This window comes from Coffea arabica, chromosome 5c (assembly GCF_036785885.1).
Source record: "Coffea arabica cultivar ET-39 chromosome 5c, Coffea Arabica ET-39 HiFi, whole genome shotgun sequence".
Taxonomy (NCBI): domain Eukaryota; kingdom Viridiplantae; phylum Streptophyta; class Magnoliopsida; order Gentianales; family Rubiaceae; genus Coffea; species Coffea arabica.
The window spans coordinates 31,705,770-31,777,858 of NC_092319.1; the positions used below are offsets into that span (position 1 = coordinate 31,705,770).

A 72,089-nucleotide genomic window follows, 5' to 3' on the forward strand; every position below is an offset into this window, starting at 1 on the left:
AACCCTGGACCTAGGGGTATTGGGGAAAATTTCTCTTCAAAAGTTGAATTTAAAAGAAATAAACATATTTTGTGAGCAATTTTCTTCTCTTTTTTTTTTCTTCTATGCTAAAACTTGAAAAGCTTAAATAACAACTAATATGACAAATAAAAATAAATAGCAAATGAATTAGACAAACTAAAGAAGCTAAAACAAAATAACAACTAAAAGTGCAAAACAAACAATAATGAACTAAAATGCAAACAATCTAAAACAAAATCATGAATTAGATGCAACATACAAATTATCCAAAATTTGGTGTCTACAGTTTGCCCCTCTTTGTCTGAGTTTTGAAAAAACTTGAGACAAAGAAGTAGACACCAAATACTTACCTGTGTTATTTGGCTGCAAAATGATCCGAACGGACAGGAATTCTAAAACGGGACTGACCCGAACATGAATTTAAAAGGGGACTGGGCCGAACAGGAATTTAAAACGGGACTGACCCGAACAAGAAATTTAAACGGGACTGACCCGAACAGAAATTTAAACGGGACTGACCCGAACAGGAATTTAAAACGGGACTGACCCGAACAGAAAATTTAAACGGAACTGACCCGAACAGGAATTTAAAACGGGACTGACCCGAACAGAATTTAAACGGGACTGACCCGAACAGAAATTAAACGGGATTGACCCGAACAAGAATTTAAAATGGGATAGACCCAGACAGAAATTTTAAAATCATGGGACTGACCCGAATAAACATAAAATCATTGGACTGACCCGAATAAACATAAAATCTTGGGACTGACCCGAATAAGTTTTAAATCATGGGACTGGCCCGAATAAAACATAAAATCATGGGACTGACCCGAATAAGCTTTTAATCATGGGACTGACCCGAATAAGCTTTTAATCATGGGACTGGCCCGAATAAAATGAAAATCATGGGACTGACCCGAATAAAGCTTAAAATCATGACTCCACTGGGGAAGTTTAAACAATGAATTGAATTTTTACCTCGGGGTAGTTCAAATTTTGTACCAAGAGGGAGATTTGATCTCTGTGGCTGAACAAAATGAAATGCGCACTAGTGGGACTGACCCACGGCTAGTGGCTGAACAAAAGGAAGTGCGCACTAGTGGGACTGACCCACGGCTAGTGGCGATGAAAATGAAAGGCTCACTAGTGGGACAAACCCAACGGCTAGCGGCGATGAAAATGAAAGGCTCACCAGTGGGACAAATCCAACGGCTGGTGGCAAATGCAATTAAAAGGCACACTAGTGGGACAAACCCAACGGCTAGCGGCGATGAAAATGAAAGGCTCACTAGTGGGACAAACCCAACGGCTAGCGGCGATGAAAATGAAAGGCTCACCAGTGGGACAAACCCAACGGCTGGTGGCAAATGCAATTAAAAGGCACACTAGTGGGACAAATCCAACGGCTAGCGGCGATGAAAATGAAAGGCTCACCAGTGGGACAAACCCAACGGCTAGCGGCGATGAAAATGAAAGGCTCACCAGTGGGACAAACCCAACGGCTGGTGGCAAATGCAATTAAAAGGCACACTAGTGGGACAAATCCAACGGCTAGCGGCGATGAAAATGAAAGGCTCACCAGTGGGACAAACCCAACGGCTGGTGGCAATGAAAATGAAAGGCTCACTAGTGGGACAAACCCAACGGCTAGTGGCAAATGCAATTAAAAGGCACACTAGTGGGACAAACCCAACGGCTAGTGGCAAATGCAATTAAAAGGCACACTAGTGGGACAAACCCAACGGCTAGCGGCGATAAAAATGAAAGGCTCACTAGTGGGACAAACCCAACGGCTAGTGGCAAATGCAATTAAAAGGCACACTAGTGGGACAAACCCAACGGCTAGCGGCAATGAAAATGAAAGGTACACTAGTGGGACAAATCCAACGGCTAGTGGCGATGAAAATGAAAGGCTCACTAGTGGGACAAACCCAACGGCTAGTGGCGATGAAAATGAAAGGCTCACTGGCGGGACAAATCCAGCTCCAGTAGCAATGAAAATGAAATGCTTGACAATCGGACAGTGGGATCAAACCCGAGCCTGTCGTGATGAACTTGATTTGATTTTAACTTTGGTTTTTTGATTTTTTTATTTTTTTTGATTTTTTTGATTTTTTGTTTTTTTTTTGACTTTTTGATTTTTTGATTTTTTTTTTGATTTTTTTGATTTTTTTGACTTTTTTTTTTATTTTTGATTTTTTGATTTTTTTTTGACTTTTTGACTTTTTCTGACTGAGAGCGACTTGTCGAAATAATTTGTCTCAGTGTGATGAATTGGTCAGTGGGATTAAACCCAAGCCTGCCCAATGGAAAGTTGGCGGCACGAAGTCCAGGCCCAATGTGATCTTGTGAAGTTGGCGGCACGAAGTTCCAGGCCCAACGGGATCTTGTGAAGTTAGCGGCATGAAATCCAAGGCCCAACGTGATCTTGTGAAGTTGGCGGCACCAAGTCCAGGCCCAACTTGATATTGTGAAGTTGGCGGCACCAAATCCAGGCCCAACTTGATATTTGTGATGTTGGCGGCACGAAATTCAGGCCCAACGGGATATTTGGAATGTTGGCGGTACGAAATCCAGGCCCAACGTGATCCTTGGAATGTTGGCGGTACCAAATCCAGGCCCAACTTGATATTGTGAACAAGAAATTGAATTTGATTTGTCAAGAAACAAGCAATTAAATTTGATTTTTCAAGAAACAAGAATTTGAACTTGATTTTTGACTTTTGAATTTTTTTTTCTGATTTTTCGAGAGAATCCTTTTCAAAATAATTTGCCCCAGTGTCGAGTCCATTTTTCCCTCCTTCTTCTTGCTTCTCTTTCCAGTATCGGCCTTCCACCTCACTGGATGCTTTTCGTCATTTTGAACCATGAATACCTGTACAAGGGAGCTTAACAAAGCATGACATGCACTTAAATTCCATGAAAAGAGCAGCGGGATTGATTCGAAAAATGTTATTATTTGATTTTTGGACAAAAATCTCACATGTATTACAAAAAATTTGCCCCAGTATAGGCTTATTTCATGAAATCTCACAAATAAAATTTTGCCCCAGTGTGGGCTCCCTTGATTGCAAAAATTCGTTCAGATGATTTCCCATTTATTTAAACAAAGAAAAACCGCACTTTCTAAAATTTAGAAAAGAATGCACATATACAACAATGTGAAGAAACTTTAAACGTCAAGTTTGAACTCATGCAGAAATTTCATGATGAATTCCTCGAAATAACACCAAATTCAAGAAGATTTCTTCCTCACTTTTAGCATTGGTGCTTAGGGTAACGGGTCACCACTTCTGGTTTCCTCATCTTTTCAGGACCAATCAAGTGACTTTATTTTTGAAATGGCTAAGGAAATGGGAGGTCAGAATTTGTTTCATTTTTGTGCCCCAGTTGTATGTAATCCATTCAATGTCACATCTTAGTGAAAGCAAAGAGTTTGTCACCCTTATTTCTTAAGAAAATTGAGTCAACATATAAGCTTTAAGTTTGCAACAAATGGGTAAGAACGATAGCTAAACATACGAAAACTGGTTATACCCTTATGATCACAAATGATTGATGGATTTCTTATGAGCATAATACTCACTTTGGATTGTCATGAAGGAATCAGTCAACGATGGACTTTGTTAGCTTGTAATGTGACTTGAAAACGATAGCTAAAGAATAAAACTTTCAAGGACATAACACCGAAGATCGCATTTTCCCAAAATTGCCCCTATTTTGAACTCGAAGATTCTGAACTTTGTTTGATCACTCAATATGGACTTCACCATCGAATCCTTTGTATTTCATTTTTCCTTTTTGCTTTTCCGTTTTCTTTTCTTTGATCTGGTGGGTTTTCCATGGTGAGTAGCGTCAACCTCATACTCAAGCAATTCAGAAATACAGCTAAAATTTTCCGGCATCAGAAATTTTCTTGACAGGGCCATTGCAAAGAACAGAAGTCAGGACTTTCGGCTTTTGTAATGGGGTCAGGTGGGGTGCTTAAAAAAGTTAAGGCTTGAGGGCAGATTTCAAGAGTGATTTGAAGAATCTGAGATCGCATTGTTGTGCCAACCCTATTTTTAGGGTTAAATCAGAATTTGCCCCGGTTTATGCTCAATTGAGGCTTTTTCTCTTTCATTTTCTTTCTTTTCTTGATTTTTCGGCTTTCTGCCATTTTTGAAATTTTCACAAAATTTGCCCCAGTTTATTTTTGAACTGAGGTTCTCTTTTTCCTCTTGCTTTTGATTTTGTGGCTTTTCACTTTTTCACTTCTTGAAGTTTTCCTTTTCAACTCCAACTTGCCCCAGTGTGGGGTTTGCGATTCTCAGGGGTTGCCAAACGAAGTATTTTATTCTGAAAGCTCAAAAGGGATAACTAGGGATAGAACGTTTGATTGGAAAAAGAAGAGGGCTTGACCTTTGTTCCGTCCCTTATAATAACTCTGAAAGGAAACTTTCATTAATGAGAAATTTCTGGCATGTATCTGAATTAACTGACTGAGGAAGACCCTTGTTCATCCATATTTGTGAAACATAGGCGGTCCGAGCGGACAAATCTCTTTCTTTTCTTCTTCTTTTTTTTCCTTTTTTCAAAATTGGAACCCAAGTGGAATCAAATTTTCCCAATTTGCGGTTCCCTTTCCCCTTTTTCTTTTCCTTTTCTTTTTCAAAATTCCTCAATCTCCTTCCCCAATGTGGGGTGCGATCATATGTGCACTCGAAAAGAACCACCAAATTTTTGGCTCAAACGGGGACACAAGGGATAAATGGTGTTTAGATTGAAGAAATGATGGCCAAAGCATCATTCTTACACCTCATGACAACCAAAGTAACGAAATGGTCATTGAAAATCCATTCCCTTTTTGATATTTGAAAATTTTCCAATATAGGGTAGTGATCATTAGGGCTCTTATTTGAAACGAAATTATTCTTTCAAAAGCTCAAATGGGAGAGCAAATGATAAAATGTGTATAGGTAGAGAAAAGAATGCTCAAAGTATCATTCCAAATTTTCAAAACGAACAAGAGTAATGCACATTTTTGCTTTCACTTAAATGTGAATTGAATATAATTAGACACAATGGACATTTCTCAAGCAAAGATTGCCCAAATTTACAATTTATCAATCAATGTGACTGATTTTATTTTGGGGTTAAGTGAAGGAGAAAAGGTGTCTCATTGGGCCTTTTGAGTGACCATTCACCTCTTTTTCTGAGCATTCTCATTGTATGGCTCGGATCACCAATCTAGTGTACATGAGGATTTAAGAGAGTATACACTTGTGAAATTCAGGCTATAGGTTGAAAAAAATCTCAATTTGGTCTTATTTCTCAAAATACATCATGAAATCTCCAATAAATAAAGAATGAAATGTACATAAATATACACAAAATAATGATTGTCCAAAAATTTTATTGCTGAAAAAGTTTGAAACAAAATTTCTCATTCAATTATGAGAAAAGAGAAACTTGTAAAGGCCTCCACATATACACTTTTCATCTCATTTTCTTTTGAAACAAAATGTATTAACAAATCAAATAAACAGAATTTCTCTTTGGAAGACAATTACAACATCTCTCAGAGGCTTTAGCGTAGAGCTTCCAGATAAATCATTTATGTTTTCGTGGCAATGTCTGCCCAAGAATCAAGTAATACTTGTAATCTTCAAACTTTATTGGATCAAAATTATCAGATATAGAAGAATATTTTTGCCTTATTAAACATTTTTATGAACGCAAGGGAGGGGGGAAACAAAAGAAAAATACCCTGAGTTAGTAAGAAAGAATATAAAATCGGTATGCATGTCCTATGGGGGGACCCTTTTTGTGCCAAAGGTAGGCCTAGCATGAAAATGCAATCCTCTAGGATAGGCACTATACCATACCTGATGGATCTGATCAACTCATTGAGTGAAAAATAATTCTTTGAAAAATTTGGTCAATTGGAGTGACGAGAGACATTTGTCAAAATGAGGTCAACATCCGAATGGATTGATCACTTTTGATCGACGCAAGAATTTGCAAAAACGCCCGAGTTTGACCTTGACGAACTCCCTATCGAAGAGATTGAAATTTGTTGACAAAATTTTCTCAGTGAAGCACGGGTCAAAACCCCAACTGATCAAATGGCTGGATGCAATGGATGGTTTTCTCAAAAATCGACTAGGTTTCCCAATTTAAAATTGACATTGAACCCTAATTGGTCAAATGGGTAAAATGAAATTGACCATTTATTTAAAATCGACCGGATTACCCTAAAAAGAGAAACGGGTCAAATGAATTGAGTGACATTTGATAACTTACGCAAAATTGACCGGATCATCCTAAAAAGGAACTTGGTCAAATGAAATTGAGAATTTTATTCAAAATGGACCGGATCATCCTAAAAAATTGAAATTAATCAAATGAATTGAATGAAATCGAGAATTTATTCAAAATTGACCAGATCGCCCTAAAAAGGGTAAATTGGTCAAATGAATCGGACGAAATTGATGATTTATCGAAAATCGACAAAATTGCCCTAACTAATCAAATGAATTGAATGAAATCGGTGATTTATTCAAAAAATCGACTGGATGACCCTAAAAAGGGTAAATTGGTCAAATTACCCATTCTAAATTGACTCAAGTCGGGCCGGCAAGGGTCTGGTCGATTAGATAACGAACCACAGTAGTCTGTTCTGGGAATCTTTGGGTATTGAGACTCTTGATTCCGGTATACTCGAGTATTACCATTTCTGTACTGTATGGAGTTCGGGCCCGGTAGGGGTATGTTTGGTGGACGGAAATTGGTGTAAAGTGGGGTCTACGGACATGTCGGTTCTAATTACGTTAACGGAGAGTCAACGGGTTCGGATCAAATACTGCAAATGGAAATCTGGCTCTTGAGAGCCACCCGTATCCTTTTCCTTTGAACCATGGTGTTTAAATGCTTTCCTTATATCCGATATATGTATCTGATTGATTCAACATGAAAGGCCATGATTTTATCCCTATATGTTTTGTACCTCATTGAGCGTAAGCTCACCCCTTTCTGTTACCTTTATTTTTCTTACAGGGAACCACTCTTTGGAACTGTGACTTTGAAGCCTGAGTTGAGCTAATTAGATATTTTGTATTGCTCCTCAATGGTTGGAAACCCTAATTGTACTTTCTCTTTTGAAAACGAAGTCCTAATTGTATTTTGTGTAGTATGAATACCTCGGATTATACTGTATGTTAATTTGTTCAAGACTCCAATGAAAATATATGTAGTTTCCGATTGTTCGTTTTCTTTGGATCCTTTCGCACGTACTATGTTGGGTTTGTGGGAATGGACTCCGTAGTCCTGGCGAGAGATGGGCAGGCAGTCCGCCGAACCCTTTGGTTCGCCTTAGGGTGAGGTGGGGCTGTCACAGGTGGTATCAGAGTTGCTTCGCGTGGTCTCTGCGTTGAGTAAGCTTGGGCCAGTGGTGTTATGGTCCTGATTTCGTGAATGTGTCTAAGTGCTCGTTTGAGCATAAGCTATGAATCGTGGATGTCATAAGTGTAAAGATCTTTATCATGGGACTTGAGGAAGTTAGGTATGTTTGTCGAGTGGGAATCTTTAATATGGATGATTTACTCTTGGGACCGGCCAGCTCGAGTTGTGAATCATCTTAGATGGGATTCTTGCGCCCGGATACGAAAGAGATGAAAGCCTAGGTTAGAAAGGATTGGGCGAACTAGAAAGGCGATTCTATGGAACTTCCTGTGGTTTGTTCGGGTGTGGTTAAGTATGATCAACCTTGATTAAGATATAAATGGTGTTGTTCTCGTATATTATGGATGGAGCCCTAGAGGGGGAAAAGTTTTTCGTGAGTTCTTTTGTACTCGTGACCTAGTCTGTCTATAGTACTTTTGGAGGACCCCTTTTTGTTTCATGGGATGACTTTGTATGTTCTTGACTGACTGTTCTGTATAATTGCTTGACCCGGTTATGTGTTCTATGTATATGTGTTATGTGTTTAAATGCTCTACGAGGTAGTTGTTTTAGTTAATTGTTCTTGTTTAATTGTTCCTATTTAGTGCTACGAAATGGAGGGTTAGGTGCCCTTTAACAGTATATTTATTTTGTGACCTAGATTGACTTAGATTGATGGAAGGCACTTGTAGTGGACGGGGTCGTGGGCGTGGAATTAGGCAACCCACATCTGAAAGGGGCACTGGGGAAACCTCATATGGACCAAATCCTGAACCTATGGTTGACCCCAACGTCCAAATAGATGCTGCCATGCAGCAAATGACTGATTTGCTAGCCCAAGTGGTGCACCAACAGGGTCAAAACCCTAACCCCAACCCTGGGAACCCTGGTAATCACATAGAGAGCGAGGATAGAGCCCTTGAGAGATTTCAGAAGTTCTTCCCACCCAAATTTCTTGGAGGCCCTGATCCTGACGTGGCTGAGAAGTGGCTGAAGAAGATGATCGATATTTTTACTGCTTTACACTATACCGAGAAGAGACAGGTGACATTTGCTGTCTTTCAACTAGAGGGAGCCGCCCGTTCCTGGTGGAATGTCATTCGAATGAAATGAAAAAGAGAACAAACCCCGAGGACGTGGGCGAACTTTATGAGAGAATTTAATGCCAAGTTTTTCCCTCCTCTAATCCAAGAAAAGAAGGAAGATGAATTCATTCGGCTTCGTCAGGGAACTCAAACCGTAGCCGAGTATGAGAGTCAATTCACTTGGTTGTCTAAGTTTGCGCCCGAACTGATCGTAACCAAACAAAGACGAATAAGACGTTTTATTCAAGGACTAAATGTTGAGATTCAAAAGGATTTGGCGATAGCTCAACTTAATACCTTTAGTGATGCTGTGGAGAAAGCCAACGGGTTGAAAATGCGAGGCTACAAGATAGAAATTTCCAAACCAAGAAAAGGAGCTTTCCTGGGAGCAGCTCAGAACAAGCGGATAATAGTACAACCCCTAAAGTTCGAAAGGGAAATGGGAAAGTACGGCTACCGGGGGTGAAAGGTGGTATTCCACAGGGGGGATCAGTCTCTGCTACTCGTGGCCCCTGTGGATATTACGGAGGGCCAAATTATATGGAAGCAAATTGCTGCAAGAAAAAAGAAAAATGCTTGCGCTGTGGAAGCGCCGAACATCGGATTGCTAACTGTCCAGCTCGCCTGCGTGAGCGGAGAGAGACGATGCCACCAACCAAGACCAATTCTCAGCAACCAACCAAGATCAACCCTGGACAGACGAAAGGAGAAGGGACTGGATCGAAGGCACCAGCTCGGGTATATTCTCTAGAGCAGCATCAAGTCTCTGACCCATTAGAGGACGTGGAAGGTCAGATTCTGGTATTCCACTGTTTGCCCATTAGAATGGTGTATCAGAATTACAATTTGGGAAGGAAGAAGAAACTCAATGAACCTGGCCAGTGAAGGGGTACAGATCTGTTAGCTAAGTATGATGCTCAACTTAATCGTGAGAAGGAAGTAGTAAAATTTTTGTATTCCGGAGAAGGCGATGATAAGGAATTTCGAGGACAAAATTCTTTTAAGGGGGAGAGAGTGTGAGAACCCGTAATTTTCTCATTTTCTAGGGTTTTATTCTATTTAATGGCTTGTTTTCTGCATTTTCTTTATTAGGAAAATTTTCTAGATAATTTTTATGAGTAAATATAATTTTTAGGTGATTTTTCTAGTATCGGTTAGTTTTTGAGAAATTAAGAGCGTATACCGGACGTGGGACCCGCTAGTGCGAAAAGTTCGGAAAAAATTCGGCCAACTAGGTCAAGTTTTGGATACTGGACTTAAATTATCGGGTGCTAGAAGATAATTAGAGGATACCTTATGGATTAGAGTGAGAGGGAACAAAAGGATATTCATGCATTTAATGGGGTGACAAGTGTCACCATGTGATTAAATCTTGCCATTTTGACCACTATTCATGCCTTTACCAAATTAATATCAAAATTCACCAAAAATTCATCATTTTTCTCCCTCTCTTGGCCGGCCTCTTCAAGCAACAAAAGAAAAGAAAACTCTCCACAATCTTGTCTTCAATCTTGCCCAATCTTTCAATTAAACCGATTAATCTTCCAATTACTCCATAAAACCTCTTAGTTTGGTGGAGTTAAGCTTGGTTGTGAAGTGGTTTGGAAGCTTAAGGTGTTAAGTTGCTTCTTTCTTGACTTGGTAAGGTGAGTGGTGGAGGAACTCCTTTTCTCTCTTCAATAATGCTTAATTAGTGATTAATGTGAGCTTAAGTGATGATTTTAGTGGTTATTTTGTGATTTTTGGATGAAATTGGTGAAGTTTTATATTTATTTGTGATTTTTCTGTTTTCCTATGATTATTATTGTGTGGCCATCTATGATGGTTGGAAATGATCTAAAATGAAGCTATAGGATGTGAGTGGTGGTTAATTGCGGAAAATTTCCGCATTGAACGGAAATTTCGGAAGTTAGGGTTTCGATTACCTCCTTTCTGCCTGGCACTGTTCATCAAAGCTAGAGGCCGAATTAGCCTTGGGTTAAAACATGAAAGTTGTAGGGAATGATATTTTAGAGATGCCTACAAAATTTCAGGCCAATCAGAGTAGCGTATCTTGTGAAAAGACTGAAATATCCCTGCTGCCCTGTTTTTACCCGAACTTGATAATTGCTTCTGTAATTGGTTAATTTGGTTGGAAATACTTCTGATTTGGTTGTTGACGTCTTCTTAAGAAATGTATCCTGGTGTCTTACCTTTTGGATGGCTTTGGAATCACTTGATTTGGATTTAGGTAGCCTGAATTACAGTTCGTTAACCAGAATGCGGTTTGTTCACCTATTTTTGCGGTTCTGGTTTAGTATACTGCATTGTTTACCTAGTTGCACTATGAACTGGACTGAGTGACCTTCTGTAACATTGTAGCCCTTTCTGTTAGCTTTGAAACAGTATAAATTACACCCCAATCTGATAAGCATAGCTTAGGTTACGATCGAAACATCGAGAGACATCAAACCTACCTGTTTGGACTATTGTCTTTTGAATTGGTTTTTGGTTACATTATTAACCTTGTGTTGTAATTGACTATATATGAAGGGTATTGTGACCCTAATTAGATGTTTTAATAGCTTGTGAATTATATTTGAGGTTGTGGTTGATTTGGGTTGAATTTGGGGTTGAATTGTAGGGTGAAAAGTAAGAAAAACAAGGGGAAACGCTGTTAAAATTTTCGCAGGAACCCCGGAGCAGTTCTGGGAAATCTGCAATATCTGGATGTCGAAATATCGGAATTGAGTTCCGCTTGTTGTGTTTTAAACTAGATTCACAGGGCTATGAACCGTGTAAATTTTAGTTTCTGGTTTGGTCTGTGGGATTTATGGTGATTTTTCAAAATTAACCGAAATTGTATACCTGTTCTGCCTTTTCTGGTTGCGACGGCAATTTGAGGCTCGAATTTGATTGGCTTGTGATCTGAATCTTCTAAATGTGTCTTCTGAGAAATTTTACCCCTTTGAGTATATTTTCCAATGGTGTGAATTTTACCAATTTCGGACTTAAGAATCCTGAGATATGATTTTCAATTAGGGGTGTGCAAAACTGGAAAAAATTCTATTTTCTTGGAATTATTCTCGCTTTCAATTTCACCTTGAGATATGAGCTAGTACACCATTGTAAGTATGTTTTTGAGAGGAGTGAGGGGTTTTGGGGTCATATTTGTCCTTAGGACCAACCGTTTTCTTTTATTCTTAAGCCGTCTTTTATTTTTCGTACTAGTATATAACTTGGAGAGGTGCCTGACTAGTAATCGAACCTCATTTGTGCATCCTATTTACTCGATTTTGGATGAAGAAATGTCAACCGTTTTACCTTTGTTATTCTTAGGGTTTTACGGTGATTAGGCCACTTTGGGTCGAAATTTTTGGAAGTACCTGTACCTGAACTGGTGAGTGTATCACTCCCCTTATTTGTTACTTAACTTGATTTCTGTACTTGCAATCTGTGATCTGAATGACTGTACTATCTGTTTATTCTGTTGGAGACGAGAGTGTACTTTATCACACTCGCTCTCTTGTCTGTCCATATGCCTATTTACTGTGTATAGTCTGTTAACTGTATCTGAATCTGTTCGGACGTCGTTTGGAGGCTGGTATCCAACGACCTTTCTGTGACCTCTGAGCTCAACACCTGTGGCTAGTGACTCAAGTCGGGCCGGCAAGGGCCTGGTCGATTAGATAACGAACCACAGTAGTCTGTTCTGAGAATCTTTGGGTATTGAGACTCTTGATTCCGGTATACTCGAGTATTACCATTTCTGTACTGTATGGAGTTCGGGCCCGGTAGGGGTATGTTTGGTGGACGGAAATTGGTGTAAAGTGGGGTCTACGGACATGTCGGTTCTAATTACGTTGACGGAGAGTCAACGGGTTCGGATCAAGTACTGCAAATGGAAATCTGGCTCCTGAGAGCCACCTGTATCCTTTTCCTTTGAACCATGGTGTTTAAATGCTTTCCTTATATCCGATATATGTATCTGATTGATTCAACATGAAAGGCCATGATTTTATCCCTATATGTTTTATACCTCATTGAGCGTAAGCTCACCCCTTTCTGTTACCTTTATTTTTCTTACAGGGAACCACTCTTTGGAACTGTGACTTTGAAGCCTGAGTTGAGCTAGTTAGATATTTTGTATTGCTCCTCAATGGTTGGAAACCCTAATTATACTTGTTCTTTTGAAAACGAAGCCCTAATTGTATTTTGTGTAGTATGAATACCTCGGATTGTACTGTATGTTAATTTGTTCAAGATTCCAATGAAAATATATGTAGTTTCCGATTGTTCGTTTTCTTCGGATCCTTTCGCACGTACTATGTTGGGTTTGTGGGAATGGACTCCGTAGTCCTGGCGAGAGATGGGCAGGCAGTCCGCCGAACCCTTTGGTTCGCCTTAGGGTGAGGTGGGGCTGTCACAGAGTAAATAACATTTTGGTAATGTTAACTATTAGAAATAATCATCACCTATAAGAATCTAGACACTTTTAACATAGAAGCTTCAAAGTTACTAGACTTAACACTTGTTTCAATAGCTCTTTTCTTGACAAAATGAATGAATTTTCTTGTTTAAAATAATTAATTTAAATAGTATGCTTAAACGGTTCAAAAGTTTTTAAATCTAAAATGAGTATACTTATTTAAAAGGTTCAAAAGTTTATTCTGTTGACAAGGTTTTTATATTATCAATATTTATTATCTATTATGAAATCATTCTTTTAATTTTTTTCCCAATCATTGCAATAGAACAAATTAAAATTACTATATTTAATAGCACAATTAAAAATATTAAAATTTATTTAATTGAAAAAGATGAGGTAATTGTAAATTTGTCATATAAAATGACAATTCATTTGAATTTATTTGACTAATGAGGAAAGGATAAATAACTTTTGACTCGACATAAAGGAATTAGTTTTTGAATTATGAACTAAAAACACTCAATAATATCACAATCTGCCTAAATTAAAAATAAGAAATGCACAAAATTAAAGATACATCATTGAAAGAAAATATATAAAAAACATAACCGCCAAATTCCTAATAATCAATTCCTCTCTTACATTAAAAAGAAAATAAATAAATACCTAATAGCTACATTGAATCCTAGAGTTTTAGCATGAGTAGAATTATTCTTGGGTAAAAGTTAATAGAAATTTGCAAGATGAAAATTGAAAGCAAAGATGGGCTGTTGGGATTTGAGAGTTTTGAAATACTTGTTTTTCATTTACAAATATATAGTAACACACTCCAAAAACACTCCTTATATCTCAAATACAACTTATAAAAAATAAAAAATAAAATTGAATAGAAATAAATCCTATTACCTTTTCTTCTTTGTCCAATCACCACCACCTACTACCATTACCTACCACTCCCTCTTGTCTCCTCCACCGTCACTGCCACCTCCACAGCTGCTCCTCTCTTTTTCTCTCCTCTCTCTCCTTCTTTCTGTGACGACCCCACCTCCCCTTAGGGCATATCCCAGGGTTTAGCGGATCGCCTGCCCAGCTCTCGCCAGGATTCGCTCACTTATTTCAATAAAATAAGTTACAACCTGAAAAGTAAATGAAACAACAGTTCCCAAGCTTGGAATGTACAATTACATTCATTTCTATCTCAAACATTTATACAATCCCCAAATATAACAAAAGATTTGAGTTCCAAATACATTCAACCCTAATCGAGCACTAGTGCGCATACAATTGCCAAAAATTTTAAAAAACTAGACTATACTAGCCTGTACCAGTCTCACGCTCTCACTCATAACCCCTGTAAGGAAAACAAATTTAACGGAATAGAGTGAGTCAAACCTCGGTGAGGTTCCAAAATTTCATGCAGACCCAAGCAGCACGTTGGTCATTATGTAAAATTTGAAATATCAAAGTAGCGAGCATAAGAGTTCATAAAAGAGGGCAATAACAATTCAAATTAGCAAATCATTAGTTATCCAACAAATTCTAGGTAAAAGGATACGGGTGGCTCTCAAGAGCCAAATTCCCGTTGCATTACTTGATTTGAACCCGTTGACACCCCCGTCAACGTTTGAAGAAGCAAACCATGACCATAGATCTCCACTTTATACCAATTTCTATCCATTAATCAACCTCCTACCGGGCCCGAAATCCAAAATAAGAGTGATGGTAATACTCGAATATATCGAATCCAGTAGATCTAATCCAAAGGATTATACAATAAACAATAAACAATAGTACCTATGGTTCGCCAGTCTTCTCGACCAAGCCCTTACTAGCTTGATTCGACTAACCAACCAATAGAGTGTGGATCCAAGTAGTGAGACGAGATGAGAGGTACCTTCCACTCGGATGGAGAGTGGTACATGCTACTGCTCAGCACTTACAAGTCAAGTACAAGATTTCAGATAGTATTCAAGTTGTACACATGTATATCAAGTCAATAATAGCCCGTAAACAGTAATAAATCACAGTAGGGTAAGTGCGATAAAGTACACCCTTACCCGTTCAAACAAGTCAAGTATTTCTTTTAAATATCAAGTTCAATCATGCATTTGGAAACACTCACCAGTATGAGCAAGAGATATGTCAAAAGTTTCCTTTTGAGTTGTACTCCGGATCACAAAAGTAAGGTATTATGGTTCAACTAATCAAAATCTAGATGAACCATAAAAAATCCAGAAAGTACTAGTGCAAATATGAAAATACAGTTTTAGAATGAATAATAACATTTGAACTTTCAAGTCATGAAAAATCTTGAGTCATTTCTCAAATTCAAACATAATCAAAGAAAATTCCAGAAATCAGTAGTTGAAAGAACAACCAATTCCAAATTGAAGTTAGCAAATGTAATTCAAAGTTTTCAAGATAAAACTAATACTTTTCATCTTAGTTGATACCAAATCTTGGTAAAAAACAACTCATATACTACTATTGAAGTGCATTCAAGGATACATATGTAACTTAAGATCCAACTAACCCAAAATCAAACCTTATATCTCACTAATATACATAAGAGCAAGTAATAGAAATTTTGGCAGCATTTCCCCTATTTTCTTACTTTTCCCATCCAAGTACAACTTGGATTCACAAGCTAACAAAGCTCCAATCCAACCACAAGTGATAACCAACAACATACATCTATTCAAGGCCTCAAAACCAACCAAACCAACCAAACTAATTGTCGCGGCCCATTTTTTGATGGTGTGAAAGTAGTGTGTAGGAGATGTATGTGAATGTGTGTGAACGTGAAAATAAAAGGCCGTGGGATTGTGAAATGCGAGGCCAAACAATATAGTTTAAAAAGGGTTTTTGAAATAAAAATCGGAGTCGCCACTTGGTATAGAGTTAAGGTGTACCAAGTCACCTAAAAATAAATTTTTAAAGGAAAAAGATAGAAAGAAACCCCTTTTAAACGACTCCTAGTCTACGTAAACCAACGAAAAAAGTTCGGGAGTCACATTTGACGAAGGGGAAGGCAAGGATGAAATCCAAGGCACCCCTTCGACCTAGCCGAGGCTAGTTGCGTGATTTAGTCAAAGATTTTCTTGTTTTAACCAAGAAATTTATCACATTTGGATGTGCTATATGAATGCAAAACCCTAGACCTAGGGGGGCATCGGGGGTAAAATTTCTCTTCAAAGCTTGAGTGGTACCAATCACATTAATTGTGATGCCCAATAATGACTCTTTGGAGAGGTCACGAATAATGCTAATGACGTAAAAATGAGTGGAATGAATGTATGCAATGTGAAAATATGAGTTTGCGTGAAGTGAAAAAGTAATAATAATAATAATAATAATAATAATAAAAAACAATAGTGTGTAAGTGGAAGTGTGCAAATGGATGTGCAAAGTAAGGTGAGTAAAGTGATAGTATGAAGTGCGTGTGTGCACATGATAGTATATAAAGTGTAAGTGGCAGAGTGAAAACGTGCAAAATAAAAGTTGTGTGAAGTGAAAATGTGGAAAAAGGGATAGAATATGAAGTAAAAGTGCATGTGATAGTGGATAAATGAAATGCATGAACCCTAGAGGAATGCAAGCAAGACGGGTACGGGGGACTAATGTTCGTGACTTAATTTTCCTTTTGGTTAGAAAAAGAATGAGCATGCTAAGGCTATGTATAGCCAAACTCGTCCATCCCCCTTACCAAAAGAGTGACTCCCTAACCTATACAAGCAAATGAGCTAATCTAAATGAAAATGTAATCCTAAATATGTAAGGGAAAGGGAGTGAAGGGTCATGCAAAATGTAAAACGAAAAGGAAAGAATGAATGAAGATGTAATGAAGGCATGCAAGTATGTGCTAGCGCGGGGACGACCCTAATGGGTCTAGCATTGGACTAGCCCTTCACTAACGCTTTTTCACAAGCATTGGACTTGCGAGAGTTCGAGGGGACAACCATGACTAGCATTGGACTAGCCACGGTTACGTGCATTTGCATCCATTATACACATATATAAGCAATGTGCATAATTAAAGCAAGTAGACATGTGAACACGTAATTCACATAACACATAAGCATGCATATCTAGATGCCAAACCCTAAGAAACCGATTAAACATATAGCACATAGACATGCCAGACACATAAGGCAATTAAGGCCATAACTATTACATTTTTAGGGGGAAAGGCCTACTACAATCTAAAAGGGGAAACCGAATAAATAAAAATAATAACCTAGCTATTACAACTTTGGCATTCAAGTGCCTTTCAAAAAATTAAAATTGACCTAAAATTAAAGCAAAATTAAGCAACTAAAGAAATAAATAAAGTGAAAATGAAATAAACACTTAAAGTCATGCAATTGCACACATAAGACACATATACACACGTAGGGTCAAATAAAGTCAAAAATAAAGGATAAGGTGTACCTCCCTTGAGTCGGGGCTCCAATGAAATGAATTTAGTTATTTACCTTCCAAAAATAAAAGAAAAGGTCAAGGCATCACTTTAATCAACAAATAATCACATGAAATGAAAATAACATGAAATTGAATCGCTCAAGGTAGTCAAACAAACTAAACAATTCATATTCATCCAACAAGGATCCCATTGAAAGGAAAAGAAAGTTCAAGGAGGGGTCAATTTGATTGGTTTTTCCAATTACTAGGGTCATAGCAGTATAAACCAAAAACCAAGGGGTGGAAATACAATTATTGAAACATTTTTCATGCAAATCACGAAGGAAAACATGCTTCTGCAACAACTTTCGGCCAAACAAACTAGCTGCAATTTTTATTTTCACTTACGGATTTCAACCTCAAAACACAATTTTAAGCAAAAACCTTTGCAACCCAACATCAAACTTCAATCTAAACAAAAACCTATTTAACATCTAAAAGGAAACTCAAGGTATGATCATGAAACTGTGGTAGCTTTCTCCTTGCTGATTTTTTTCAACTACACCATGCGGCATTCACAAACCAGAATAGATCACCAACGGGTACCAGCAAACACAAGACACCACTCCCAATCATCAACCAAACCAAATACCACACTTTTATTACAAGACTAAGGCAGAAAAAACTGGATTGGTGACTACCATAGATACAAGAAATATCAGCTAAAGAAAGAAACGAAGCGCTGCAATTTTCCAGCTACCATTAGCTACGCTTGCAGGGGGGTTCATCAGATGTAAACACGGCCAGCTTTCCAACCAAACAGCAAAGCTTAGAAGGAAATTATGCGAGTTCTTAAGAAACTTTCTTTTCTACACCATTCCAGCTGCAACTTTCTTAGGCAATCAAAAATTTGTTTTCAGCAAGCATTCAATCCTGACTCAAGTGTTTTTTGGACCCCAAACAAGTGAAACTTACAGTGCACGAACTTAAGCATGCAACTTAAGTGCAAAAACTCAATGAGCAGCCACGGAGAAGGAAACAACACAGAAAAATGCAACAGCTTTTGCCGTATACATTTGGGCATGACTACCGTCCATCCGTAACTTCCTTTCCATTTTATCAAGCAAACAAGTTCACCAACTACCAGGACTATCGACTCAATCAAACACGAACTTTTTGTTGCAAGATTAAGGTGGAAAATCTGGTTTGACCGATAACAAAAGAAAGAAAGGAAAATGCAGCAGGAGATTCTGCAACAAAACAAGCAAGCTGCTGTGTTTTTGCTTCACTTGGCTGAGGCATATATATGCAAAGCAACCCAAGAAAATTCCAACGAATTTGGTGATTCACAAGTTCAACTGGATATGAAAATGAAATGCAGCAAGGATGCTAGGGAAAGGACTTGCGGTGAACATGCACACAGTATGTCAATGAAATACAAGAACAAAGAGTAGACTTCGGTCTGTAAAATGCAAGTGAAACGCAAGGAGATAACAATTCTTAATCTATACACTTGGAGAACCGGAAATTGGTCATGGCGAAACAATCATAACCCAACAGGAATATAGCCATAAGCAAAATCACGGAAGACATGCTTCAAAGGCTTGAAAGGAACTGAATCTTAAAGAGAAAAACTTACAGTGCTCTCAGTTTCTGAAGTTACTTGAATCTAGATGGCGGCGGTACTGGTGGTAGTTGACGGATGGAGCGAGCAGCAGCGAACGCGGACTGGTGGTGGCTTGTCTTCCTCCTTGATGTGGCGGTCCTTGGAGGACCTCTTGGGAGGTGGTTGACCGCTCGTTGGTCACGCTAGAGAAGAAAGGTGGCTGCTGTCCGGTGACCGCGATGGAAGTTGCGCACGGTGGTGGCGAGGGCGGACAGCAACATCTTGGGATACTCATTTACCCCGATCTTGATCATCAGAAATGGAATTTGAGTCCGCTGTTTTTGCCCCAAGCTCTTCCCCTTCATTGCCTTCTTTTGTTCTGTTTTCGTCTCGTCCGCCGCCTCTGTTTTCTGGTTCCTCACCTTTCAAGTTCCCTCCTTTTCTTTTGCTCCTCGTCCAAGCTTTTTACTACCCGAAGCTTCTTCTCCAGCCTTTCTTGGTTGCCTGGTTCCTTTAGCCGCCATTCCCTCTGATTTTCCCCTCTCGGTTTCCTCCTAGTTTTCCTCTCTTTTCCCTCAGACTTCCAGCCGTCAACTTGGATTCTACCTCTGACCTCTCCCCGATCCTTTTTCTTGCCATCTCTCATTCTTTTTCATTCAACCTCCAGTTTCTCTCTTTCCGCCGCCACCGGATCCTCTCTTTTCAGATTTTCAGCCGTCCCCCCAAACCTTAGCTTTCCACAGCTTTTTATATCCGAGACTTCCTCCTGGAACCTAGCATCTACGGCCCGAAAAAAAAACTCCCTCTCCTCTTGCATTTTTACAGCCTTAGATTTTCATGTTTTCTGATCAACTTTGAATCAAGTCAAGTGTCTTCTATTAAGATCATCGGACGGAAGAGAAAATTGAGCCCAAAATGGAGCTAAAAAAAAAACCATTTTGTATCTGCGTTTTTGCAGATGAAAATATAGAGGAGTTTTGATTGTATGCTTCTCGGGTGCATGAGCTCTCTCCTCTTTTTTTTTTCAATCACTTAATTACACACAATAACAATTTAAATTTAAATAAAATGTACAAAACTAATAATAAAAGATAAAACAAAAAACTAAGATCTTTCCTGTCTTTTCCTTTTTCATTTTCATTTTTTCCAAAATCAATTTAAATAAATAAACCAAATTATAAACAAACTAAAACTTTCAAAATATCAATTACATTTTTTCTTTTCTTCAAATTGAAACTCAAAAAATGATTAAACAATTTTTGTGGGCATTTTCTTTTTTCTAAAAAATAATAAAAATAAAGCTAAATAAATAAAAATAATAAAATAAAAATAAAAATAGCCGATATTATCAATAAAAGTAAAAATGAAATAAATTAAAATTTTGGTGTCTACAGTTTGCCCCTCTTTGTCTGAGTTTTGGAAAAACTTGAGACAAAGAAATAGACACCAAATACTCACCTGTTATTCGGCTGCGAACAACTCGAATGATTGACGCTTTCTGAAATGGGGACTGACCCCTTTAACAAAATTTTAAAAAGAATGGGACTGACCCAGATGAGAAGTTTAAAACGAGACTGACCTGAACAAGAAATTTTAAAAAGGACTGACCCCAACACGGAAATTTAAATCATGGGACTGACCCGAATAAAATTTAAAATCATGAGACTGACCCGAATAAAATTAAAAATAGAATGCATACTAGTGGGACTGACCCATGTTTAGTGGCAATAAGGATGAAATACACGCTAGTGGGACTGACCCATGTTTAGCGGCAATGAAAATAAAATGCTCACTGGTGGGACTGACCCATGTTCAGTGGCGATGAAAAACAAAATGCACACTAGTGGGACTGACCCAACGGCTAGTGGCAGTGTAAAATAAAATGCTCACTAGTGGGACTGACCCAACGGCTAGTGGCAGAATAAAAGAAATGCGCACTAGTGGGACTGACCCAACAGCTAGTGGCGATGCAAAAGAAATGCTCACTAGTGGGACTGACCCAACGGCTAGCGGCAGAATAAAAGAAATGCGCACTAGTGGGACTGACCCAACGGCTAGTGGTGAAATAAAAGAAATGCGCACTAGTGGGACTGACCCAACAGCTAGTGGCGATGCAAAAGAAATGCTCACTAGTGGGACTGACCCAACGGCTAGCGGCAGAATAAAAGAAATGCGCACTAGTGGGACTGACCCAACGGCTAGCGGTAGAACAAAAGAAATGCGCACTAGTGGGACTGACCCAAAGGCTAGTGGCGAAATAAAAGAAATGCGAACTAGTGGGACTGACCCAACGGCTAGTGGCGATGCAAAAGAAATGCTCACTAGTGGGACTGACCCAACGGCTAGCGACAGAATAAAAGAAATGCGTACTAGTGGGATTGACTCAACGGCTAGTGGCAATGTAAAATGAAATACGGGTATGTATGAAGAAATTGTATAAGATTTGTTTGGAAAATTATCCAAAGATTTGTCCCAGTGTAATGAATTGGCCAGTGGGATTAAACCCGAGCCTGCCATGAGATTTGGTCAGTGGGATTAAACCGGAGTCTGCCTTGGTTGCACAAAATTCAATCCCAATGGAATGTTGGCGGCACAAAATCCAGACCCAACAGGATGTTGGCGGCACAAAATCCAGGCCCAACTTGATTTTTGGAATGTTGGCGGCACAAAGTCCAGGCCCAACGTGGTGATGTGATGTTGGCGGCACGAAATCCAGGCCCAACGTGGTGATGTGATGTTGGCGGCACGAAGTCCAGGCCCAACGTGGTGATGTGATGTTGTCGGCATAAAGTCCAGGCCCAACGTGATGTTGTGGTGTTTGAGATGTTGGCGGCACAAAGTCCAGGCCCAACGTGATCTTTGTGATGTTGGCGGCACAAAGTCCAGGCCCAACGTGGTGATGTGATGTTGGCGGCACAAAATCCAGGCCCAACGTGATTTTTGGAATGTTGGCGGCACAAAATTTAGGCCCAACGTATAAGCGGTCAGCGGGATAGAACCCAGTTCTGCCGAGGTTGGCGGGATAAAACCCAGTTCCAACGTGATATAAACGGTCAACGGGATAGAACCCAGTTCTGCCGAGGTTGGCGGGAAAAACCCAGTTCCAACGTGATATAAACGGTCAGCGGGATAGAACCCAGTTCTGCCGAGGTTGGCGGGATAAAACTCAGTTCCAACGTGATTTTTGTGAAGTTTGTGAATGGTCAGTAGGATAAGATCCAGTCCTGCCATCCAATTGGTCAAGAAATTGAATTTGATTTTCCAAGAAACAAGAATTTGAACTTGATTTTTGATTTTTGACCTTTTTTTTTTAATTTTTCTTGATTCTTTTTTAGAGAATCTTTTCAAAAATAATTTGCCCCCAGTGTAGGGCCGCTTTTCCCTTCTTTCTTCTCTTTCTTCGGCATCGGCCTTCCACATCATCAGATGCTCTTTCGTCGATTTCAACTATGAATACCTGCACAAGGGACTTACCAAAATATGACATGCACTCAAATTTTCATGAAAAGAGCAGCGTGATTGATTTGAAAAATGCATTATTTGATTCTTGGACGAAATCCTCAATTGGACTACACAAATATTTGCCCCTGTGTGGGCTTGTTCTCACGAAATCTCATGAACAAAAAATTTGCCCCAGTATGGGCCATTTAATTGCAAAACTTGTTTGGATGATTTTCCATTTATTTGAACACTGTAAGAAACTATGTTTCCTAAAAAGAAATTTTCATGATGAATTTCTTGAAATAAAACCAAATCACAGAAGATTTCTTCCTTACCTTGGCATTGGTGCTTAGGGTAACGGGTCACCACTTGCAGAACCAATCAAGTGGGCGTTATTTCTGATTTTGAGGTGGTTAAGGAAAATGAGAGGTCAGGATTTGTCTTATTTTTTTGTGCCCAAATTGTATGTAATCCCTTCAATACCACATCTTAGTGAAAGCAAAGAGTTTGTCACCCTTATTTCTTAAGAAAACTTAGTCAACGTATAAGCTTTATAGGCTTGCAACAAAATGGGTAGAAGCGATAGCTAAACCTGTGAAAACTGGTTATACCCCCATGATCACAAATGATTGATGGATTTCTTACGAGCATAATCCTCACTTTGGATTGTCATGAAGGATTAAGTCAACGATGGACTTTATTAGATTGTAATGTGGCTTGAAACGATAGTTGAAGGATAAGTCTTTCAAGGACATTGCACCGAAGATCGCATTTTTCCAAAATTGCTCCTATTCTGAACTCAAAAATCTCAGAATTTGTTTGTATTCTTCTCATCATTCACCAGGGACTTCAGCGTCGAATTTTTCTGCATTTTCTTGCATTTACTTTTCTTGCTTTGCTTTTTGCCTCTTTTTTCTTTCCCTCAACTTGGTGGGTTTTCACATGGTGAGTAGCGTCAACCCCATACACAAGCAATTCAGAAATACAGCTAAAATTTTCCGGCATCAGAAATTTTCTTAACAGGACCATTGCAAAGAACAGAAGTCAGGACTTTCGACTTTTGTAATGGGGTCTGGTGGGGTGTTTAGAAAAGTTAAGGTTTGAAAGCGGATTTCAAAAGTGGTTTGAAGAATCTGAGATCGCATTGTTGCGCCAACCCTATTTTAGGGCTAAATCAGAATTTTGCCCCAGTTTATGCTCAATTGAGGCTTTTTCTCTTTCATTTTCTTTCTTCTTTTGATTTTTCGGCTTTCTGCCATTTTTGAACTTTCACAAAATTTGCCCCCAGTTTATTTTTAAACTGAGGTTCTCTTTTCTCTTTTCCTTTTGATTTTGTTGCATTGTCACTTTTCACTTCTTGAAACTTTTTCCTTTTCAAGTCAAACTTGCCCCAGTGTGGGGTTTGCGATTCTCAGGGGTTGCCAAATGAAGTATTTTATTCTGAAGGCTCAAAAGGGATAACTAGGGATAGAATGTTTGATTGGAAAAGAAGAGGGCCTGACTTTTGCTCCGTCCCTTACAATAACTCTGAAAGGAAAATTTTCATTAATGCGAAATTTTTTGCATGCATCTGAATCAATTAACCGATGATGACTTCCATTCATCCATATCCGCGAAACATAGAGGATCCGCCGGACAACTTTTCTTTTTCTTTTTTCTTTTTCTCTTTTCTTTTCTTCTCTTTTCTTTTTCAAAATTGAAGCCCAGATAGGATCAAATTTCTCCAATTTGTAGTTCTTTTTTTCCTTTAATTTTAGCAATTTTTGCTTTTCTCTTTCTTTTGAAAAATTCTCCAATCTCCTTCCCCAATGTGGGGTGCGATCATAGGTGCTTTGAAAAAAATCACCGATTTTAGCTCAAATGAGGATGCAAGGGGTAGAACAGTGTTTAGGTTGTAGAAACGATGGCCAAAGCATCATTCTTACATTTCATGACAACCAAAGTAACGAATTGCTCATTGAAAATCCATTTCCTTTTTATATTTGAAAATCTTCCGATGCAGGGTAATGATCATTAAGGCTCTCATTTGAAACGAAATTATTCTTTTAAAGGCTCAAATAGGAGAGCAAATGATAAAATCTGTATAGATAGAGAAACGAACGCTTGAAGTATCATTCCAAATTTTCAAAACAAACAAGAATAATACGCATTTTTGCTTTCACTTAAATGTGAGTTGAATATAATTAGACACAGCGGACATTTTCAAGCCAATGTTGCCCCAATTTGCAATTTATCAATCAATGTGACTGATTTTATTTTGGAATGCTTTTGTGAAGGAGAAAAGGTATCTCATTGGGCCTTTTGAGTGACCGATCAGTTTGAGTGGCTTCTTTTTTAATTCTGGGCACTCTTATTGTGAATTTTCAGGCAGAAGGTTGAAAAATCTCAACTTGATTTTATTTCTTAAAATTCATTATGAAATCTCTAATGAGCAAAAGAATGAAATATACATGAATATATACAAAACAACAATTGTCCAAAACTTTATTGCTGAAAAAGTTTAAAACAAAATTTCTCGTTCAATTATAATACAAATGAGAAGAGAAAACTTCTACAAAACCCCACATATACACTTTTGTCTCCCTTTCTTTTGGAACAAAATGTATTAACGAAAGTTTCATTTGAAAAACAATTATAAAGTCTCTCAGAGGCTTTAGCCCAGAACCTTCAGATGGATCTTTCATGTTTTCATTGCAAGGTCTGCCCAAGTAATTAGATCAAAATTATCATCAGATATAGAAAAATGTTTTCGCCTTATTGAAACATTTTTTTTATGAGTGCAGGGGAGGGGGAAAACAAAAGAAAAAATATCATGAGTTAGTAAGTAAGACCATAAAATGGGTATGCATGTCCTATGGGGGAACCCTTTTATGCCAAGGGTAGGCCTAGCATGAAAATGCAATCCTTTAAGGTAGGCACCATACCATACCTGACGAATCCGATCAACTGATTGAGTGAAAAAAATGATTTGAAAAATTGGCCAATTAGAGTGATAAGAGACATTTGTCTTAAAAAAATGAGGACAAAGTCCGAATGGATTGCTTGTTTTGGTCGACGCATAATGTGCCAAAACGGGTAAAATGGTGAAATTCATTGAATGAAATTTGAAAATTTATTGAAAATTGAATGGATAACCCTAAAAATGAATTAAACTAATCAAATGAATGAAATCAATTGATTAAGCGAAATGATGATTTATTCAAAATCGACCGAATTGCCCTAAAAATAGGTAAACTGGTCAAATGGATCAGATGATTTATTCAAAATCGATAAGATTGCCCTAAGAATGGGTAAACTAATCAAATGAATTGAATGAAATTAGTGATCTATTCAAAATCGACTAGATTGCCCTAAAAATGAACAAATTGATAAAATGGACTAGACGAAATTGGTGAATAAAATGAATGAATTGACAAAATGAAACTGATAAACAATTGGATCAAATGAATTGATGGTTTATTCAAAAATCGATGAAATTATCTCCCCTTTGGTAGTTTCAAAAATGCATTGCGATGCCTTATCCTATGAGCCTCCTACAATCAAGATTTGGCCTCAATAAGTTTACCATCTCAACAATGAGGAATTATTTGCGAATTTCTTCAAGTTAATGTCCTTTAAGCAAGGGATTTTTACCAACTATGTTAAAAATGGCCAAAGAATGATTGTTAGATGCTCATATTCTAATGTACCAAAGATCGCCCCAGGGTCATGGAAAGGATCGGATCCTACCTTACCTTGTGCACTACCCCTTTGGATGGTACAAAAGTATAAACGTGCAAGTCTCATTGGATTAAATATCCGAGACACAGGGCGGTTTTATTCCTAACACGGGATTCCCTATGTGGTATCCCCTTTTTAGGGTTTATGCATGATGCCAATTTATTAAAGCAATAAAACATGCAATTTGAAATGAAACGTGACCTAAAGGAACCCCTTTATATACCAGGGTGGCCTAAAATGATATGACATTATTAATTTATGAATGAAATATACCAAATTTTTCTAAACGTACAATAGCCTATCTAAAAGGGTAGGCTCCTAGAGAGTGCCATGCCAGGACTCTTATTTTCTAGGGCTTATGAATGCAATTGAGACAAAAGCCACGAAAAGTTAGTTCAATTAGACAAATACACATAACACATTTGCAGCAAAACAATACAAAGAGATAAAACAATAAAAGGAATAGAAAGGTTGGATCCCTCCCCTTGTGAATAGTGTCCCTAATAGGGTAAGGCAGACTCTACCCTAAGGCAATTCTAATATGGATGCATGAGGTATGGCTCACTAATGCATCTAGACTCGATAGGTCATAGGTCCCCGAGCCTTCAGACTTGGAAACCAAGGGTCATCAATCCCAAGATTCTTTGTCGGTGGCTCGAGCGATTCCCCAAACACCGCTACGCACACATCGTGTCACGGCTACGTGTTTGAGTGAATCTATAAAAAATCCTCAACCTTCGACTAAAAGCTAAAGGCTATCAACCCAAAGCTTAAAGCGGAAGATCGAGTGACCCATCGGATCATGCTACACACACATCGTGTCGTGATCACACGTCCAAGTGGGTCGCCTAATCCTAATAGGGTGGAGTGGCGTGACAAGCCACTAAAAGAAAAATAAAGGAGGAATAAATAATAAAGCGTATGCACATATGCTAGTGCTCCTTTTTGGAGGGGAGAAATTGAGAACCAACGCGAGGCTCTAGGGTATTGTCCCTCCACCCAAATGCAATGCAAATCGCGGGATCACATGGATAAACCATCCATCCATCAAAACAATCGTACGCCAAATGGGTGAGTGAGTGAGTTGATACGCGCGAAATGCAAAAATCTTAAAAAAAAAGGAAAAATGCAATCCTAAATATCCAAATGTAATATATAAGAAGGTTAAAATAAGAAAAGAATCGACTAAATCAAATGCTCGGACTTTCTAAGTCCCCAGTGGAGTCGCCAGCTGTCGCGCCCCATTTTTTGATGGTGTGAAAGTAGTGTGTATGAGATGTATGTGAATGTGTGTGAATATGAAAATAAAAGGCCGTGGGATTGTGAAATGCGACGGTTTGGCCAAACAATATAGTTTAAAAAGGGTTTTTGGAATAAAAATCGGAGTCGCCACTTGGTATAGAGTTAAGGTGTACCAAGTCACCTAAAAATAAATTTTTAAAGGAAAAAGATAGAAAGAAACCCCTTTTAAACGACTCCTAGTCTACGTAAATCAACGAAAAAGGTTCGGGAGTCACATTTGACGAAGGGGAAGGCAAGGATGAAATCCAAGGCACCCCTTCGACCTAGCCGAGGCTAGTTGCGTGATTTAGTCAAAGATTTTCTTGTTTTAACCAAGAAATTTATCACATTTGGATGTGCTATATGAATGCAAAACCCTAGACCTAGGGGGCATTGGGGGCAAAATTTCTCTTTAAAACTTGAGTGGTACCAATCACATAAATTGTGATGCCCAATAATGACTCTTTGGAGAGGTAACGAATAATGCTAATGACGTAAAAATGAGTGGAATGAATGTATGCAATGTGAAAATATGAGTTTGCGTGAAGTGAAAATGTAATAATAATAATAATAATAATAATAAACAATAGTGTGTAAGTGGAAGTGTGCAAATGGATATGCAAAGTAAGGTGAGTACAGTGATAGTATGAAGTGCGTGTGTGCACATGATAGTATATAAAGTATAAATGGCAGAGTGAAAACGTGCAAAATAAAAGTTGTGTGAAGTGAAAATGTGGAAAAAGGGATAGAATATGAAGTAAAAGTGCATGTGATAGTGGATAAATGAAATGCATGAACCCTAGAGGAATGCAAGCAAGACGGGTACGGGGGACTAATGTTCGCGACTTAATTTTCCTTTTGGTTAGAAAAAGAATGAGCGTGCTAACGCTATGTATAGCCAAACTCGTCCATCCCCCTTACCAAAAGAGTGACTCCCTAACCTATACAAGCAAATGAGCTAATCTAAATGAAAATGTAATCCTAAATATGTAAGGGAAAGGGAGTGAAGGGTCATGCAAAATGTAAAACTAAAAGGAAAGAATGAATGAAGATGTAATGAAGGCATGCAAGTATGTGCTAGCGCGGGGACGACCCTAATGGGTCTAACATTGGACTAGCCCTTCACTAACGCTTTTTCACAAGCATTGGATTTGCAAGAGTTCGAGGGGACAACCATGACTAGCATTGGACTAGCCACGGTTACGTGCATTTGCATCCATTATACACATATATAAGCAATGTGCATAATTAAAGCAAGTAGACATGTGAACACGTAATTCACATAACACATAAGCATGCATATCTAGATGCCAAACCCTAAGAAAGCGATTAAACATATAGCACATAGACATGCAAGACACATAAGGCAATTAAGGCCCTAACTATTACATTTTTAGGGGGAAAGGCCTACTACAATCTAAAAGGGGAAACGGAATAAATAAAAATAATAACCTAGCTATTACAACTTTGGCATTCAAGTGCCTTTCAAAAAATTAAAATTGACCTAAAATTAAAGCAAAATTAAGCAACTAAAGAAATAAATAAAGTGAAAATGAAATAAACACTTAAAGTCATGCAATTGCACACATAAGACACATATACACACGTAGGGTCAAATAAAGTCAAAAATAAAGGATAAGGTATACCTCCCTTGAGTCGGGGCTCCAATGAAATGAATTTACTTATTTACCCTCCAAAAATAAAAGAAAAGGTCAAGGCATCACTTTAATCAACAAATAATCACATGAAATGAAAATAACATGAAATTGAATCGCTCAAGGTAGTCAAACAAACTAAACAATTCATATTCATCCAACAAGGATCCCATTGAAAGGAAAAGAAAGTTCAAGGAGGGGTCAATTTGATTGGTTTTTCCAATTACTAGGGCCATAGCAGTATAAACCAAAAATCAAGGGGTGGAAATACAATTATTGAAACATTTTTCATGCAAACCATGCAAATCACGAAGGAAAACATGCTTCTGCAACAACTTTTGGCCAAACAAACTAGCTGCAATTTTTATTTTCACTTACGGATTTCAACCCCAAAACACAATTTTGAGCAAAAACCTTTGCAACCCAACATCAAACTTCAATCTAAACAAAAACCTATTTAACATCTAAACATGCGAAAGGAAACTCAGGGTATGATCATGAAGCTGTGGTAGCTTTCTCCTTGCTGATTTTTTTCAACTACACCATGCGGCATTCACAAACCATAATAGATCACCAACGGGTACTAGCAAACACAAGACACCACTCCCAATCATCAACCAAACCAAATACCACACTTTTATTACAAGACTAAGGCAGAAAAAACTGGATTGGTGACTACCATAGATACAAGAAATATCAGCTAAAGAAAGAAACAAAGCGCTGCAATTTTCCAGCTACCATTAGCTACGCTTGCGGGGGGGTTCATCAGATGTAAACACGGCCAGCTTTCCAACCAAACAGCAAAGCTTAGAAGGAAATTATGCGAGTTCTTAAGAAACTTTCTTTTCTACACCATTCTAGCTGCAACTTTCTTAGGCAATCAAAAATTTGTTTTCAGCAAGCATTCAATCCTGACTCAAGTGTTTTTTTGACCAAACAAGTGAAACTTACAGTGCACGAACTTAAGCATGCAACTTAAGTGCAAAAACTCAATGAGCAGCCACGGAGAAGGAAACAACACAGAAAAATGCAACAGCTTTTGCCGTATACATTTGGGCATGACTACCGTCCATCCGTAACTTCCTTTCCATTTTATCAAGCAAACAAGTTCACCAACTACCAGGACTATCGACTCAATCAAACACGAACTTTTTGTTGCAAGATTAAGGTGGAAAATCTGGTTTGACCGATAACAAAAGAAAGAAAGGAAAATGCAGCAGGAGATTCTACAACAAAACAAGCAAGCTGCTGCATTTTTGCTTCACTTGGCTGAGGCATATATATGCAAAGCAATCCAAGAAAATTCCAACGAATTTGGTGATTCACAAGTTCAACTGGATATGAAAATGAAATGCAGCAAGGATGCTAGGGAAAGGACTTGCGGTGAACATGCACACAGTATGTCAATGAAATACAAGAACAAAGAGTAGACTTTGGTCTGTAAAATGCAAGTGAAACGCAAGGAGATAACAATTCTTAATCTATACACTTGGAGAACCGGAAATTGGTCATGGTGAAACAATCATAACCCAACAGGAATATAGCCATAAGCAAAATCACGGAAGACATGCTTCAAAGGCTTGAAAGGAACTGAATCTTAAAGAGAAAAACTTACAATGCTCTCAGTTTCTGAAGTTACTTGAATCTAGATGGCGGCGGTACTGGTGGTAGTTGACGGATGGAGCGAGCAGCAGCGAACGCGGACTGGTGGTGGCTTGTCTTCCTCCTTGATGTGGCGGTCCTTGGAGGACCTCTTGGGAGGTGGTTGACCGCTCGTTGGTCACGCTAGAGAAGAAAGGTGGCTGCTGTTCGGTGACCGCGATGGAAGTTGCGCACGGTGGTGGCGAGGGCGGACAGCAACATCTTGGGATACTCGTTTACCCCGATCTTGATCATCAGAAATGGAATTTGAGTCCGCTGTTTTTGGCCCATGCTCTTCCCCTTCATTGCCTTCTTTTGTTCTGTTTTCGTCTCATCCGCCGCCTCTGTTTTCTGGTTCCTCACCTTTCAAGTTCCCTCCTTTTCTTTTGCTCCTCGTCCAAGCTTTTTACTACCCGAAGCTTCTTCTCCAGCCTTTCTTGGTTGCCTGGTTCCTTTAGCCGCCATTCCCTCTGATTTTCCCCTCTCGGTTTCCTCCTAGTTTTCCTCTTTTTTCCCTCAGACTTCCAGCCGTCAACTTGGATTCTACCTCTGACCTCTCCCCGATCCTTTTTCTTGCCGTCTCTCATTCTTTTTCATTCAACCTCCAGTTTCTCTCTTTCCGCCGCCACCGGATCCTCTCTTTTCAGATTTTCAGCCGTCCCCCCAAACCTTAGCTTTCCACAGCTTTTTATATCCGAGACTTCCTCCTGGAACCTAGCATCTACGGCCCGAAAAAAAAACTCCCTCTCTTCTTGCATTTTTACAGCCTTAGATTTTCGTGTTTTCTGATCAACTTTGAATCAAGCCAAGTGTCTTCTATTAGATCATCGGACGGAAGAGAAAATTGAGCCCATAATGGAGCTGAAAAAAAAAACCATTTTGTATCTGCGTTTTTGCAGATGAAAATGTAGAGGAGTTTTGATTGTATGCTTCTCGGGTGCATGAGCTCTCTCCCCTTTTTTTTTTTCAATCACTTAATTACACACAATAACAATTTAAATTTAAATAAAATGTACAAAACTAATAATAAAAGATAAAACAAAAAACTAAGATCTTTCCTGTCTTTTCCTTTTTCATTTTCATTTTTTCCAAAATCAATTTAAATAAATAAACCAAATTATAAACAAACTAAAACTTTCAAAATATCAATTACATTTTTTCTTTTCTTCAAATTGAAACTCAAAAAATGATTAAACAATTTTTGTGGGCATTTTCTTTTTTCTAAAAAATAATAAAAATAAAGCTAAATAAATAAAAATAATAAAATAAAAATAAAAATAGCCGATATTATCAATAAAAGTAAAAATGAAATAAATTAAAATTTTGGTGTCTACACTAATCAAATAATAAACTTATCACCATGGATATCAATGCTGAAAACCAGTTTAAAGAAGAAATTATTAGTGGCAAATTTGTCATCCTTCGGTGTTTTGATCATAACTGTAGCTAGGTCTATTGGATCGAGGTAAATTTGATGGCGTTTCGAAGCTAAGTAGAAGTCTACAACTTTGATGAAAGTATCAAACCCCAATTCAAACATTATCAATGTCGAAATTGGCAAAAATAGAGACATAAAAATTTTGTCGAAGCCAAAACAGGATAACTGAATAGTTTTGGTAAAATGACTATAATTTGGTGTAGAAAAATCGAAATTGAGCTCCGGCAGCAGCGTTTAAAACTAGATTCATAGAGGTTTCCAATGGTATAAAAATCAGGTTCTAGTTCATCTCCTACAACTACTAACAAGCTCAGGAAATTAACTGAAATTCACCACCAAATGCTAGAATTTTGCATATTTTAGCCAAATCAACCTATACAAACTAGTATATCCACTTAGCAAAGCTAATAAAGCAAGATTCAACTTAAAGCAACAATATAAAGCTGAAATCTCATTACCAAAATTGAAAATTTCATTTCACCACTCAAACCAACTAACAAGTCATGAAAATCACCATAATCAAACCTAAAAATCACTTATAAACATGTATCTAAGGTAAATATAGCTTCTTGAAACCCATACCTTGATCACCTTCTTGAAGATAGCAAATCCTAGCTTAACACTCCAAAATCTCTCCACCAAGACCTTCAATCTTCCTTGAGTACCACTTTTTATGGAGTAGATTGTTAGTTTTATGGTACAACTTCAAGATCCAAGCAAAAATGGAAGTAAAAAGTGAAGCTTTTCTCTATTCTTTTCTCTCTCTCTCACATTCGGCCAACCATGGAGGAAAATGGAAGAAATGAAAACAAAACAGAGGCTTAAGAGATAAGCTTAAGTTGGTCTAGTCAAAGTCTTTGGTCAAAGTCTTAAACAAGACTTAATACTACGGCGACAAGTGGCATCATCTAAGCTAATATATATCCTTTTGTCTCCTAATTGCATACTTAAGCAACAAGTTCCAAATTAATCCTTAGCACATCATAAATAATATCCCTTAGCACAACACTTCTACCATACTTCAAAAATTTAACGCGTGTCGCACCTTAGTGGGTCCCAGCACCTTAATTGTGAGGACCTGAAAATTTTCTTATTTTTATAGAATATTACTGGGTTATTTAAATAATTATTCACTCATTTTCTCCAAATTATTTATTTTATAGAATATTTTCAACCATTTTAAATCCATTTATATGGAACAACGTCTCTTTTATAGTTTTAAAGCGTTTTGTTGGAAAATCTACTTTTGAAAATTCCTTTAGTTTGGAATAACGAGTGCACGTTTTCGAGGCTACACTTGAATCGGGAGTGTATCAACATTGGAGAATTAAGAATGATCAATAGTAGATCAAGAAAGATTAATTGAGGAATTAATACTAGACTCATGTGATGACTCGTAAAATTCTTATTTTTAAAAAACCCTATTTTTGGCTCATTTAATTATTTATTTGGATATTTGCCCCGAATATCATTTTCTATCCTTATTAGACCTAAATACATGGAATTATAGCTTCATTATATTTTTAAAGTGACTTGTTTCAAAAATTAATTTTTGGAAGCTCGTTTAATGAAAATAGTGAAAACATGTTTGGAAATTTTAACCGATTGAGAGTACAATAAGTTTAAAAAATTGGAGACTTACACAATGGTCCTAAAATAGGTAATTTTAGGTTTAAGTACTCAAGCGATAGTTAGTGGTACGATCGTTATAAGAATTTCTTGAAGGTTTCACTTTATCGCGCCTAAATTGGAAATACGCGTTTTCACGCGCAAGCTTAATTGAGGGACTTTAGACCATTAGTTTGGGACAATTAAGAGTAAATAATATTTGTATGAATATAAGTGCATTAGAGGTTTAGTGCACTAGTGAAACAAATGCGAGAGAAATCGAGCCCAAATGCGCCCTACACGCACTATTGAGAGTTGACTTTAGAGTGATTTTGCACCACACATTGTATCTTCCTTAGGAAGCTAAAAATTGGACCAAACACACTCTCTCCTAGTCTCTCTCTTGGCCGAACTACCAGCTGCAAAATACAACACAAAAGTTGCCATTTTTCATCTTCAATTCTTGCACCAAACCTTCATAGATTCACACCAAAATTGAAGACCACCTAACTTGTCACTTGGAGAGTTCATCTAGCTATCAAAAGGAGGAATTTTCCACGGTTTTCTTGGAGCTTCTAAGGACCGAAAATTCTGCCTAGTTCATCAACCAAAGTAGGTAATGATCCAACACTCTAATCTTGGTTTATGGAGGTTGTTTAACACCTTTAAACTCTTGTATTCATATGGGTGGTTGTTATTGTTGGAAATTTGGAAGGTGGGCTCTATGAACTCCCACCCTTTGTCTTGATGGCTGATGTGATGATTGATGATGAATTTAATGTTGGTTTAGTGCTCAAAATGGTAGATTAATGGTGTATTAGTAGTATGAACTTCAAGAAATGCATGGGGTGAAAAGTTCCGATTCTGCCCCTGCTTTGAACGTCCCTATTTCTGCAGAATTTTGAGGTTGTAATCAAGGTTTGTAAAATCGGGATTCTACGTAGAATCGATTTTAGTTTCACAGAATCGGATCGTAGAATCGGATCGTAGGATCGTAAGATCCCACCAAAAGCTCCTAAATTTACCAAATTAATGAAATTGAAATTCATATATCATTTTGTACATCCTAAAAGATATCAAATAAATAAGTTACTCATAAATATATAGCATTTTTTACTTAATATCTGACAAGTAATAAAAAAGAGAATATAAACCTGTCATCTGTCATAATTTCAAGTCTTAAAACCAAATACTTCACAATTTACACAATTATAATTTCAAATATAAAATAATCACCAACCTTCACAAATTCTAAAAAGTCAAACATCCAAAACGATTTTCAAGATCAAAATTAACTACTAAGATGTCATCTGTCAAGTTTAAATAAACATGAAAAAATAAAAATAAAATAGTAACAATTCATCGTTTTCAAGTATCGTAATAATTCAGAAATACATTAATTTATAACCAATCATTGTCATCATTTTCATCAAATTCAGTATCCCCATAATTCACATTATCAAAATCATTATTTTCCCAATCATCTTCACCATCCCAATTCTCTTGGAATTCATCTTTGCATTATCTTCGTCACCATCCAAATTAGTATCATCCAAGTCATTACTTCCCATTTGAACATCATTTTCAGGAACCATATCAAGGTAATCATCATCTTGACGGTCGAATTCAGTTGAAGGCCCATCATCTTCATCAATAACATGAATCTCTTTCATTTTATTAACTTGTCTTCGACGGGCATGGGTTTCACGATCTTGATGATCATCTAAATAAACAACCAATAATAATGAAAGTTACCAAAAAACAAGAGATCTTGCAAAATAAAACCATAAAAACTATAAAAAAAAAAGATAAAATTTATGCTTAAATTGGAAGAAAGAAAGAAACTTACAAACTCTCTGCACATTTCTTGTAAGTATTTCAATTTCATCATCTTCATTTCCCTCTTCATTTGAAGTGTCACATTTGGGATTGTCATCTAGAACTCGTAACCAGCTATTTTCTCTTGGAATTTCTCTCTCCGTCACCCATTCATCATCCGAAGGCAAATTCTCAAAAGCAATTTCTTCAACTCAATTCAATCAAAAGCAATATATGTTCAAATACCAAGAAAACCAAATACAAATCACAACTTTATCAATCACCATCTCCCAAAATATCAATTTTCGAGCAACATTTCAATCATGGAAAGAACATAAGATTTACTGAAGGTTGCTTGATGCAGTACAATTACCTGAATAACAGTCTTCAATCCAACAAATGCTTCAATCTTTTTCCAATCACGGTCAAACCTACATATCATACAAACAAGTAAACAATTAACAAGTTATACGTATTGAAGCATGTAAGTAATTATTAAATAACGAGGGATGCCCCTAATATCTAGCTAAATTGTGACAAAATTAGCTAATGAAACAAGGATGAACTACATGTACATAATCTAGTATATGAAGGACCTTCCACTGATTACTATAGAATTAAAGACTGGCAGTCACAAACTACAATTCAACTTCAAACTAAACAATTATAACCTAGGGAACTCATTCAAATTTCCAATTCAATCGCCGCGAGACATTACTCATTTGTGAACAGTCCCGCCAAAACCCAAAATTGAAGAACTCCAAAGGCAATAATTCAACAAAAGATGCAATAAATTTGAAAGTGAAGCGAGACTCACAATTGGAATGCTTCGAGGAACTTGTTGTGCTCGGGTTCTGTCCAGTTCTCCCTTCACTTGGTAATGGTGTAAGGTTTTCGGACCTTCTTGTTCGGGTCCTCGGAGGACAACGAAGTGCTGTTGGCCGTCGAAGCCGTGGCAACGGCGACAGAGATTGAAGCTTTAATTTAGGGATTTGGGCAGGACCGCAACAAAAGAGAAACGACAAAGGAGAAAGGAAAAGGATTGCTTGAGAAGATGAAGAGTACCGAAGGTTTATTGAGTTTTGACTTTGACGGAGATTTTTGAGTCCATGTGGTCAAAAATGTTAAAACATTGCAAGTTTGCAACTAAGGGCTGCAATCCTTTGATAAATTACAAGCCTACCCCAAATGTTTTGATTTAGTTGCAAAATGGAGTATCAATTTCACAAATCAGGGAAAATTTGTAGGATCGAGATAGGATTGTAGGATCGTACGATCCTACACGATCTTACCTCGATTCTACATAGATTAATGAAATTTACGATTCTAATGTGATCCTGATCGATTTTGATATTCCGGATCGTAGGATCGTACGATCCTAAGATCTGGATCGCGATTTTAACGACCATGGTTGTAATGACTTATATATGATGTTTATATGTTGTATAGATGATGTATAAAATTTCATTGAAAAATATTGAGGTTTGGTTGGTCAAATGAATCGATTTCACAAAGCTAGTAAATCTGGAACTGTTCCCGTAATGCTCTGACCAGCTTTCGTGTTTTGGCCATAACTCTGTACTCCAACGTCGAAATCAAGTGCCGTCAGTGGCATTTGAAACTAAACATTCCCACCTTTCCGACGGTACAAAATGTACATTCTGGTTCATGTATGTAAGCCGAACCAACCATTTAAAGTCGGCTGTTCTGTTTCTCTGTTTTCCTGGAACGAAATGCTGAGACTGCAACTTGTGGCTCGAATTCGAGCTAGTTGTGTGCCGAATTTCAAAATGATTTCTTCTGTGAAATTATAGCTCTATGAATGTGTTTTCCAACACCATAAACCATGCCCAATTCCAAGTTAAGTTGAGTGATTTGTGATCAAAATACGAAACCTGCCCTGCTCTTGAAAACCCTAACTTTTGGACAGATTTGATGCAAGGCTTGGTGTAAACTTGCTAACTGAAATTTTTGGTGCTAAACACTTATGAAATGTACCATGAATGTTCCTTAGGCTTTGCCTACACTAATGAGCCATGTTTGAGGGATTTTTCCTTGACCAAATGTTTGGAATGGAAAAACAAAAGGCTCAAGGCAGTTTTGTCTTAGGATTTTCGAAACTTTGGTTGTTTGGTTGACTACCTTCCCGTAGTTATTTTTCCATGAAATTTGATAGAGGGATACTCTTTATATAGGAGTATTATACTACTGAACTTGGTACCAATCCAAGTTCATTTCGATACCTAACTAAAGTCCCAAGGTTGGAAGCTCAAATCTGGAAATTTGTTCACCAGTTTTGGATTTTTCCCTAACTTTGAACTACCATATCTCGGTGCTCGAAACTCCGATTCTTGATCCGCTTTTTCTGTTGTAAACCTTACTTGCAACTCTAATTGAGTTACAAATTTCAGAAACTAGTCGCAACGTGTGAATTTTTCCGAATTTCCAAAATTAGCGAAAAACCAACCCCAACACAACCTTAAGTACTCTGAAACAGTAACTTTGAGCCCATTTTTGAATATTTTTCATTTAGAATCATGGAAAAGTGTCTTCTAAAAACTTTTAGTACTTTCAAAGAGGTTTCCAATGGTACCAAGTTTTCCAATTTTTGACATGTAGAATGTGAGATACGATTTTTCAAAATACCATATCAAAACTGAAAATTTTCTGAATTTCAAAGGAAAGGGAGTTTTCAAGCACTCCTTATCCCTTCGATATTACTTGAATGTTTTATACTTGATTTCCCAAAATGAAAACTCAATCGTTCTTGTACTTTAAAAAACTCTAGTTGAATCTCGATTTACGAGTAATTGAGATTCGTTTTCGTGAAATTTCCTTAGATTGTACTAACATACAATCTTCCTTGATAATTGGGGCACGTGAATGATAATACATTATTATTTGCTCAGGCGCACACGAGGACCTTCAAGAGGATTCTACAGTGAACACTTGAATTTCCAGAAAATATTTCTTCTTGATTTGCTCGGTGAGTGTCAAATGTATGACTACTTGAACTCTATAGACTTGATTCATGCTTGGCTTACCTGATTACATGTTTAGCCTACTTGGTTTTGAAAAAATGGAGTCGAGTGTGTACTTTATCGCACTCGTTCTCATTTGAAACAAATGACTCATGCTTAACATGGTTTGCCTGATTTACATGACCTGAAATACATGCTTAAACCTGTCAAATGCTTGAATACATGACATGGTATGCTATGGCTGCATACGTCGTTGGAGTGAATCTCCTCGACACTTACATGATACATGGGGGACGCCCAAACTCATAGGCCGATCTTGGAAGTCAAGCCGGCATGGGTTTTGTCGGGAACCTCTGTGAGTCATGAGATTCACATGATAAGTTTGATCTATTGAGAGATCTTGCTTGGCATACTTGTGGAGTATCGCCTTATAAATGTCGTGCGGGTTTGAAACAGTGTATGGTGGACGGATGAGAAGTAAGTGGTGAACTACATATTAGAAATATCAACCCGGTTGACGGAGAGTCATCGCGGGAAGATATACGAATGAACTAGCAAAGCAAGTGGAACTTAGCTCCTGAGAGCTACCATATCCTTGAATTGTTTCTGTTTACATTTTGTTGGCATTATTAATTACTTGCAAGTTATCACTTGAACTGTTACTTGGGCTTGTTACCTAAACTATGTGCTTGCATGTGTGTTCTTGGCCTCACGAGCGTTTTGCTCACCCTGTAGATTTGTTTTCCTTAACAGGTTTGAATTCGGAGGTGTACTGGAGAAACCCTTCTGATGTGTTTTTGTTTAGGATTTTCATTATATTTTTGCTATGCCCTTGATTTTGGGTTGTACTTTTGGAATTGAAATGTAACTTTTGGGGCGTGATGTATATTTGGGAATTATGATATACTTTGAACACCCGACGTGCGGACTGGATAATGGATGACTATTGTTAAGCTTGAACGCTTCTGCATTTACTGTATTTAAGCTATTTACTTGTGTTGTGTAGACTAGTAATAAGCTTGAATAGAATTGCTTGAGTCCTGACGAGAGCTGTGCAGGCGTCTCACGGATACCCTTTAGTTCGCCTTAGGGAGAAGTGGGGGCGTCACATTAATGCACTACAAACTTATCATGTACTAACTTATACAAAAAAAATATTTTAAAAACTTGATTTACTTATAAAAATATCTAACTAATTAAAGCAATGAGTTAAAGTAAAGAAAATGTATTCGAAGAAATAAAATACAAAATGCAAAAATACAATAAATTTATGCAAGTGTAAAAATCATTTCAAATCATTAATTAATCAAACAAATGAGGTGCAACTATCTTAAAATAAAGTAAAAATAGCAAGAATTTAGGTCGTCACATTCTCTTCCTCTTACACAAAAATCCGGGGTGTCACACTTTCTCCCTTCCTACCTCCTTTCCCTCTTCTTCTCCTTCTTCTCCCTCCTTCCCCTTCTTTTCCTCTCCCCCTTACCAGATCCATCTTCAACTCCAGCCACAACTCACTCTAGCCACAAACCTTTCTAGTCACGATTAGAAAGGTCGTGCCAATAGTAACATGACCTTTCTAGTTGTGATCGAGAAGATCACGCCAGCAGTCTTTGGATGGGTCTAGGGGTTGGGGAGAAAGGAGAAAGAGAAGAGGATGGAGAAAAAGAGGGAGAAGAGAGGAGGGGGAAAGAGAAGGAGAGGGAGAGAGAGAGAGAGAGAGAGAGAGAGAGAGAGAGAGAGAGAGGGGGAGGGAGCAGAAGGGAGGGGTTGATGGCGGTGGTGGCGGCGAGTGGTGTAAATTTTTTACGAAATACCCAAAAACTTTAAATTATAAAATTACCCCATAAGGATGGAGAAAAGGAGGGAGGGAGAGAGAGAGAGAGAGAGAGAGAGAGAGAGAGAGAGGGAGCAGAAGGGAGGGGGTGATGGCGGTGGTGGCAGTGAGTGGTGTAAATTTTTTATGAAATACCCAATAACTTTAAATTATAAAATTACCCCATAATACAACTCAATTATCCCCCAAAAGCACCTCTAAAATCACCACAAAAAACATCTACAGTAAAGATTTTTATATACATTGTTATAGTAAAATTTTTCAAAATTATCTCAAAAAACGGTTAATTCACATGGAGCCCATGATTTGGTCATCTTCTTAATAGAAATAAGACAATGGGCAATAATGCGATGGTGCACAGTGGGTTTTATGATTGTGTGACTTGGGCATTGAGTTATGGGATTGAATAATTAAATTGGAATAGATAAGTACATTGAAAATTAGAACAATTAGCATGGTGGAGTTTAACTGCTAGTTGACTTGCACTTTGGTTGGGACTAGGATTGGGCTTTTCCCATTACTACTGGAAAGTTTCACAAAAGTTGAGAGAGAGAGAGAGAGAGAGTTAACTTTGAGAGCATTTTGTATCTATGAGTTCAGATGTTTTTTTGAAGAGGAAAGGGGCAATTGCTCCCCTAGTGCCCTCTTCACTCTACCATTGTTTGTAATAACTGATTATATTTTTTTAAAAGTTGCACAGAACAGTAAGTGTACCTTAACAACTAGTTGATATAATTTGAACAATATTCTTTCAATAATCTACTTGTGTAACACGTGTTGGATAAAGTGTAAATAAAAAATAAGGTATAAATTATGTCTAATGTCATTCAAAAATAATGTGATAATATATTTGATAAATGACCTTAATAATTAGCCTAGAATTTAAGCAAACCAAAACAACTAAAATGGGGTACGCTAATATGGTTTTGGCATAAATTATAGGTATTCACATCCATTTTACGGTTTGTGATTAATTTTGTTTGGTTCATGTGGATCCCTTGCAAGGAGAAGCTTTCCTAGTGTTATCCTTTCTATGCCCATGGGTTTCATACTTGAGACCTCATAGTTAAGGGATTCAAGCCCCTTCCAGTGGCACCAGCATCTGTCGGTAATATGGTTATGTCTTTTTAAATAACTTTTCATGGAAAAATAGATTAGAAGGGTCCAAACGTTAATCCTTCCAAACTTAAATTTCTTAAACTGTTATTCTCCAAAGTTAAAGGGGTTCAAGTGAAATTTAATCTCTCTCAAGCATAAAGGTACAGTTTCCCCCTTAGTATTCGCGGGTCCGAAAGGCAAAACGGTTTTTTCTCTTGCTTTGATTTTCATTCTCTCTCTTCCTTGCCTTTTTTCCTTCCTTGCAAGAACTGCACCACAAAAGAACCGACAAAAGGAATAAGAGTTCTTTGATCATTGCCCCAATGAGTTTCTGATTTGAGAAGGTTCGTTATTTTCTTTAATGTATTCAAAGGATCATTGGATTTTAACAACATTGAACTGGGATTCTTGCACCATGCAAAAAATATTTCATAAAAGACTTGTAAAATTTATTGTTTTATTTTGGTGATAACTGTGTAAAGATTGGAATCAATCTTTTTTTTTTGTAGATTTTTCTTTCGTTTATTATGAATATGAAATCTTGCATGCATTTTAAAACCATATGTAGCGCCCTTTCATTGTAATCTTATGATTGCTTATGATGTGATTATAAATCGTTGATATTTCAAAATGTTTATGTGCTGTTGAAAGCATTTTTTAAGTTTGTCCCAGTGCAATTAGCAGACAAGTTCTTATATAGTTTTTATTTTTTAATTGTTTTTGGATTCTTAGCTTTTATTCTACTGATAAGGGGGTTGATTTCTGGAATATAGGAGAAAAAAATGTCTGGTTATGTGGGAATTTTTGTGTCTGATCCATGGCTTCAGAGCCAATTCACTCAAGTTGAACTCCGTGGGCTCCAATCAAAAGTACGTCATTTTATCTTCTGTGTTATGAAGTTTTCTTGACTATTATGATATTTTGGTTATGTCTTCTTATTATAGATGGAATTTTTAGGATTTAGGATCTATATACAAATTAATTCAAGATTCTTTGTAGTTTCTTTCCGCGATGAATAAATCTGGCAAGGTCAAACTGGGAGATTTGCCACCTGTAATGTCCAAAATGAAGCCTTTTAGTGAAATGTTAACAGAAGATGAGGTCAAAGTCATCTTGTCCGAATCATCTGCTGACTTGAGTGAAGAAATTGAGTTTGAATCATTCCTTCGGGTAAGTATTTACCTTCCAATTTTGGTCTTTGTGTGAATTTCCGTGCTCTTTTAGTCTCATTTTTTTTCCTCTCAATCAGAGTCAATTGTACAAGTTCTCTGTTGCATCCGTTTTCTCTTCATCTGAGTGACATCTAACGATAGTTATATGAAATCCAATAATGAAACTCAAACATTACTTATCAATGGTAAGTGAAGTACTGAGATGTATCTCTCAGTACGTGCTACTTTTGGTGTAGCTAAAATTAAGATTTTTTGCGTAGTGGAAACCTTTGAATTACTACATGTTTTGAAGCTTAAGGTGTTGCAGACATGGTATGGCTTTTACATAATAATTATAGATGAAACAAGATATCAATTTCTATTATCATGTCAAGGCATTCTTGAACCTACAAGCAAGAGCTACAGCAAAACTCGGCGATTCAAAACCAACTTCATCATTTGTGAAAACTGCTACTACAACACTTCGTCACACCATTAGTGAATCAGAGAAGGCCTCTTATGTTGCCCATATAAATAGCTTTCTTGGGAATGATCCATTCTTGAAAGAGTTCCTTCCAATTGATGCATCTACAAATGCACTCTTTGATCTTGCGAAGGATGGTGTTCTACTATGGTACTCTATCTCAAACAACCTTACGATGTGTGTTACAATGATATTTTTATCTCCTTTCTTGGTTTCATCGTTCATTTCACCATTTGGTGCAGTAAGCTGATTAATGTGGCTGTCCCTGGTACCATAGATGAGCGAGCTATTAACACAAAGAAAGTCCTAAATCCATGGGAGAGAAATGAAAACCACACACTATGTCTCAACTCTGCCAAGGCAATTGGGTGCACTGTGGTCAATATTGGCACGCAGGATCTAGTCGAAGCAAGAGTAATTGAACCTATAAAAAGCACACATTTTTTCATTTTGTAGTTTGCTTTATCTGCATTAAAATTTGTGATATTTACTTAGATATGTTTGGTGTGCAGCCCCACCTGGTTGTTGGTTTGATTTCTCAAATAATTAAGGTATGTTAAAGTTTTCAGGGCTGTTGTTAACAGTATTATAGGATCGAATGTGTGATCATTGAAATTCTTAATGTTTGTCGCTTTAAATGTTGAGCTGACAACAGATACAACTTTTAGCTGATCTGAACCTGAAGAAAACTCCCCAACTTGTTGAATTGGTGGAAGACAGTAAGGTTACAATTATTAATTCATTTCTGTTTGCTTGGTATATTTTTACATATATAACACATTTAATTCTATGCACGTTTTGAAATTACAACAAGATAGAAATAAGAACTCTAAATATTGCAGGATGTGGAAGAACTCATGGGCTTACCACCAGAGAAGCTTTTACTCAAATGGATGAATTTTCATCTGAAAAAATCAGGGTATAAAAAGCAAGTTACAAATTTTTCATCTGATCTAAAGGTAATGAAAGCTCTACACATGTTAATGATTTGTCAATGTATGAATTTTCTAGCTGCACTGAGGATTTTAATTTGTATGATTTTCATGCCACTATTGCCCCTGAGCAAAATCGTATTTGTTCTTTTTGAGAGTCTGGTCCAAGTCCCTGTATTCTAACAACCTCAAAGTTGGGGCAATGGCATGTTCTTCTGTTAATGGTTACCTTATGCAACTCTTATTCTAGTAGTAGTTCTACTAGTAAAGAAAGAAGAAATGATTTATGTTAAAAATACAACTTCTGTTCATGGTGTAAAATTTTAGGACATTCTCAATGCATGTTAATCTGTAGTTTTTTTAAAAGAAATGTGTGCAACGTTCTATTTAACTGCAGTAAATCTATATGCAAGTTTAGTTTTACAAAGAGGAATCCTTGTACTTCTACATGGATTCCGAGTTTTAAAGTCAGCTTCTTGTTCTTGTCCCAATCTAGTGCTTTACTTAATTACTTCAAACTTTTCATCCTTGTTTCATAGATGTCAATGTCATTTTCATGCTGCCATAAACTTATTATTTGAATCTAAATGCTGTAGGAAAATGATGAAGAGCTCCCAATTTATATTAGCAAATCTCTAAGGATCTGAAAGAGTGTTTAAGCTACTATAGATTAGAAAGTAGATTTCATTTAGTAGCTGAAACTCGTTTAGGTTGAACATCTCATTGTGCAATAGTGGTTGATCATTGATTTTTTAGTGTTGTGAATGTTAAGCCATATCTCACTTGACTCAAGAAAGAGGGAATGATCAGTTTACTTTAAATGAATTCTGTTGGGCTTGGGTTTTATCCCACCAACCTTTATTTTGTTGGGCTTGGGTTTTATCCCATCAACCGTTATTTTGTGCAGTTGGTGGGATTACACCCAAACCCAACAAATTCCTCTGAAGAAGTCTATTAGGAACTTCCTTTAAAGCATTGATGGTTAGGTTTTTTATTCTGAATATGTAAACAAAAATTTTTTGGTATAGAGTCTTGAGTAGTTTAAGCTGACAATGTAGAAGCAAGTTTGAAAGAAACATGATAAGAAGAGAGAGAAAGATGCTGGTTAGATAAAATATAGCAATATAACCAGCATAACAAATAAGCTAAACGGATCAGATATTGCCAAGAAAAACTCAGATATCACTTTTACACTGTATTGTTGTAAATAAGTCATGGTAGCTAAACAATGTATACAATTGCTGCATAGAACTATTAAGAAAGGTTCAATAAATAGGAAGACTACTTAATAAAAACCAGATTCTTAACAAAAATTATATGTTTTAGAGTTTAAAGTGTGGAAAACAAAGGTAAAGTGAAATGTGACCAACTCTAAGCGATCTCATATGCATATTTAAACTATATCTTATGCAATAATGATTATAACAGTTAAGATAATGGCAGTAACAATGACATCCTGTCATGCTACAGATTTGTTTAAGACTAACATTTTCTTCTACTTTTCTAAGCTTAGTACTTTCTCTGCCTTTTTGGTCAAGTTTTAGATAGCTGCACAAGAAAATACAAGTTCGGTTATTGGTCCCGATACTCTGTTAGATGACTTGCAAGAAGAATAACTTAAGACTAGAAGAGATCTACTGAGCTTGATATGTGGTTTCTACTTGAGGTCTTTCTGTATGATTAAATTTCTTAGGTATACAATTCTGCAAGGTCTAAGCATTTATCTCTAACATGTTGAATCTTTTCACTATACTGCAAAACTTATTAAGTGGGTTATTGATCAATGGCTCTCTAAGCCTTTGACGTATTAGTATTGGCTTGCTCATTTACAGGATGGGGAGGCCTATGCTCACTTGCTTAATGCTCTGGCACCAGAACATGGTACCACTACCACATTAGATGCAAAAGATCCTACTGAAAGAGCAAATTTGATTATTGAGCAAGCAGACAAATTGGATTGCAAGAGATATGTTACTCCCAAAGATATTGTTGAGGGCTCTACAAACCTGAATCTGGCATTTGTTGCACAAATATTTCAACACAGGTAAAGTACGGTGTTCGAAATATTTCTGCTGCTTTTCTAGTATGATAAAGCTCCAGACTTATCTTGATATGGAACATGTTTTCACCGTGTCTTGGACATCAGTTGGAAACTCTTATTCCATGACATAGTCTTGTCTTGATATGGAATATGTTTTAATGTTTATTCAGCTGGTCTACTATCCATATATAAGCGTTAAATGCCTCCATGGCACAACACATATTTGGCTGCATGCTTCTTCTTGAAATCAAAGCAACGACAAATGAAGAATATAATGAATTAGTTATAACTCATGTATGAGAAAGATTTGATTACGAAAGTGTTTGTTGCAACTATGTTTCGGTATGCCTCAGCTTAGATGAAAACATACTTATGTTTCAGTTCCCTTGTGCTATATCTTTTTTTGGTCAAAGCATGTCGCTTCATGATTGACTTTGTAAAGGAAGTTTTCTAATGCATCTGTTTGTTTCAAGTCAACTTTTTTTTTGTTTTACTTTGTCACTTTTGATTGGTGATATTGAACAGTGAAAAGGATTTACGATTTATTCCTTGTTTTTGTTCATCTTTCACTACTTTTTATTGTAGGATTTCTCTTGCTCTTTTTTTTGGATCTATTTTTAAAGTTAAATCTATGAATGCTTGGATTTTTGCATGGTTCAACCGTCCAGGAAACTGATTCCAACTTCTCCTTATAAGATTCTTATTTTGCGTTTTCACACCCTTGGATGCTAATTCGGATTTCACGCTGTAAACTTTAATCTAAATTAACCTGAAGAATCTTTTTCCAATGCCTGAAATGCATGGTAAAAATTTTCACAATTTTCCTCTGGCTCCCATCTCATGTACCCACCCCGATGTCTATCCAGCAGAGGTGAAACTGAAAATTTGATTAGTCTTAAAGAACATTATATAAGAAATTTGTATGCTCTATTACAGGAATGGCTTATCAATGGACAGCAAAAAACTTCCCTTTGCTGAGATGATGACAGACGATACTCAAACTTCTCGAGAAGAAAGATGCTTTCGATTGTGGATTAACAGCCTTGGAATTGATACATATGTTAATAATGTTTTTGAGGATGTCAGAACAGGGTGAGGCGAATGCTTCTTTACTGAAGTATGATGGCTTCCTTGATGTTTTCTTGATTGTCAACGCTCTTGAATGCAGATGGGTTATTTTAGAAGTTCTTGACAAAGTTTCCCCTGGATCAGTCAATTGGAAGCAAGCAACCAAACCTCCGATTAAGATGCCCTTCAGAAAGGTTGAAAACTGCAATCAAGTTATACGCATTGGAAAAGATTTAAACTTCTCACTTGTGAATGTAGCTGGAAATGACATTGTACAGGGAAACAAGAAGCTTATATTAGGTAATCCTTTTCTCTTTTTCCTTTCTTTTTTTTCATTTCTTGACTGCAAGACTTTTTGTAAGGTTTGTTTGCCTCGTTTAAGAGAAATTCTATGTGATGATGTATATGACATCATTGAAATCTTATCATTTCAGCCGGCAATTAAGCCACACTTAATATAATTCTATACCTTATGAAATGAAGGCATATTAAAAATTTTGTGATCTAAACATCCTTTTTTCCGATTAATGTGAGTGAACTGGTCCAAATTTGGCAACGTAAACAATAAGCAGTTAATGTATCACTATCACTTGATGCATAACCTGTGTTTTTATTAGAAAATTTAGTGTATGAAAACTTAGTAAATTGATAGTGGCTACAATGCAGTCCAACTCTCCTGGGCTATGTACAGCAGGTGACTAATTCCTGTTTTATATGGAAAAGGTCAATTTTTTAATTACATTAATCTTCAGTTGGATAATAAAAAAAGGGAGAATGATTTTGGCAACTTAACGTGACAAAAAGGTGTTACAACAAAACCTCCGCTTCTTTATGCAGTAGTAGTCTTAGTTTATGCTTGTCAAGAACTGTGTGAATCTAGTTTTTTGGGAGTCATGCAGGGCATGGCTCTATGTCACTAAGTTAATCAGTCTGTGAGCCTTGGTGAAGTACTGAAGCTGCTAAAATATGGAGTAAATGAGGAAGTTAACAAATAATAAACAAAAGGACTTCTTTCAGTTGCTAGAAAAAATTACCAGACCCGGCCTTTCTCAGACAGTATTGTCACAGGAGATTTATGTTGAGTGTTAGTTAAGTCAAAGAACTTAATTCACCCAACTAAATCAGGCTAGTACACATCTATTGGTTCAGAGAATGTGAAAGGAACCCTTTGCTGTGGAATCTGTGGACATTGTGCAGTTACATAGACCGGATTTCTCTTTGCTTTTTATATTGTGTATTAATCTCAACCAAGTGAACATGGAATGATATGAGCAAACATTTGGCTGAGTTCCTGTAACAAACATAATGACTGAAAGTGATTCTCACCCATGATTGTGGGATCAGGTTCTGGTCAAATGAACTTGGGTTCTTCATGATTTACCTATATAGGATGTATGAAAAATAGGTCAGAACGCAAGATTTGCCTCATTTAAATAAATAAAATATATGATTTTTAGTATTGTGGTTATATTGATGATATTAAGCATGTAAACTAAATACATCCTAACGAGAGAAGCTAATAAAAGTGAGTTGAATTCCTCTAGATTGCTTTGCCGAATGTAGTCCCACCACTGTAAATACAAACTTATGATATTTTAGAAATTGTATATATCTAGCACAAGGTTCAAAAAATTTTCCTGGATCAATGGTGAGTTTTAGAATCAGGAGCTAAAGTTATTAACAAAAATAATTTTAGTGCTAGAGAGAGTTAGCTTTACATTGTTTAACAAAAAAAATTGTCTAGGTAACGCTGTTAGAAATAAATTTTGGGTTATACTCTTTAAATGAATTGTAAATGAAAAATTTGTAGGTCTTCAAGTTGTTGGCTTAATGGCACGCTAGATTTTAACCCATATGACTTAGACAATATTAACTGTCTAAAACAATTTGTCAATAAAGAACAGAGTAGAAATTCGTATATGCTCAATGGTTACAAACTATTGTGGAATTTATGCAATGCAATAAAAGAGCTAGTCTTTACCTACAGGTCTCTGTTAGGTTGGAAAAGACCGAATGTTAATTGTGTCCGAACTTTGGATTTAATCTTTCTCTGAAACTCTGGATTTTGGAGAGCATGGGGTCCGAAATATGATTTTAAGACTGAAAGTACAGCAAATCCTATATTTCAACTAGTTGCATAGGTACATTGCGGATAACGAACTGAAACTAGTTTCATGACCCTTAGGCTTCCAATCTTGCTTCATTTGGTTGAAATTTTCTCTAAACCCTTCTGACATTAGTATCACATTAGTACCAGAGATATGTTATTAATAGTAAACCAAATTGTTGGAGATCTTTAAGGGATACTATTGAATAATTAACTTTTCAATGTATAACCAATAAGTAGTCAACACATGACAATTTCTTGTGTATAGATAGTATTGCCACATTCTGATATGTGAACATCATTAGCTTTTAAACACCAACAATTCGTTGATATCCCCCTTTTGTTGGTTTTCTTTGCATCAAGTAAAGTTGAAAGGTGAATTTACTAGGTGATTATAATGTTACTTCAACCAAAAAATCAAGCAATTAGATTGCTAAATTACTATGAATGGAGGTAAAAGACTAACTAAAGCAACATTAATAAAGTCAAATATGTAATAACACGCATGACAACTGGTATATTCATCAAAAGAATTGCTTTTCTAAATGAACCAGCTATCATTCTCAAATCTACTAAACATTGTAATTGTTAGTAAGAGAATCAATAGATTGTGAAGTAATACACAACTTAAACAAATCAGTTTATTCTATTTTTTCTGGGCTTGACATGCAACCCCTTGATGTTGGAAATATGACTATTGTGAATACAACCTTTTTTAACCGCACAATGGCATGAATTTAGACAATTGATATTAAGTTTTTGCTATACCATCTTACTGACACGAGAAAGGGTGAGCTTGTACTCATCCGCGCATCAAGTTATAAGTTTGATACATTAAGTTAAAGCCATGAACGTGGGTGTACAAAAACAAGCACAATAGCTTAAAAATTTGTAGGGTCAAGATTATTTAAAAGCTTTCAGCATATCTTTGAATGTTGAATGTTTTGCTCCAGGTTTTGGTTTCGTGATTCTGTAAGATAAAGCGACAACTTGAGTTTAGTAATTTCTGCAAATTGAATTGAAGATAAAGTTGCATGCATCAGTTTTAAAGCAGACTATATCCGAAAGTAGGAACAGAAGGATTTCTTGAAACCATCAATTGTTTTTATTCATTTTTTAGAGGGTTCTTGCAGGTAACACGATTAGAATTTTTCAGTTACCAATTCTTTTAGTTGTTCACCTTTGCTTCATTAGCTTTCATTTATCTTTGTGTTATTCTATCTCAATGAGTTTGAAGTATCATCTTAATTATGTTGGGAAAGTAAAACCAATTCTTTTATTCTTTTTTCCTTCCAATACCACTCTTCTTTTGCCTATGCAGCATTTCTTTGGCAATTGATGAGATTTAGTATGCTCCAACTGTTGAGAAACTTGCGCTCGCACTCCCAAGGGAAGGAGATAACAGATGCTGACATTTTAAATTGGGCAAACAACAAAGTAAAGATGGCACGTAGGAAATCCAAAATGGAGAGTTTCAAGGTAATCAGCAATATTGTTGACCCTGTATTTTGTGATATTGAGTGACCCGAGTTAAAAAAAAAGTTACGCGGTTTTTTATGCTATTGCTAGGATAAAAGCCTCTCAAATGGGAAGTTTTTCCTGGAACTTCTTAGTGTTGTGGAGCCAAGAGTTGTCAATTGGAGCGTTGTCACGAAGGGGGAAACGGGTACTGATCCTCAAAGCATTTATTATCTTATTTTTATGAGTATATGGTCTACTACATCTAAAGTTTTTTTTTTGGCTGAAAGCATAGGAGGTAAATTGTACATAGTTTGTGTGTTTCTACTTCTTGTAGGGTATAACTAGAAGAAAATAACTTGACTAAAATTTCCTTTTTATCCTTGTGCTAAACCATGATAATTATTTTGGCAATTGCAGAAGAAGACAAGAAACTAAATGCAACATATATAATAAGCGTTGCTCGTAAGATTGGCTGTTCCATCTTCTTATTGCCTGAGGATATTATGGAGGTAAGATTGCAACTACCATGCTGCTATTCTTATGCATGTTTAGAAGCTTATTTGAATAGTCTCTGCTTTGCTGTGTTACAGCACCATCTTTTTTGTTTTCACTAAAGGCAGATTGTCGATTAAGTCAACGCCTGAGCTACATGGAGCTCTTCATTGAGTTTTTTAAATTATTATCTGGGAAAAGATTCCTTCATGATGATATACTGCTTTGCATCACTAAGGGAAAGGGTTTATACTCCAGCTTCTGTTCTTGACAGAACAAATGTAACTACCATAACAGCATGAAATTATTTTCCACTTGTATGTCACTTTTGACAACTGCATTGGAGCTGTATGAAGCCCAAAAGGAAAAAAAATTATATATTATGATGAACTTCTTTCACTGCGTTTCTGATAGGTTATATCTTGATTTTTATGTTTCTAGTTTTTGTTCAATGTTTTCCCTCTTTTTGCAGGTGAATCAGAAAATGATTCTAATTCTTACAGCAAGCATCATGTACTGGAGCCTGCAGAAGAAGTCCGGAGAGTCTGAGTCAACCCCTACTGAAGACAGCGGCAAACCTGGGGGATCCATAGCTGATTCAGCAGATGGTGAGAGTCAGTCTGCGTCGAGCCCTTCGACTCTCTCCCAACAAACAATGGATATTGAAAATGAGGAAGCTTCATTTTAGGGTGAAAAAAGTACAATTAGAAATGAAGCAAAGATACCATAGAGAAGTTCCTATTTGGACCTCAGTTTTGCTTTCAAGAGGATAAGTAGATCATTCGAAGGTAGTTGACATCATTGCTTTTGCCGTCCCTTTAACTGCGGTGGAGATGTCCATTTTTACTTTGGCTAATTGTTGACAGTATTCGTTTTAGAAGAAGGCGGCTATTGTAAATTTGATGTAAGTAGACTTCATGATTCTGAAGTATAAGAGAACACACAAGAACAAAATTGTTGATTAAGTTCTGTTACGTTTCACAGGTAGTTCTTGGTTAAAGTAGTTTGAATCGCCTGGGTGATACGTTTTTGGTGATTGTCATAGGACCAACTAGGGCCTGAATGGCTAAATAGTAGAGCTATTTTATGTTTGTCCTAAAACATGAACTTGTGCATTATGTAGGTATGTTCGCATGAACTAAGACTTCACCGGTTGCATTCGAGCTAATATCGGTTGACGTCGTAAATATTTCATAAATACATATTAATAATATATAAAAATTTCTCTCAAATTGGTGGTTTACAATTTACAAATATATATAAACTTCCTTAAATCGATGGTTTACAACTCTATATACTTATTTGAGGAGATTAGATTTAGTCCAAAAAGACTACTTAAATAATATTAAAAAATTATAGGTAGAAATATAACTTGAAAAATGTATTGGGTTACTTTTGCACTTTGTTAAAACATTGAGGGGTTAAAATAAAATTACTAAATATTGTAGGGCATCCAAAACTGAAAAAAAAAAGAGTGACAAAATTGAAAAGTCAAAATGAGATGACGAACTTACTCGTTGGAACTTGGAAGCATATGGTCCACCATTGGCTTAGCCTAGTCAATGAAAGAGTTTTAAAAAAAAAAGTCAAGAGGTCAAAAAACTGCAAAAACCAGATTCTAACTTATATCCGGTTTCTTTTTTTATTTCCGGTCAAATCCTATTTTTGACAGACAATTTTTAAAGAGGCTCGGATCGAATGCCTGAACAATTCTCAATCCAACCGGTCGAACTGGCCAGTCATCTACATTTGTTATACGAGACTTTCTACTGCATCCTAGAAAGCTCATCTACTTTGCTCTTCCTTCACTTGACGTGCACGGACCATTTCGCAGAGCTGTCTAGGATACAAAGAAAGTTTTATATAACAAGTGTAGATTCTTTGCATTGGCATGTTTTCTATGATAATTGTATCTAAGTTTTGCCGTTCAAAAATGTGTTCTCAACCGGTTATAGAAGAGCCAGTTTGACAAAATAATTCGATTATCAGAATTAAACCATCTTCACATCGACAGTCTTCAGCAATTGCCATGCTTCAGGTTAGATTGTGAGTACTGCTGCTTTCTGGTTTGATGTTCAGAAAGTCCCTTTGAACTATGTTCGATGTTGAAGTTTAGCATCCATCTAAGAGTAGTTCATAATCATTCTTGCGGCTGTAAATATTTAGAAAAATCCTCATCTCACTAATCTCATGCTGAAATATAAGAAAGCATCAAGAATGATAACGAGGTCATATAGGAATATGGATTTAGCTTAAAATGTGTTTCCATCATGAAACAAATGAATAGATGATCACAAGCTCTAATAAAGGTATTTTGGTATGAATTAACATAATTGGGCAATTTTTAAGTATAGATTAACGTAATTCTCATAGTTGAATTCTTATGTTTTCCCATAGTAGTTTTGAACACACATTCTCATTCAATGGTTAAAGTGCAACTAGTATTATTGGACTTAGAATCTTCCATAAAAGCACAGATTACTTATTTACAAATAACCAGGTGTGCTTAAATATGAAAAGAAAAAAAGTCAATCTTCATATCCATAGAATAACCATGTTCACTAAAGGTATGCTGAATGGTTTGTATAAATTATGGATCAGTAGAACTAAATTGCATCAATTAATTTATTATTTTACACTTTTTCACAATAGATAGCAATATACGGGTTAAATGAGTTTCATTGAGATTAATATACACATTTGAGGTATGCGATAGTTACATTTTGGACAAACTCCATATTACACCCAGGAGCTTGTATCACTTTCTCACTTTATATTTTAAACTTCAATTTTGGATACGCTACACCTTAAATTCTCAATTTTGAACACTTTGCACCCAAAACTCTCAAGTTTGTCTCATTCAAATCTAATCGATGACAACTTTAACAAAGCTAACAGTATAGAGGATCCAACTAATTAATGATAATGTATCTAAAGTGGTCAAAAGGTAGGGTTGACAACGGGGATGGGTGCTCGCGGTTGAGTCATGGGATAAGGGATGGGGTGGCGTGGGTAGGGGACGGGGGGCTCCATCCCTGCCACATTGCTATCTCTATCAAAATGTGCCAAAGTATCATAACAAAAATAAAATAATACATTATTATTAATTTGCACCATCTTTTATTTCGTTAATTTTGCTAATAATATTAGTAATTGAAACTATATATATCAATCATATTGTGCTAAAAGTGGTAAAAAAAAATCTATGGGATTCCAATTAGAATAAAATGATACATTGTCATTAATTTTCACCTCCTTCACCTCATAAATTTTGTGCACTTAATCATTGATTAGACTTAAATGAGACAAACTTTAGAGTTTAGGATGCGAAGTGTCCAAAATTAAGAGTTATGGTGCAAAGTAATAAAATTATATGAGTTTGGGGGTGCAAAGTGAAATTAGTCCTTAAATTTTTACTTGCCATTTGGAGGACAAATTTTGGAAATGTACTTTTCTCTCTTACAACACTTCAATGTTTACATTCTTGTACTACGTACTCCTTTACAGAAATGGTAAAATAAAAAAAAAAGTCTTTGGGGTTAAGATGTAATATACTGAGTACATTCTAGGTCAAAATTAAATTTGATAAAAAAATTTAATGGGTTGAAGTGTAATTTTGAGAAATTGCCAACTTTCCCACCATTGCAATTGAAGACAGCAATCACCCTACTTCAACCACAAATACGGAGCAGGGTCGGTGATTCTAATGACCGCCTTCCTAAATTGACGTCTCTTGGGCCTCAATAAGCTGCCGTGGTTCAGCCACGTCATTGAGCTGAAAAAAAAACAAGAAAATGACATCGTTTCATTCACTGGGTAAGGTTACCCATGATGAAAGTAATTTTGTGAAGGAGTTTACTTATAAAAAATGACTCTAAATCACGAATTTTGTGAAAGAGTTTACCTATAAAATGACTCTAAATCACGATATTTTTAAATGATAGAAACAAGTATGAAAATCTTTAAATCAAAGAGATGAATGATCTTTAAGTTGTTTCTATCATTTAGGTCATATGTCATTTAATATAGAATTTTACTTTGTGAAACTGTCCCGTCCAATGAAATTATCCCACCAATGCGAAAAAAGGGTGCAATCAGACTTTAATCTAATAAAAATTTGACATTTCATATACAATTGCCTCTCGTTTCCTCTCATTGGTATTTCAACTATACAAAAATCTCACTCTCACAATAAGAAACAGAATACAATTTGAGAATATTGATATCAAAATTTTTTTTCTTTTTCCACTGAAGCGGCAGGAAATTATTTCAGAAGAATATTGCAAATTGCATTAGAGAAAGAATAGTACAATGCTATAAACTACTACTAATAAGATATAGGATTTGAATTTTTTATATGGTGGGTGATATACTAAGAAAAATAAGAAAATTAAAGAACTCAAGAGAAGAGAAAAATAAGAAAAGAATTATTCTTTCATTCACGGAAACTTCAGTTTTCTATCACTAATACAAGAGAGGATTTACCCCTACTTATAGGGAAAAGTACACAAGCTAACTTCTTCAAAATAGAGATACGATTTTCTCGTAAGTTATGTTAGCTTTATCGATAGTCTGCCACTTTTATTAGGATTTGTGATAGTATTATTGAAAGTCGTGCCAACTCGATTATCTCAAATATGATAGACAACCATTATATTTAATTATTTCATAACACTTATCCTCGAATGTCTATTAGACAAAGAATATGTTTCGTTAAACCTTTACTAGAAAAAAAATCTAGTGGGAAAAAAATCCTGGTAAAGGAAAAAGAGTACACTATTCTTCTGTTTAAATTTCTTCTCCTAATATAAATATCATTTGAAATCTTTTAACCAACGCATTCCAATATTCTTCACTAATTTTTCAAATGTTACAGTCATTAATGCCTTGGTAAATAAATCTGCTCGATTATTGCTAGATTGGAACTGTTGCACATCAATTTCACCATTCTTTTACAGGCCATGGGTAAAGAAGAATTTTGATGAAATATATTTTGTTCTATCTACGTTAATATATCCTCCTTTCCATTGGACAATACAAGCCGAATTATTTTCATATAATGTAATCAGAAGATGTTTTCCTTCAAAGGATAACCCACTATTTTTTTGAATATAATGGGTCATTGATTTTAACCAAATACATTCACGACTAGACTTATGAATTGCTATTATTTGAACAAAATTCGAAGAAGTGGTAGCTATTCATTGCATTGTAGATCACCAGGACATAGGTATAGTAAATAGATATTAAGTCTGAAATCTTGCTTTATGTAAGTCAAATAAATACCCAACATCAGCATAACCCAACAATTCATGTTGAGATTTATTCGAATAAAATAGGCTAAGATCAACTGTTCCTTGGAGATAGCGAAAAAATATGTTTAATACCATTCCAATGTCATCTTGTAGGAGAGGAACTAAACCTTGCTAATAGATTTATAGCAAATGATATATCTAGTCTTGTACAATTAGTAAGATATATTAGTGCATCAATTGTATTGATATATAGTACTTTAGGACCAAGAATCTCTTCATCCTTCTCTTTTGTACAATAATGTACAATTAGTCCTTATTAAGTAATTGGCATTACACATTATTAATAAGGACTTACCTATTGTTTAGATTATCATGTATATTCTAAATTTTATAATTTGACATAATTATTGTAAATTCACTAAAGATTGTTAGATTCGAGAACTAGTAAGAATAAAAAAAGAATTCCTACATACCAAGTAGAAGAAGCAAAAATCAACGTTGTATATTCTGAATAGTACAGGTTATTGATCAAGTTTTACTCAAAGTTCAAAATTTCATACAATTTCAAAAATGTTTTAGGTTTACTCTAATTTATTGAGCAAAATATTTTGAAAATGGTAAGTAATGTAACCTATGCAAGTATTTAATGTCATTGACTTCAATGAATGCAAATTTATGATTTTCAAATTCTATATTAGTCTCTTAACAATTCATAAGTGTGTATTTATTGTGGTTATCGTTAACTTACTTGAACCAAATCATCCTATGAGGCTAAATTTGATTTTTTTCATGGCTGGAATCACAAAGTACTCCCCAAAGAAGTTCATTGAGTACTAGAATGGAAAACCAAGAAAGCAAAACAAATGTTTCATTCTTATGTTGATTTACAAAGTTTTTAACAGTAGTATACATGTTGTCACTATAGTTATTTGTGTTGTACATATCATTATATATGTAGCACATTTGTTTAACTTTTGCTATTAATTTACAAATATGTTAGCGTGTACCAACTATTTATTAGTGAAGAGGAATTCGATTAAGAGATACAAATCCAATACCAAGCAAATTGCTTCTTTATTCATTGTTGGTCTTACGTTCACTATGCTCCTTTAATATGAGCTATATTTTTCAATTCGTAAGACTAAATAATTCTAATAATGTGTGTTGAAAAAAAGGAACAACTATAGAAGTATGTCAAATTCAATTTCAATTTCAGACAAAAACCACTACTATCCTTAAAATTGTAGGTGTCTAACTTTTATTTACTCAACTAATATGCAAATAATTCATTAGCGTCTAAAAGTAATGGATTTTTACTAATTCGTATAATTTATTATTGAATCATACTTTACAAATCCCATTAGTAATGGGATGTAATTAGTATCTACTAATTTATATAGTGAAAGTTATCATTACTTTGAATGTATTATAAAATAGATAGAACAAGTTATAATATACTTCGAACTAAGTGTAAATATATTGCAACATGTTTTATATTCTTTCACTTGAACAAACTTTTATTTAGTAAGCTATAATTTTTTTTGCTTCACCGAGAAGTAGACATGTGATTAACAATTAAAGATAAATGGCTTCCATTATATTGTACAATAAAAGTTATTATCACATTAGGTATACTGTAAAACAAATTGAACATGTTGTAATAAACCATTAACAAACTATACTAACATTGTAACAGCCAGTACAATGTTGGCATAAAAAATTGCACAATTATCCAAACTTTTTTGTTCAACCAACAAAATGAAATTCCTTTAACACATAGGTTTTTATACACAAATAAATATAGTATTTTTATTTATTTTTTTATTTTTCTAGTAGAGAACAAGTAAGATTTAAAAAATAGGGAGCGAGAAGGAGAATTTAAACACAAGATCTCTAATTCTTGGATCTCAACTTTAAACAGTAGACCAAAATACCACAAGCATATCACTTATATAGGTTTTTATTCCTAAATTCCTTTAACATGATTAGGTTCTTATCAGTTTTATCATGATAGGTTTTTATCTATTGTCTTTGCATTTCATGAGAAGTTTGGGAATATAAGTGTAATTGAGGATAAAGCAAAAGCGCACTAGTTCACTTGTGATGTTGTACATTGTGTAGGGTTAGGACGATATTTGTTGAAGTGGATTCCTATTACTCACTTAGCTCCTTGGGGTAAGTAGAGCATGATGGCCCTTGTGTAACATTTTGGTTAGCATTAGACTCCAATTAACTCAATTTGCAAATTCAGACAAACACGTATAAAGGGAAGCTAATGCGGTTGCCGATTGTATGGCATCTCTCCAACTCTCTGGTACATATTTTTTTTATTCTTTGAAACAACTGCCTTCAAAGTTGCATTCTATTGTGCAATTAGATAGCATTAGTTTCCCATATGTCTGTTTCATCAATGTAAGGGAGTAGTAATTTTCATTTATTCTTTGCATTAGTGTTTTGTGTACTAGAGGTAAGATATATACCCCTCTGTCTTTACACATTTGCAATTAATAAAATAACAGGCTGGCATCCCTCTTGCATATATAGGGTTTGCCATTAAGGCAGAGAAAACAAAGTACATTTATGATTTTATGTTGCTGAGTTTACAATAACAATTCCTTCCAAAATTTTACAAATAAAATACCACAATTGAAATTTGAAATTTCAATTTTTAAGCGCATCTATTTTAATTGTAGATAAAATTGTATATATTGGATTTCTTTTCCACACCAACTAATTAGAACGATGTCATTTAGAAGAGTGCTTTTTAACTTGATTATGTGGCTCATTGTGATCCCCGTATTTTGGTTTGTGAGACAATAGCTCACAAATGGTTGGTTTGATGACTATTTATGCCCCAAATTCTGTAAAGCAGCACTTGCCAAAGTTTAGGATTATTTCTTAGTAGGACTATAATTTGTGTTTCTTGAATTTTTTGTCATGAAACAAAAGTTCATTATGAGGTTTCTCGTTGTATGCGTTGATGTTAGATCTGTATTGAAATTTGACTTGTAGTTTCTTGGGGGCAAAATCAATTGCCATTAGATTATTTACTTTCATTTTTTCTTGTTAACTTTTAACTGTCTCAAAACTCAAGGCTCTTGCTGGGCACCTTTTGATTTTTAATGTCGTTTTAAAACTTAAGGCACTTGCTATTTGAAATCTCATAAAATACACGAATTACAAAGATATACTATCTAAAAGTGCATTTAATGGATGAGGAAAGAAAGAACTTGGATGGCCTATGGATAGCGAAATTTGAAATTGACATGTTTTGCTAATAATTCATCAACTTTTGAAAAAATCAATAACACTACTTGTACTTTAATAAAGTTGGAGATCAAAAAAATTAAAATATTATATCTAATTCTGAATCCCATTCCAAATAATGTGCATATCAAATAAACAATTACCATTGAGGGGTTTTGACCAAAACACATTGTTATTGTAGGGTTATTACCATTACCATTCCTTATGTGTATTATCATGCCATCAACTTCTTCCTCAATGGTTATTCAATTCTATGATATGTAGGTCACTATCTAGTGTATAAATTGATGGTTGGGAATGAGCAGTTGTCAAGAAAGGAGGTGGAGGGGAGAGGCAGAGCAAGAGAGGAAGAGGGGTGGCCATGGATATGTGTGTGAATAGCTAGAGATGAGATCTAAGTGGACGAGCATATGATTTTTTTATTTAGATTTTCATTTACACAAAAAACTGCAAGAAATGATAATGGGACTGAAAGTGCTTGATTCACTTGGTAATGTGAAAATATATTAATGAGGTCATTGAACCCATAGATTTATTCCAAGAGAAGTCTTCCAAATACCAACAATCACTTTCATTTACGCTTGAAACCCATTCATTACTATCATACTGTGAGAACCCGAAAATTTTCACATTTCCTAGACATTACTATCCTTTAAAACATTAAATTTTCTCTACATTTTATAAGTAAGTATAGTTTTTAAATCATTTTCCTGGTATAAGTTAGTGTACGTTAAATTTGAAGTGCATTATAGACGTGGGACCCGCTAGTGTGGTAAGTGCGATAAAATTTTGGTGACTAAGTGATTTTTGTGTAGAGGGATATTATATTACAAGGTGCTAGTGTGAGAACCCGTACTTTTCCCATTTTCTAGGGTTTTATTTATTTAATGGCTTGTTTTCTGCATTTTCTTTAGTAGGAAAATTTTCTAGATAATTTTTATGAGCAGATATAGTTTTTGGATGATTTTTCTAGTATCGAATAGGTTTTGAGAAATTAAGAGTGTATACCGGATGTGAGACCCACTAGGGCGAAAAGTTCGGAAAAATTCGGCCAACTAGATTAAGTTTTGGATACTGGAATTAATTTACCGGGTGTTAAGAGATAAGTAGAGGATGCTCAGTGGATTGGTATAAGAGAGACAAAAGTTAGGCAAGTCATTAAATGAGGTGACAAGTGTCACCATAGGATTGCTTCTTACATAAGACCACTATTCACCTTTTCTATTTGACCAAATAAATCACAAAATTAACCAAAAATTTCACCATTTTGCTCTTCATCTTGGCCGGCCCTCTCTCTCAAAAAGAAAGGAAGAAACTCTCCAAGTTCTTGATTCCATCTTGCTCCAAATCAACAAAACAACCATTTAATCTTACTTTTGTTCCATAGAAAACCTTAAGTGAGTGTTAGTGAGGTGTTGTGTGGAGTTATTTGGAAAGCTAAGAGGACCAATTGCTCTCTCTCTCTTGTTTCTAAGGTGAGTTGTGAAGAACCACTCTCGTTCCTCTAATGATGCTTAAATCATGATTAGTGGCGGTATAAGATGCAATATTATGGATTACATCTTGATTTGTGGTTGAATTAGTGAAGTTTTATATTTATTGGTGATTTTTCTGTTTTAATATGAATATGATTGTGTGGCTATCTATGATGATTGGAAATGATGTTTAATGACTCTAGGAGGTGGAAAAAGTGATTAATTGCAACCAATTTCTGGTTTGGAAGAAATTTTAGAAAGTTAGGGTTTTATTGGGAACATTCTGCCCGGTTTTGTAGCTTATGGTTAGAGGCCGAATTGGCTTTGGCTTAAAACATGAAAGTTGTAGGGAATGATATTTTAGAGGTGCCTACAAACTTTCAGGTCAATCGGAGTAGCGTAACCTGAGAAAAGTCAAAATTACCCTTGCTGTCCTGGTTTTACCTGAATGTAAGAATTGCGCCTGTAATTGGGTGTTTTGGTTGGCATTGCTTCGGAATTTGTTGTTGAGGTCTTCTGATGAAATGTATTCCTATTTCTAAGATTTCGGATGGCTTTGGAATTTTTGGATTTGGACTTAAGTAGGCTGAGTTATGCTGTTTGCAGCAGAATGTGGTTTGTGAATCTGTTTTTGCGGTTCTAGTGTAGTATTTTGTATTTTTGACCTGTTTGCACTTGGAACTGGGCTGAGTGACCTTCTGCAATATTGTAGCCCTATTTCTTAGCTTCGAAACGGTGGGTCTTGTACCTTCATCTGATAATCGTAGTGCCTTTGGTGCCATTACCGCAAAATGAGGTCAAAAACTGTTTTTTTTCAGGGCAAAGCTAATTGCATTTCCGGATTTTCTGGTTTCCTCTAATGCTTGTATAAGCTTATGGAACCCTATTGTGGTCGTATTTGGCATTGGTTTATGACTCATTATCGAGTCTCATTGTACTTGTTTGTATGTTTTAGGGCGTGACGGTGGTTCACGACGTTCTTTTGACGGAAGTGCATGAAACACCATTTGCAAGCTTGGTGAGTGTACTACTCACTTGTATGTTACTATATGGTTTTGATCCTTGAACTTGATGCGATGAATGTTAATTGATTGAAATGAGAGCGTACTTTATCACTCTCACTTATTGTTTATCATGTTATTGGAATGTTACATGAAATGAAAGTTCTTGACTTGGTGTCGATTGGACGAGTATCCAACGACTACAATTGTTTCCATTGAGCTCAACCCCATTAGTAGTTGATTGAATCGAGCCGGCGAGGGCTTGGTCGTGCCAATTGATGATCCTTAGGGAAATGTTATATGGAATCTTGTAGTATGAGAAACTCTCGATTCCGGTATACTCGAGTAATACCACAGTGCAAGTGTTTGGAGTTCGGGCCCGGTAGGGGAATGTTAGGTGGAAGGGATGGAAGTAAAGTGAAATCTACGGTTGGTTACTTTTGAACATTGACGGAGAGTCAATGAAGTGCGATCAAGAATGCAAACGAGGAAAAAGGGCTCTTGAGAGCCACTCGTATCCTTTTATCACCACCATTAATGTGTGCCTTTGTTTACTTTTGGCGAATTGAAATGGAAAGCTGTATGATTACATGAACTTGGTTGCTTAAGTGATAGTATCTCACTGGGCAATTAGCTCACACCGTTCCTTTTGTTTTCCTTACAGGCATATGACTACTTTTGGAATGATTCTTGCTAGTTGGTTGCCGAATGAGCTAAATGAATGTCTCTTTTGTATAGCTTATGAATCGAAACCCTAAATGTACCTTTAGGGCCATTTCACTTTTGATTTTGGTAAACCAAACATGTAGTAACTTTTGTATCACTTTTGTATGCTATTTTGGCTTGTAAATACTAAATGTTATGTTGTATATGTATTTTGATGTTTGATTGGGTTCTGACGGGTCGGTTACTATTCATGGCCGACTCCGGATTTCATTTTTTTTTATTTTGGGTTATTTTGCCATTTTGACTTGTTTACGCGCGTTATAAGTTTCGGAACGCAATAGATCGCTCTAAACTGCACCGTTAGTCCTGGCGAGAGTTGGGCAGGTAGTCCGCTAACCCCTTTGGTTCGCCTTAGGGGAAGGTGGGGCTGTCACAGCTAGGAGATGATTAGAGGTTAGCTAGATAGATGAATCATTGGGAGACAAAAGAATGAGCATGAACTTGAAATAGCCAAGTGTCACTACACTATTGGAGGGTGGACTTTGACTAGGATTATTTCACTTTCCTAAAACAAATTTTAACCCAACATTTCCTCATTTTCTTACCTTCTTGGCCAGCCCTCTAGAGAGAAAAAACAAGAGAGACTACTTCAATTTCTAGCTTCCAAACTTGCTCAAATCTTGAGTTTTAGCCAACCAAATTTGAATCTACTCCATACAAGTGTTCACTAAGGAAGTTTAAAGGTTTTGGAGGAGGAAAGACTAAGCTACAATTTTTCCTTGAGGTTCCAAGGTAATTTGCTAAGAACATCTCTCTTTGCTTCTAATAGTTGGAAATTAGTGGTTTGTGGTTGCCACTTTGGTAGTTTTATGCAATATTTCTTGGTTAGAAGTGGTGATATGTGGATTTTCAGTTTTTATAGTGAATTTTCTGCCCATATATGATGATTAAGGGTTGGCCATGTTTTACTAGCTTTGATATGTGAAAAATCTAGTGTTTTGGTGTTAGTTTATTTTGCCTAAAAGAATTTCCAGCTTATGTACTTAAATTTCAGCTTTAGAGTTTTTACTTTGAGATGATTAGGGTTTCTAATTAGGGCTTTATTGTGGTTGGTTGTGAAGCTACCAATTGGTTGTATTTTAAGGGGGTTTACTAGCTTATGATTTGTGTGTGCGTTTGTGACTGTTTTGAATGGATGTTGGTGGTTAAGTGTAGGGTGGAAAATAGAGAATTCAAGGGGAAATGCTGTCCATTTATTTTCTTGTATTTTGAGTGAGTAAAAGTGAGATTTGAAATGTGATTTTGTGATGCATTGGATTTACTTTGCTTAGACATGTTTAGGTCCACTTTAGTGGTGTTAGATGAGCTAAATTTCACTTGAACTTATACATTTTCGCATGGTGAATGTGACAACCGTTTTAAACATGATACTTAGTTACAAATGTCAAGTTTTGAACTTCAAATGTTTATTCATTTTCTTTCCAAAACAAAGAGGAGTTGCATAGGGTTTTCTCGGCCACGAAATCTATTTTAACAAGCAAAACTTTAGGTGTGAATTTAAGGTATTTTGTCTTCCTCTTGCATGTAATTTTACCGAAGACACTTGTTACACATTCTTTTCTTGCATATGTGTTAGTTTTGAGCCAAACAAAGAGCTTTATGAAAAATTTAAAAACTGTTTTTTTCATATCCGGCCGTGTATCCAACCAAATTTTGGCCGGATTGACAGGGGAGGAAGAAAAAAATTTGGAATGCTCACTGCCTTGAATCCCGCCGGATTCTAACCTGGCACTATTTTATTTGTTTTCCGATGAAATTTTCTAAAACCTTTTGAGTTTAGTTTTATGATTGGTTTGGGAAACTCTTAATTAATGATGTTCTTTAATCTAAATGTACTCTTTTCACTTCAAAAATCATATTTATATCTTGTACTAGTGAGTATTAGGATTTTCTTTGATTCACCTAAAATTTTGATGTTAGAATCATAATGTGTTCTCTTGGTTGCTCTTAGGGTTCCTTGGTGATTGAGGGTGTTATCCCAATCATAAGTTAGGCCAAATGAAATTTCATCTCAAAGAACTCCATTAACATATTGGAGGGTTTTAGAAGCCCTTACTCTCTAAGAACAATTTTATGGTTGGGAATTGACCATTTTCAGCCAAGTCCTGTTCCAGCACATTCTTTCCTTGAGCTAATTGAACATTTTTGCTACACTAACAGGTAAATTCTTGAGCAATAAATATTTTTTCCGCTGCAAATTGGGATCTATAGTTGCTGGAGCTACTCTAAATTGACTACTATATCCACATTCCATGATATATATGTATCATTTTCGTCGTTCAAATATTCACAATTTTTTCCCAGGGATAGTTTTTATTACCAAGGTCTGATATTTATGTTCGACAAAAGTTAGTGATGATATCAAAATTTCCATCAAGAATTATAACTGAGAAACTTAAAACTATCAAAGAAAGTTAGAATTTGTCAGAGATAGAACACCATAAATATCATAGAATGACCAAATAAAATTCAACTATGTCAATATTTGTGGGGTAAAAAGATTATCAAAATGATATTTACCTAGTTGTGAACCTATATTTTAATACGAGGGATCAAAATGAATTAGATTTAGTCAACATGGGGAGAGTCTTAAAGACCATATTTCTTAAAACTAAACATGTCCCCGATTCTGAAATGCCACCTAGTTTGGTAGCCAATCCTCAAAATCCAAAACCATATTATTTGGAACAGGTTAAGCCCTTGTTGGACAACTTAAGGGATGAGCGAGGAAAAATTGTTCTAATTGTACTAGCTCATTTTGATTTCCTGGTATTTTCTTAAATATGTGCCGTGGATAAGAACATCTTCTTCAGTTCTCTTCAATATCTTCCTAAAGGATTTAATGTCAGCGGTATACCCTTGTTACACAAGTTGATGAATGAATAAGAAAATTTACATTAAATTTAGGGTCCTTCAATTTGGTCATCAAGGCACAGGATAAAATTGAGTTTTTTTGTCAATTATTTTTTATCAAATGTATAAATTTTTTTCATCGAAATTATATAAGATTTATATCGAAGATAATTTTAAAAATTTTTATAGCGTCTCCCTTTTTTTTGGTGATTTATTTTATGCTCCAAGGGCTTAGAGAATAAAAACCCTAAATTACACAAAGCACACTATGAACCACGAGGAGGTAGATTCCCTCTTTCTCCTAAAGTTTAGACAAATAATAATGCCACCCCCCATATTTTCTCTCCACAGTAAATTTATGTTGAAATAACAAAACAACCCTTCCTAAGTCCAAATTACATTTGGACTTGAGAAGAGTAATTTTGATATTTCGTGTAAAAATGACTGTGAAACTAAAAGGGCAAATTATCCATTTGGCCCTTGAACTTTTAGTTTAGGTATAATTTAACTCTTCAATTATTACTAATCAACTTTTAACCCTCCAACTTGTAAAATAGGAAACTCGTGGCCCTTTTGTCTAGTTTATCCAGTTTTGCAACAGGAAAGACTAATCACTTGAATTGCAATATGCTTTGTAGAAGGGCTTTTTAGTCTATCCAGAAACAAGCAAAAATTGAACCAAGTACATCATCTTCCCAATCGAACGAAATCCCTTACTCCTCTCAACACACGAATTGCAAAGGAAAGGGAGAGAAGTGTTGTTGAGAGCAAGACTACGCAACTATCACAGCCCTTCCCTTCCTATTTGTCTTTGCAGTAAAGTCACAAAGATGATTACTTCATGGACTAATGGAAACCCGGGAAGAAGGTATGCCATTTGCTCATAAGAAATTGGTGGCTGTGGGTATTGGGATTGGATCGATGAGGAGATGTGCTGCTATTTTGTTGAGTTGATACCTGGTAAAGAAAAGATCCCTACGATAGCAGCAATGGCTGTATCAGTGCAATAGACAAAAAAGGCCCTTCTACAAAGCATATTGCCATATACCATAAGTACTTTCCTACCGCTAGTCCTGCATAAAAAGGTATGTAGAATGCAGTAGCAGATTCGGGCTCCAAACTTCTGCAATGGTAATTCATTATTCGATTGTGGTGAAGGATCTCCAAAGCAAATTGGTCAGTCTAGTACCATGCATGCTTTTGAGATTTTCGGGGACAAGTTCTGAAATCCCATTTACGACTTTTCCAAAAGCCGTGATTCGAAAACAAAGTCGCAGACCAAGTTCCGGGGGTTCAGCTTCACAGCAATTTTGTAGCAATTCGTAGTTTAAAAAAAATGATGGGAGGTCATGAACGTAGACTTTACCATATGGGCAGAGGACGTTCAGGTTTAGGTCGTTTGGTTAGAGCCATTAGGGGTGACGGAAAGACCAGGTGTAACGATAGTGGAAGGAGGGAGGAGGATTTTTTGTGGAGTGGGAAGTGGTGAAGAAAGAGAGAGAGTGAGCGGAGGGGAGGAGGAAGACGAAGCTTTGTACTATTGTTTAAAGGCAAGAGGAAGATGATGCAATTCATTCAACTTTTGCTTGTTTTTGTGTGGACAAAAAGAAAAAGTCCCTTCTACAAACCATATTTCCATTCATGTGATTTGTCTTCCAGTTGCAAAACCGGGTAAACTGGGCAAAAGGGCCTAGGTTTCCCTATTTTACAAGTTGAAGGGCTAAAAGTTGACTATTAATAGTTGAAGGGTTAGGTTTTACCTAAACTAAAAGTTTAAGGGCCAAATAGATAATTTTTCCAAACTAAACTATGGACTGTGGCATTAACAGTACGCTTATAGTCTCTGCAACGAACCGAAAATAGCAAAAGGAAAAAAAGGTTGATCATAGACACAGAATATTTTCTTCAGTTCTATTTAATATCCTCCTCGAGTATTCAATCACTTAGTACTGTATGCATAGTACAGGTCGACCTCCCTATTTTATAAGGACTCGCTTTCTTCTTAAATGTATATGCTTCAAACCTCTGGCCATGATTCATGGATATTAAGGCGGCAATGGTCCAGGGAAGTTGGGACACCAATTAAACATCCAACTACCCGTAAAAGGGATAATGCGGTTTGCCAACTGCCATCACTTCATAAATTAAGCAGCAACAATCAGCAATTCTCATGAATCACTAAAAATTGGAGACTCTCTTAATACTGTGATATCTTTCCTTTAACTTGTAATAGTGCATACCCTCTACCAAAAAAATAATAATAAAAAAAAAGAAAAAGGAATCAGTGTGTCCTAACTTCAATATTGTGGATTTCTTGAAAATTTATATATAAATAAAATATTGAGTTGTTAGAGAATAGTACACCAAGCAATCTTGAGTTAAATGGAATCTTGTATAAATGACAATTTGAAGGGATTAATTTCCATACTTTTAGGTTTTTTATGGATTGGGGAATTTGACAAAAGATTTGAAATCCATTCAAATCGCTCGTCATTTGAATCATTTAAGTTGCATTGAATTTACAATCCATCAATTATCAAAATGAGCTTTAAACGCTATAATAATATGTGATTTACAAATTCAAATATCTATTAAATAATCTAAACAATTAGAGGGATTTGAAAAGATTTCAAATTTTTCGTCAAATCTTTCAATCCAAACGCAACCTTATAGAAATATGAGGCAAAGGGTTGAAATTTGGGTTTGGCTATCGGTGATACCTTAGTGGCACTCGATCGCGAGATTGAAGATTTAATTTTTTCGTGACAGTGAAGCTAATATGGAAGAATATTTACACTAGCATTGGCAATAACGTTGAGTGTTTGCATTAACATTGCAAGTGCATTTTACACTAGTATTTTAGTATATTGTCTACCTATTGGCTACTTGAAAACCCTGAACAAGTAATTTATTTTTATTTTGTTTTTAATAATTACAAAAAGCTGCTATCACTGATTATTGCTTTGTTGGGAACGTGGTACTCCTAATTTGTTAGTTGAGGTTGACTTGCATCTGCTAGTTCATTTGATTAATCATTGTGGACCTGTACGTCCATTTGCCATTCTGCAACTTGTTGATGCATATTCCAGATTTATTGGGCAAATTACTGGCTAGCATTCAACATGTGTACCGTGAAGCTAATGTGGCTGAAAATTTTCTTGCATCTTTGTTTGTTGCATGAGGATAAAGTATTTTATGAGGGATCTTTGTTGCCAAATAAAATACAGAGAATTCTTTTGTGATTGTGTTAGTTTTCCTACTGGCTACTGCTAAAGCTTTCACAGTAAAGAAGTAGTACTTCTAGTTTATTTCTATAGCTAGATAGTTCATAGATTGGAGGTAAGTTTTACTTTCCATCCTTGTTGTTATTATTCTTTAATTTTTAATAAATTTAGACTGGCATTCCTTCCTGTATATGGGATTTTACCCAAAAAAAAAAAATAGAAGAAGGTGCTATTAGTCAAAAAGATAGTACGAATGAGTAGTTATATTAACTTAATACCAAATGTATATTTTGAGCCATATAGCTTCATTATAATGTTTGATTACTACTGCTTTGTTAAATTCATTTTGTGATGAGAAAAAGGTTAATGATATAGAAATTTCATTTAAGATTTTTTTTTTGAATTGTAATTAGATATCAAAACTTGGAGATTATGTGAAACAAATGAAAAAAAGTTAACATGCAAACTCATAAATTTAGAAACGTCACACATAAAATAACAATTTTCTATATTTATAAGTTTGACCCCTCATCAAATATAATCGATCTGCCACTATATTGTAAACAACTTTCAACAAAATCTGTATGACCCATGCCGAGAATTTACAGAATGTTCATTCACTTGCACACATAGTTTATAGTTCCTTTTTTTTTTTTATCAGAATTGATAGTAATAAGGCACAACAAAAAAATTTGATAAACAAAAGAAAAGAAAAGAGTATCAAGAAACGTGACAAATATTGAGCTGAAATGGAGGCCTTCAAAGTTTTTCCTAATGCTTCTATCCGATGTCCCCAAAGATGAAGTCAATACATTTATAAACCCCACCTCATAAAACCATATCTACCGTTCAGATACAAACAATGGACATCTCTTGTTTTGTCCACTTTCCTCCTACACCCTCTAGGAAAGAGATGGAAGACCATTGACAGTTCTCCTTCTCCCTACTCTAGGGCCAACAAAGATTTATTGCAGTAACTAAAAGCCTACGGAGTATTATTTATCAAAGGACACTATGACAAATTTTAGAACTTATTCTTCACGTCTGTTTGGTTGGAAGTAAAACGTTTTCCTTGGGAAAATATTTTCCGTGGAAGTAATTTTCCATTAAAATCATTTCCCTTTCATCATTTTCAGGTGTTTGGTTAGCTTATTGAAAATATTTTCTTACTTCATTTTTCTGGTGTTTGTTTAACTTTTGAAATATTTTCACTTTTATCTCTAGCTTTACTTTCTACACATTATAACTACATACTTCTTCCCATGCAAAATAAGAAAATTTATCTCATTGTTTAACTTTAAAAAATCTTGGAAAAATGTATATATGAATAAAAAATATCTCCTTAAGCAATAAACAAATTGCTGGCCATTTAGTGTCAAATATCGATCACATGCAATGCTTATTGTGACATATATCTTGCACTCTCACTGCTAAAAATTTCTCTAAAAAAGAATGTCCCTATTATACATAATTAATTATTAGCATAGGATGAGCAGGATGAGGTTTTTTTTTTATTTTGAATATACTAGGGGGAGGGTTGGGTGGTACGGGGGAGGAAGTGTAAGGAATAGGTCTTGGATTTGAGTCCTCCTGTTTACACTAAAAAAAAAAAAAAAGAACATACTACAAGATGTTTTCAGTAAGTTTGGAACATACTACAGGCGGGATGCATGCATTTCGGAAAACAACTTCAGTAAGTTTGGAAGGGAAGTTGTTTTCCATAAGATGAGTGAAAATATTTTACATAGGAAAATGTTTTCAGTAACTTTTGTGCAACCAAACACGGGAAATTAGGAAAATATTTTCCTGGAAAACATTTTCACCCGAAACAAACGGACCCTACATGTTCAATGTTTTCAGTGATTGCTAAAATTGAATTTTGCTAGGCGAGTATATACTTTATCGCACTCGAGCTAAATGAATGTGAAATTTACAATGATTAAATGATTAAATATTTAAATACTACTTATGCATGAATGTAAGTCTTTTGGCTGAACTGGACCCTTGCCCTTTGTTGCCGGTCGACTCGTGCCAGAAGCGGACTTGGTCGGGCGATTGGTGACCCTGGGTTAATGTTTGGTATGCTCGAGTATGACCACGAAATCTGGTGGAGACTGGCCAGTGTGCAGTAGGGGGAAAATGAAATGAATGAATGAATGGCAAGAACAATGGAGGGGTTTTCACTTACGAATGAAATTATTTTTAATGCTGGAGGAATAAGGAAATGGTTGGTGGAATGAATGAACGAAGGGCTCCATGTGAGCATATATCCTTTAATGAATGTGTTATCATTACTTTATATTGTAAATGTTTTCTAGATTACTTGTTATTACATGATTAATGTCCTTGTTTAATTACATGGCTATGTGTATGGAACCTCACTGGGCATTTAGCTCATTCCGTTAGCTTTGTTTTCCTTACATGAGATGCGAGCGAGGGCATGAGTCCTGTGTAGACTAGCTTGGTCTAGTTTTTTTTTGAAATTTTGTTTTTATTGTAATCGCGCTAGTGCTTGGATAAGGTTGGATGTATTAGGAACTTAAAGCTTTTGTTCTAATTGGGATTGTATTTCTGGTTGAGATGGATATGAATGTAAGTATATGTTTCAAGTTTGGGAATTGTTATTTCGCTTAGTCTCGAGGTTATATCATTTTCACTTGATGAGAATGATCGAGTCCAGGCGAGAGTTGGGTAGGCGGCCCGCCGAACCCTTTAGTTCGCCTTAGGGGGAAGTGGGGCTGTCACACATACCCTTTAATCAAATCAGAAGAAATCTATCTAGTAAACAAAATCTAGAAAAATTCACTCTTGAGAAAGAAATGGTTCGGTTGAAGAATCAAGTGCTCTAAGTTAATTTTAGATAATGAGTTTCCAGATATATCGTGTCAAGCCAAAAAGTAATTACAAACAAGGATCACAAGAGCAAAAGGAGAAAAGAAAAAAAAAACTTTTTAACTTCTTTCATTGATAATGCTTCATTTCGAAGCCTCTCTTTACAGTCATCTTCAATTTGAACTAAATAAGTCATTCCACAGCAGAATATGAAAATCATAATTATAAAATACCGGATGAGTATAATACAGGATATTAA

General features: G+C 36.0%; 1 protein-coding gene and 1 long non-coding RNA gene across 2 annotated transcripts; one reads left to right on the forward strand and one right to left on the reverse strand.

The window, feature by feature from the left end:
* Positions 1-35,153: 35,153 nt before the first annotated feature.
* LOC140007492 (uncharacterized) lies at positions 35,154-36,603 on the reverse strand. The gene is made up of 3 exons (XR_011814805.1): positions 36,366-36,603; positions 35,580-35,979; positions 35,154-35,453 (listed from the first exon to the last, which is right to left on the reverse strand). It is a non-coding gene; the product is annotated as an uncharacterized lncRNA (long non-coding RNA).
* A 5,020-nt stretch (positions 36,604-41,623) lies between these two features.
* Positions 41,624-52,170, forward strand: LOC113688825 (fimbrin-5-like). The gene is made up of 15 exons (XM_027206624.2): positions 41,624-41,805; positions 42,235-42,330; positions 42,461-42,631; positions 43,008-43,246; positions 43,339-43,510; positions 43,609-43,647; positions 43,752-43,820; positions 43,939-44,055; positions 45,861-46,072; positions 47,006-47,161; positions 47,238-47,437; positions 50,566-50,723; positions 50,814-50,910; positions 51,123-51,214; positions 51,670-52,170. The coding sequence occupies exons 2-15, from the start codon at positions 42,244-42,246 to the stop codon at positions 51,883-51,885; spliced, it is 2,025 nt and encodes a 674-aa protein (XP_027062425.1). The 5' UTR covers positions 41,624-41,805; positions 42,235-42,243; the 3' UTR covers positions 51,886-52,170.
* The last annotated feature ends 19,919 nt before the right edge of the window (positions 52,171-72,089 follow it).

Bases quoted from the DNA above. Each gene is read 5' to 3' on its own strand.
- LOC113688825 (XM_027206624.2), top strand. From the start codon at position 42,244: ATGTCTGGTTATGTGGGAATTTTTGTGTCTGATCCATGGCTTCAGAGC. The intron at 43,247-43,338 runs GTACTCTATCTC...CATTTGGTGCAG, and splicing joins AAGGATGGTGTTCTACTATG to TAAGCTGATTAATGTGGCTG. The intron at 43,511-43,608 runs GTAATTGAACCT...TTTGGTGTGCAG, and splicing joins AGGATCTAGTCGAAGCAAGA to CCCCACCTGGTTGTTGGTTT.